Below are 50,783 nucleotides of genomic sequence, written 5' to 3'. Positions count from 1 at the left end.
GGAGTTGAGCCCGGGCGGGGGGTGGGGGGGGGGATTGCAATAGGCACAGCAACGGGGACCTGGGTGGGGGGAGGGGACAGAGAGGGGCTGGTTGAGGTCTTACCCTTTCTGGCAGCTCCATTGAGCCTGACTTCCCCCACAGCACAGAGAAGATGCTAATGCATGCAATACATGCTCGGATGATGGGTGGGTGGATATATCGGCGGGTGCCTGCGGGGGGGGGGGGGGTGCAATGCATGAGTGCGCGCATGGGTGGACCCGTGTTTGGGTAGGAGAATGGGTGGATGCATGGGTGGGTGGACAGAGGGACAACGGATGGATGTGGGAAGGAGTAAGCGAATGGACGGATGGGTGGCTAAGTGTGTGGGTGTGTGGGTGAGATTTTAGATGCGCGGCTGGAGACAGGGACCCAGGCAGCTGCGCTCATTCATGGTGAGCCGCGCCATGATGGGTGGCATTCTCAGAACGTGACTCTGTGGGTCTGTAGGCGCGCAGTCCGGGAGGGGAGGACAGCTTGGGCTGTACCACCGGCGGGAATCATGTGTGATGCTTCTCTGTCACCACAGTCTGTGTTCTCTGTTGGGGCCTGAGGCCACTGGGTCTTCTCAGCAGGGGTGGAGACAGCTCAGGACGCCAAGCTCTGCTCACAGCGTGGGTTGGGAGGCTGGAGTTCTCTGCTCCGATCATGGCCCATATGAGGAGAGCTCACCTCGAGACGGGCATGAAAACAGAAGCCCACTTCCCCAGAAGGAGCCTTGTCTTCCAGCTACTGGGACAAGCCAGACAGTGGTTTTGGATGCAATGTGTGGGCCCGTGGGGGTGGGGGTGCAGGCGGCCTGCAGAGGGGTTGGCCTGAAGAGAGCCCAGTGGAACAGCCGGGATGGGGGGGTTGAGTATGATTGGGGGGCGCCCCCTGGGCAGGCGTCCTAGAACCTTGGCACGGTCTGCCGCTGAGCCAGCACATTGCTTTGTATACAAATCACCTCCTTTCCTCCTTTTTCTTTTGTCCCCATCCCCCCACCTCCCTCCATTTCTAAATTCTTCCCAAACCACCCCAGCCTTCAGGCTGGCAAGAGGAAGGGCCAACTGGTGGGCAGGAGGCGCCTGGTCTTGGGTGGGAGCCACAGGAGGGGAGGTGGGGGAGGTCCCAGGGCAGAAGTGGGGAGGGAGGGGAGCCTGGGGGGAGGGCAGCGATTTTGGCCTCCTTCCCCTCCCCACGTGCTGGTGCCGCACCCTGGGTGCTTCTGGATGGGAGAGACTTGCGGAAGGGGGTGGGAGAGAGAGGCTTGGAGAAGGTGGGGCCCAGGAAGAAGAGGTGTCTGTTGTCCAGGCCTGGGGGGGAAGGGATTCTGACAGCTGGTGGGAGGTTGGGGGGTGGAGCCCACCCTGGAGAGAGACTGGGTGTGCCTGTGTGTGTCCCTGGGTGCCTGTACGTGGCCATGTGCGCGTGAGTGCGTGTGCTGGCGTGGGGCTGGCGTTGCTGAGGGTATCCACAGCTGGGCGATGCGCGCGTGTGTCCCCACAGGCCCCCACCTGTGAGGGGAGAAACATCGTCCACCCTGGGCACAGCTAGGCCCCCGGTCCCTCTCTTGGCAGATGCCTGACCTGAACCTCTGGCCACATCTGCCCCGAGGAAGGGAGTCCTGGAGCCCACCTCAGAGCTGGGAGGGCCCGGCTGTTCTGCTCAGTGTCCTGACAGCTCAGAGAGGGACAAGGATTGCCCCAGGTCACAGGGCGGAGGCAGAGCAGGGACTGTACCCGAGTCTGGGGACCCCAGGAGGGGACAGCTGCTCTCCTGGCCCTCGCTGATCCTGTCCTTCCTCTGTTGTGCCCCTTGGCTGTGAGGCTCCGTGGAGATCCTGGCCCTGGCCTGGCTGTGGCTTCCTCGTCCACGGCTGGGCGGGGTAACTGTGGGTGAGGATTCTGTGGCCCCTGAGGCATCTGGCAGAGGCCTGTTCCCTAGAATGACCAACCAGTCCCGGGACTGAGGACTGAGGACTCTCCCTCACTGCAGGTCCTAGATGCTGGGGACCCCCTTAGCCCCGGGGCCAACAAGGATGGCTAGTCACCCTCTCACCAGAGATGTTTTTCCACCACGTCCTTCCCACTGCTACCTCAGTGTCAGCCTCCCTGTCTCCACCCTCACCCTGGAACTTTCCCTTGTCTTCCTGCCCCCTCACTGCCCCAGGGATCTTTCGTCTCACTGTCCCTCCCACTCTTTCGGTTCTCTTTCCTCTCTGTGTCAGGAATCTCCAGCAACTCCTGTGACTCTCTGGGGTCTCTCTGTCTCTTCTGTCCCCAGATGGTCACCTTGTTGGTCTCTGGGGTCTGTCCCTCTGTTCTCTGTCCACTTCCCTATCTTCCCTCTCCGTCTCTGGTGTCTCGCCCCGTCTCCCCACTCCTGTTCCGGCGTCTCTGGCTCGTCACCTTCCCTGGGTGGTCCAGGCTCCCCTCCCCTCCCCCCAGCAAGCACCCCCAGGGCCAGCTGGGGTGGAAGCCAGGTCTGGGGGCTGTGACCAGGCCGGGAAGGGGAACCCAAGCAGACAAGATATTTATGTTAGGACTTCAAAGTGGAGCAGAGCCCGAGGCAGGCTTGGTGGGGGCTGGCGGGGGTAGGAGAGGGGAGGAGGATTGTGAGCAAATGCCAGATTAAGGTCAGCTCAGGCCCCTCCCTGGCGAGGGTCTCCTTGGTGACGCATATCTCCCCCCGTGGGACACTGAGACCCAGAGTAGGGACAGAACAGACTATTTTGGTGCAGACTTCCAAGAAAGGCACTTCCTGTACCCCTGTCCTGCCTCCAGCCCCATCCTGTCTTCCGGTCACCCTGCAGGAGCAGCTGGGTCCTCTGAGCAGCGGCCCAGCCAGGGAGGCAGGGGGCTCAGAAGGTGGCAGGAGCAGAGAGTTGCATCTCGGCACGAAAACGTCCCTGGCGCTGGGACAGCCCTGTGTTCTCCGCTTTCTGGCAGAGGCCTGTAACCCTGTCGGCCCGGACTATGCCAGTCGGGTCGGTCCCCTCGGGGCCTCTGGGGTCCACTCCGGCTGCCTGCCTGAGGGCCCCAGGGGCCAAGATGGCCACGAAGGTCACCCCACCCCTGCCCCCCACCCTCAGCCCAACCTCTGCTAAAGACACCCAGCTGCTGGGGCTGGGAAGGCCTGGGGTCAGGGGCCCAGGCCCCGGGTGGGGAGGACGGGAGGGGCCGATTGTCTCATCCTGCGGCTCAGCTCTGTGTCCTAAGCCCCTCCCAGGGGCCAGACCCAACAGACACCCCTTCAGGCTGGGCCACCCCTCAGGAAGCCCCCTCCCAGACTAGGGGCTAGCTCTGGACCCAAGACCTTTTAGCTGAAGCCCACCCAGGCCCCCAAAGCCCCAGCCCCTGGGTCATCACCCCCACCCTCTCAGATCCTCCCCAGGCGCTTCCCGTGAATCACTCAGGCTGGAATCTGATGAGCTCAGACCTCCCCGCCCAGCACTGCCGGCCTCTGCCTCCTGCCTGGCCAGTGGGGTTGTCACGCCCCCCCCCCCGGGGGTCTTCTCAGCATCTCACAGCCCCCACCAGGGTCCACCATGGGCTGGAATGGCTGAGTGGTGGCAGAGATAGGCCAGGGCTGGAGTGAGATTAGTCAGGTAAGGGCTTGGACTTCTGCATGATCAGAAGTATAAAAGCATGTGTGCGTGCGTGTGTGCTCTTCCTATGCCATGTGCAGTGTCAGAGCAGGGGACTGGGCTGTGGCCGCTGCAGTGCTACATGGGTAGGTGTCTGTCGTGGAGTCCCTGCGTACCAGTCATCACATGTCTCTGGGTCAGCCTGTCCCCGTCTATGTTTGTCACGGGGTCACATTCTGACCCTGAGAGGGAGGGCGCTGAGGGGAGGTCTCTGAGTTTGCACATCTAGCGATGTCTGTGTCAGGGTGTGGTTCGGAGGAGGGGTCTGTGTGTGTCACTGTGTCCCATCCCGCTGGGAACAAATGCCTAACAGTCTCCAGGTGTTCCTAACACTCCGAGTGTTCCTGTTAAGGCGGGGAGGGGGGGCTCTGGTGTTACGTGACCGTGGCACACAGGATGTCACACGTTCTGTGCACAGATGTGAGTCACGATGTTTCTGTGTGTCAAACTGGGGGAGGGGTGAACATGGGTCACAAGATCATGGCAGGGTGTCAAATGCTCTGCGTTGAAGGTGAGGGAGGGTGGCGGCAGGGGTCTCAATGACTGCCTTTCTCCGCCTGCCCCCTGGGCCCCCACTCCACAGGGCCTGGCTTCTGGGAACGGGCCTGCTCGCCCCCTGGCGGCAGTGGTGGAGAATGCGCCGCCCCGGCCCCAGGAGCTCCAGCCAACTGTCAGGCTGAGTCTTCCCGAATCATTCTACATGTATCCACTAAGTGCCACTTCTGGGCCAGGCATTTGTACTAGCGCCCCGAGATTTAGAGGGGAACAAGGCCGACCTGGCTCTGGCCTAGTGAGGAAGACCGACAATAAACGCACAAAGAGCGCTGCAGTGACTCTAGGGGTGACGAGAGCAACATTTCCAAGTGAGGAAATGACTTAGCTGCTCCTTGGGAGCCGAATGTCTGGCCCTGCTCTGCAGCAGTGGGTGCCGGGCAAGGTGTGGCACCTCTCGGGTGACTTCCTCTTCCAGAAGGCCAAAGGTGGGAGGCAGGGATGAGGGAGGGGCGAGGCTGAATCCCAGCGCACAGCCTGCTGTTATTGCCAGATCACATTGTTTCCCTCTGGCCGGGCCTGGCGGTGCTCCGATGAGCCACTGCTAGGGGTGTTGCTGAATTTCCAGAGCCAGGAATTGAGATTGAGCACAGAAGGGATTAGGAAGGGTTTGCAGGGGCTCAGAAGCCTCTGCCGGTCCTAGTTCCCGTGAGACGAGCTCCACATCCGGCCCTGGGGTTCTCTGAGCACCCCTGGCAACCGTTCTAGGTCTTCCTCTGGAACTGAATTTGAGACATCCTGTGTTTGGTTCCCAGAACCCGGCCCTCCCTTAACCTCCCGGCTTCCCATTTATTGAGTGCCTCTGTGGTGCCCAGCCCTGTTCGAGGCACTGGGGGTGGGCTTGGGACAGGGAGAGAGGGCGTACAAAAGAGGGAGACTCCCAACCAGCAAGAAGCTTGGAGCGGGGGTGGGGGGTGGAGAGGGTAGAGTGGCCGATGGCCTAGTGAGAAATTTGGGAGCCCTGCACCCAGATCTGGTGGCGTCTGTATCTGGATTGTCCGAAATCCCAGTGTCCAGAATTTCTACCTCCGGCTGTCATGACCGACACACGTGGTGGTCTGATGTCCCTTCCTGTTCAGCACCTGAGGCAGTGCCCCCAGAGACTGGCTGGGGTCCTTCCAGCAGGGGACAGTTCCTTCCCAGGGAGTGATCCCTATGAAGTTTGTCTCACCCAGATCCCAGACTCCGAGGGAGCCTGCACTGACTGCCCCTGCATTGTCCCCAGGTTGCCCGGAGCCCGCAAGGGTATGCAGCCCTTGAGACGTCCTCACCCCTCTAAATTACCCCCTCTGCCCCTTCCTGGGCCACACGCACCCCCTGGTGGTCGTTACTGGCATTGTCTTTGCTCGGATTTGCTCCCTGCTCTGGAACCCCCTTGGGGCTGTGGGGCCTTTAGGGTTAATTTATCGGTGTTTTACAATCGAGGGCGTAGTTGGAGCTGGACACCCTGGTTTGGCTGCTGTGCCATATCTTAGGAGTCATTTTCCCAAGCCTCCCTGTAGGATAAGTCATGCCCAGCCTCCCGGGAAATCTCTTGTGAGGTCCAAAAGAGTTAAGTGCGGAGAAAATGGTTTCCGACCACCCCCCCGCCCCCACCGCCTCCATTTCAGAAGCCCACTTCCCCTGTCCAATACCCCTGGGATGCAAGGGCACTGGCAGGATCTCCCATCTTGAGGAAAGACTGGGGCCTGGGTGCTCTCTGGGCAGAGCCTGATCTCCAGGATCTCCCCCATGCTGGCGAGAACCTTCAGTGAATGCAGACAACAGACCCTTGGAGGGGGTCCTGCTGACATCCCACCTCCCTCCCTCCCCTTCCAGTCTGAGCTCTGCTTTGGAGCAAAACCGTCCACTTGACCCCCGCAGGACTTCGGCGAGAAGGCAGGGCAGCAATGGCACCTCCACTCTGCAGGTGAGGACACTGAAACTGGGAGCTGCCGGCCCTCTAGGCAGGCTAGGGCTGGACTGGGCTCCCCGGAGGAGGTGAAGCCTTTCAGGGCCTTGAAGCCCCCAGCCTGGAAGGGCTGCCTGCGTAGTGCCCCATTCCTTTGCCAGAGGTCGGGCACACTGACCACTACAGGCTGGCTGACCTCCGGCGGGGAGACCCCCCTCCGCTTTATTCCGGTGCTCTGGGGCTACAGCTGCAGCCAGTCTGGGGACCACCCCAGCAGGTGTGATCACAGAGACAAATATCAGACAGAGCTGGTGGCGGACACGGGAGCGGCCCGGGGTGGGGCTAGATGGCGGCTAAGAGGGGTGGGGCTGATGGCCGGCTCTGAAAGGCCTTCCCAGCAAGCTCAGGGTTTTCTGTCCCAAATGGCCCTTCTGGCCGCTCCCGGCTACTCCTCTGCTGCTCTGCTTCCCTCAGCCTCTGGTCCCCCCGGTGGGGCAGGGCCCCCCCTGGCCTGGCCCACGCTTCCCTGCACCCTCTCGGCAGTTGTCTCAGACTCTCCCCTGCTGTCCCCAGGACCGGCCTTGACCTCGATGATCCCATCTCCCCGGCCCCCTTCCTCCTCCTCCCTGCCCCCTGCCTCCAGCTCCCCACTGTCCCTCTCTGTTGTAGCCCCAGGTGCGGCCCCATGGGTGTCGGGCCGCTCGGCCTTGCGATAGACGAGGTAGCCGGTTGTGGGAAGCCTGTGGACCAGGGCTCCAGGAGACAAGCGGTGGTAGCCCTGTTCCCTGTACAGGAAGAGGCCGAATGTGTCAGGCTGGGTCACTCGGAACTTCGTGGCACAGAGCTGGCTCAGGGTGGCAACTGAGGCCCCTGGGGGCACAGCCAGGGTCTTGGAGGTACAGCCACTGCTGGGGTCCTGATAGGCCACTCGGAGGAGGTGCTGTGCAGGAGGAGAAGCGAAAATGAGAGCTCAATCCTGCCTGGTATATATCTGCCCACAGAGCTTGAGGCCCCCAGTGCAGACTCCTCACTGGGTGGTATAGATCCAGCGGTAGAACCAAGTGACAGAAGCTTTTTGGACAAGGTGAGCTTCAAGCAGGGCTCTGAGGAAGGGAGAGAGCTGTGTTGGCTAGTGGGTCATAGCTGCGGGCAGGCCGGGAGGATGGCTCCCGCACGCCCCTGCAGGGAGCCCAACAACCATACTACTCGGTGCCCTCAGCACTCGTCCTGCATGAACTCATTTAAGTCTGACATCCACCCCACGAGGTAAGTACCATGACCTCATTTTATAGATAAAGAAATCGAGGCACAGAGGGGTGACATAACTTGCCCACGCTCCTGCAAATAGAAAGTAGCAGAGCCCGCCCGGACTTGAACCCAGGATCTGGCTACAACGTCTAAACTCTTAACCGAGGCTAGGAAGGATCCCTTGACTGGATGGAGGGGAGGGTGAGGGGAGCATGGGCTGGGAGCCTGACTCCAGGAAAGGCCAGAGCCCCATGTGGGGGCTGGAAGCCAGGATTTGGGGCTTGAATTTGCCACCCGTGTCCCTTTCGCTCCCCGTGTCTTGTCTGTTTCCTTATCTGTAGAATGGAGAGAGTAACGGTCCTAATAATGGAAACTTCAGAGTTTCTATGAAGCTGCGGGGCTGAGCCCCTAGAGCACGGAGCACGGTGCCGGCACATGGAATGCACCCTGTCTAGAAAGGCTAGGCTTTGACATTGGGTCCACACAGGGTGCTGTTTCTCCGGCACGGTGATGTAGGACCAGAATTTCCCCTGCTGGGAAAAGGAGGGGACTGCGCAGGAAGATGCCAGAACCAACAGGCACCCCTGCCCCACCCCCACCCCCCACCCCCCACCCCCTGGGGGCTTGGCGGTGGGGGGGGGGTGGGCAACGTGGAGGCCCTGTTACCTGGAAGCTGTGGGTGGCAGGCAGGCGGCGCTGCTCCCAGAGGCTGAGGGAACGTTGTAGCTCCTGGGAGGGGCTCAGGGGGAGCATGTGGGCCTGGTCCAGGCCACTCAGCAGGGCCAGGCTGGCCGAGAGGCTGGTCAGGTAGTAACCACCTGGGACACGAGGGGAAGAATGTAGCTCAGGCTGAGGGTGGGTGACCCTTCCCCAGACCCCACCACCTACTCGGGGGCCCCTAAGGCCCCCCGGCCCCCCACAGACAGGCAGGCGGCCCGAGGAGGGGCTCCCTCACCCTCTCCGGTGAGCAGAGTGGGCTCCAGAAGCTCTGACATGTACTCAGCCTCCAGCAGCAGCTCGGGAAGGTCGCACTGGGCCAGGACGAGGCTCAGCAGCGGGAGGAACGCGTCTGCCCCTGCACCCTCCCCTGTGGGGTGATAGAGGAGGAAGCTTCAGACTCCTCTGGGGTCCCAGGGTCGGTATCCACGCCTTGCCTCATTCGGTGACCCTCCCCTCCACCCGCCGGCCTTGGGTGATGTGGTCTCTATGGCAACCACCGATAGGGGCTGTGGAGAGGAGGCTCTACTCTCTGGGCCTCAGTGGCACCATCTGTGAGATGGGAGTGTTGGACCCATCCCCCCACCTGTGCTGTTCTGGAATTTCTGCGCCACCACCCCTCCCCGCCCCCCCCCCACTCGGCAGGGGGCTGGCAGGGAGTGGTAGGAGGGGGCCTACCGGCCTGGGTCCTCAGGGCTGTGTAGAGCAGCTTGCAAGCCTGCAGGAGCCGCTTGACCTGGGCACTGGGTGAGTAGGCACGGAGCAGCTGCAGCAGCTTCTGACGCACCTGCTCCATCTCTCCCGGGGAGGGCAGGCTCAGGTGGGACCCAAAGGCTCCGGGGCCCTGGGACCGAGCCAGGCGGAGGCCCTCAGCCAGGCGGCCCAGGGAGCCGTCGGCAGAAAGCCGGCACCGCAGGCGAGCCGCCAGGATGGGCCTGAGAGGCTTGAGCACGGAGCGATGCAGAGACTTCTCCAAGATGTGTTCTGCGGGGGAGAGGCGGCCAGGGTCAGGGGAACGAGGGTGCGAGTGGGAGCCAGAGTCCCAGGGCGGAGGTGGGGGGCAGGGGGAGTGTAGTCGGGGAGGAAGAGAGGTGAAAGGGAGGGGGAGACCTGGGGAGGTGGGAGAATAGCAGGGGAGAGGCGGGGAATGGGTAGCGCTGGAATGAATGGAGAGGTGGGCCGAGCCTGTGAAGCCTGGGCCGGAGTCTCACCCAGTCTCTCAGGTGGCAGCAGCTTCTCAGGGCCCAGCTCTGCGCTCAGCATGGCCCGAGCCCGGCTCAGTGCCTCTCGGACACCCTGCAGCTCCCGGGGCTCGGGGCCGGCCCGCACCTGGGTCAGCAGGTCCTGCACCAGCTGGCCGACGGCCGTGTGACGGTCCTCCACCAGCGCCGTGGCTGCCCGGCCCACCTGCCGCTCCGGGGCCAGCAGGGAGCAGAAGGCAGAGCTCATGGACCGAAGCAGCGGCCGCCGGCGGCGGCCCAGGCGGGGTGAGGTGGCTGGGCTTCCCCGGGACCCTGGCGCCCCCTCTTCTTCTGAGCTGCTGGGGGAGCCACAGTCTACCTCCTGGAGGGAGGGCAGGGGTGGAAGGCTGGGGCTGGCACTCCCTGGCACACGGTACCCCACAGAGCTCTCCCTCCGCAGAAGCTGGTGAGGGGGTAACCTTTCTGTCTGGTTGGGGGCTGCCCCCGGCAGCACGGGGACCGGGGGAGGTGGCATGGCAGGTGGAGACAGAGGGCTGGAGGTCTCTGTGGACACGCGTACTTTGAAGCTCCTCTTGAATTTCTCCCGCTTGGTGGGGCCCAGGTCCCCTGGGAACAGGGGATTGAAGAAGCACAGGGCGGCTCCTGTGCCCTGGTCCAGTTCTTGCGGGGACCGGGGCTTCAGCCGGGGCAGCAGCGGGCCTTCAGACAGGCCCGGCTGAGCCTTGGTATTGAGGGAGGAGCTCCAGAACTCTAGGGAAGAGAAAGCATTTGGGGGTCTCAGGGAGGCTTGGGGAGGGTGCCTGACTGAGGGAAAGGCACAGGCTCAGGCTGTGTGCCCATGTGCCTTCTCTTTTCCCCTTGGCCTCAGCTTGTCCATCTGTGCAATGGGTAGCAGAGGACCCCTTACCGATGCCCAGATGGGAGATGGCTTCCAGTTCCTTGTGGGTGGCTGCCTGGCAGATGGCTCTGGGGAGCTGGAGTGGGAGGAGAAGGATGTCCCTGAGGCCAGAGAGGGAAACAGAAAGCCAGGGGTGAGGGATGTTCAGGGCTCTGGGGGCTAGCAGGACCTGGAGGGGCTGGGAGGACAGGATGTCCCAGGGAGCAGGGACCAACGCAGACCAGGCGCCCTGCGGCCAGGCTCACCGGGTATGGCAGTAGGCACAGATGAGCTGGACCAGGTCTGGGAACGTGAGCTCTGAGCCCTCCAAGGAGACGCCTGAGAGACGGACGGGAAGTGTGGTTGTTTTCTGGGGAACACCCCCGTGCCCTGCCCTGACTGCTTCCAGCCCCTACCCCCCAGGCCAGTCCCGCTCACCCCCAGGGCTCTCCTGGATGTAGTGGCTAGAGACAAACGAAGGGCCGCTGGCCTCGGGCAGCCTCACGCACAGGGCCTGGCACCCACGAGTGTTAGATTTCCGCACCAGGAACGTCTGCAAGGGACAGGGGTCGGGGGCTCGGGACCTCCGTGTCCAGCCTCTCTCCCCGCCACCCTCCGCTGGCCAGTCCTGGGGTCAGGGGCCAGACTCACCCCCGGGGGCTCAGTCCTCAGCACGTGCAGTGCAGCCGCCGCGTTGGCCCGGAGCTGCAGCCACACGGGCCGTGTGCGCAGCAAGCGCTCCCGCAGGCTCACGGTGCGCCCGGGCCGCTGGGGCCCACCCGCCGGCCCCCCGCTGGCCCCAGGCACGTCGTAGAGCGGGTCCTGGGCTGGCCTAGGAGTGGTCACCAGATTGGAGCAGGGGTCCGGGGGTTGGGACCCTTGCCCGACCCTTTCCTCCTTCTCTGCCCTGGGACAGACTGCCGTCCCTCCCTGCCCCACCGGGCTGCCCTTCCAACTTCACTAACTTTTCTCTCTCCGGGTGCCCAGGTGCGAAGTTGGACAGGCTGGGGGCTCCGAGAGGGCCTGCTTCTGGCTCCCCAGGGGTTTCCATGGCTGGGAGCTCCTTCGGTTTCTCCCGGTTTCTCCCAGGACTCAGGAAGAGAATCCAGCCCCCAAGGCAACAGCGCGCTCACATTCCCGGTGGTGAGTAACACTTCCTGAGGGCGGTTCGCCCTGTCACGCCCCGCCAGTTAACTCTTGTGTGTCCACTCAGCCTGGGCAGTGCCCACTTCCTCTTTGTTCTGGGCCCAGCCTAAGGGGGCAGGCATCCCCCTCCGTAGAAGTGCCACCCCAGGAGCCCCAGCTGCGGGGCCACCACCCCCGCACAGTGCATCCTGAAGCCTTACCAGCCTCCCCAAACCACACAGGCAGGCGGGAAGGGGTTAAGCTGGGCCCTTCTGGGTCCCCACAGGCCCAAGTCTTGCCCTTGGGGCACCTTTAAGTCTGTGGTCAATTGCTCATCTGTGCGTGGTCTTGGGGTCAGCCCTGTGGGAGAGCACCCCCTGCTGGTCACAGATGACTCATCCCCCCCCAGCCTAACTTAGGTTTTGGAATATCAGGTTGCTATGGAGAAAGGATGCTGTGTCTCCATGGAAACTAACCCCTTTGCTTAACTGAGGTTCTGGGGGTGGTTCTAACACTCGGCGCTAAATGGTGGGGGGGGGGGGGTTGGTTGTGAGGTCGTCAGCACACGGTGCTGCCAGCTGCCTCCTACGCACACAGGCCTGGCCAGCCTGCCTCACCAATCTGCCAAGTGACTGGGGCAGGTGCAGGCATGACCCAGTCTCCAAGCACAGAGCACACGGTCCCCTTCTCCACCCCAGAACACGTGGTCTGCCTGTGCCACATGTTGCTTTGGGCTTTGCTCACGAGCCCCTGGTCATCCAGGGCCCGGTCCCCCACTCCTGGAGGGTATGGTGGGAGAGCCACCCCCTTACCCTCTCTATACCCCGACTCAGAGCAGGGAGGCTCCTGCTGTAGGAAGGTACCAGGGACCTCAGAAGAGACTGCCCGACTCAGGCTCCCCCCATGAGAGCCCTGATTCCCTTGCAAGGCATAAATCAGACACACATAGGTCATGGCAGAGTCCCAGGAAAGGTTTTAATTCCAGTCCCTGAAATCTGGGAGACAGATACCAAGAACCTCCTTGAGAAGACTCGGGGAGCCTTCTCATCTCTAGCGACAGCCAGGAGAGACAGGCCCCCAAAATGTAATTCCCGGGTCAGAGATCCCACGAAGTGGGGCCCAGATCACTGGCTCAGTGACTGGTCCGAGGTCAGCAGAGAGGATGTTGCTTTGGCTTAAGATGAGCCACATCTTCTTTGTCTGGGAGGGCACAGAGGAGGCTGACCTTTGGGAGGGGAAGGTGGCGGGCTCACTGGGGACGGAGGAGACAGTCTTGCCTGGCTAGGGCGGCTCTGGGCCACAGCTGTGCAGGCCTCCGAGGAGGGCAGAGGAGTCCAGACCAGTGGTGGCTGGAGAGGAAGGCCCAGCAGCAGCACCAGGGAGCTGTCTGGCTAGACCCTGAGGGGTTTGTCAGTCCGCCTTCCCACAGCAGGAAAATGCAAATCCTGGGGTTGCTGCCAGCTGCTCTGAGGGGCCCCTTGGCCCTGAACAGCAGGGTCAAGGTCCTGAGGGAAGGCGGGAGGGGGAAATTCGCCACAGGTGAAAAGGTGAACCAAAAAGGGAGGAGCACCATTGCCTGTGGGGGGCTGGGAGGAGCAGCCTAGGTCTGGCCCAGGGCAGCTCTACGGCCATGGGCCCACCAGGGCCACCCCACTGCTGGTGCTCAGCATTCCAGCCCTCCCTGACCAGTCCTGGTTGTGGGGGGCTCCATCCCCTAGCCCCATCGACCTAGAGCTTCCCCACCCCCACCCTGGCTCCTGCTCCCCAAACTCCCAAAGTGCCCTCAGACCCAGATCGCTCTAACTGGGGCCACTGATCTGACACAAGCACTGCCTCTTTCTGGGCTCCTTTCTAGGAGGCTGGGCTGGGGGAGGGGGGCGGCAGGAGGCAGAGCAGCTCCTGTGGTTCTTACCATCTGCTTTTCTCTTCTGAGGGGACACAGCCGCCCTAGCCTGGGTGGGTGAGAAGAAGAGCCCCCCTTGAGAGTCTGCCTCCAGCTTGGCAAGTGCCCTCCTCCACATCAGCCTCTGGGGGGGGGGGGGGCGGGGGAGGCTGCCGGGTCAGTGCTGCATCCACACGGGTGGGGAGCGGAGGACCCTTTCTAGGCAAGGCTGTGATGTGGTCTCCCAGTCAGAGGCCAGGCCAGCCCAGCTGCCTTCCCGCCTTCCCTCCCTCCCTTCCTCCTATCCCATCAAAACCTGCCCTGGAAGGAGGAAGGGGCAGACACAGACTAAAAGGTCCCTCTTGCAGGGAAGCCTCAGGCAAAGGGGGGCCTGTGAGCTGACAGCGATGCCAGGGGACCTGGGCTGAAGGCAGGAGGTGCCGAGGGACGAGCAGAGCTCTCAGGCCCTCAGGAAGCCCACGTGTGGTGAGCCTGCAAGACCAAAGCAGGGGGTGCCGGCCCCACCTTTTTGATAGCTGTCCAGTCCTCCAGGATGTCAATCTCCTGCAGCATGTACACGATGTAAGGACCTGCAGCGGGGGTCAAGGAAAGCAGGAAGCCCAGTGGAGGGGGTAGGCAACAGGCCTCTGCCCCTCTGCCCCTCTGCCCGGGAGCTCCAACACTTGGGGGAGGTGGCACCACAGTGGGGAGGGGCTCAGGACCAGAGTTAGAAAGCAGGCTCCACCTCCTACCTCTTGGTTCCCAGGTTCTTGGGGTGGGGCCTATGGGGGGTATGGAGCCACACCCCTACCTACCCTTGGCTCCCCCTCACCTCCTCTCTCCAGTTTAAAGGTCAGCAGTCCAACACCCATTCCACCCACTCAGGGACCTTGCTCCTTCTGTTCTGACCCCTCATCCGGCCCCTTCTACACATACACTCCAGTCTCTTCCATCGTGGAGGTGATCCTCCCTTGGTCTCACGCTCCCCTCTGGGGACCATCCGCTCTGTCCTCTGTACCTGATATCTGCATGCCCTCACCTCCATTCACCCGTCAAGGCCTTGCAGCCCTGTCTCCTCCCTCCCTGCCTGGACTGCCTGCCATCACCAGGCAGCCAGCGCCCCGAGAACCTGAGGCCGCGGAAACACCCGGTGTGGAGACAAGGGCATGAGAATTCCATTCAAGTCTGTGCTGGACGACGTCAGGAGGGACAGAGGCTCAGCAGACCCTGGGCTGAAAGGGCTCATGCCTAAGGTGACAGGCAACTATTCCTACATGGGATGCGGGTGCCCCCAGTTTAGGCCACGGGGGTGCAGAGGAGAGAGAAGCCATAGCCACTGGGGAGGCGGCGGGGGGGGGGGGGGACCAGGAGAGGCTTCACAGAGGAGGTAACATGTGAGACAAGCACCGGAGGGGCAGAGATGGGCAGCAAGGCATCCCCAGGGAGGAAAGTGGGGGTGGGTGGGGTGGTGGGACAGTCTGGGACCTGTCTGGGATGGGACGTTGTGGGAAAGCCAGAAGGGCCTCAAAAGAAGTTATGGGGAGTCACCGAATGGACGCTCCTGTGTCTCTAGGGTCCACACAGCCCAGGAGAGACCCAGGGCCCCACAGAAACTCCCTGACGGTTGGATTTGCCTGGACAGGGCTACGTGAGGCCACATGACCATAAACGCGTCTAGTCTGACTCTGTCCTCCACCCCCTCCCCCAGTCTGGACGTCCTGCCCAGTTTGGGTGCTCGTGGGTGGAAGGATACCAGAAACGAGAGGCGCCTTCTTCCTCTTGCTGGGCGGCAGAGAATCCCAAGTCTTTGCACTGCTTCCGGCATGGAGTCTGTCATCCCACCACTCTGTGCCCCCGGACCCGGAGTTAGGAGCGAGGCGCCGGAGGCCCCGGGGCACCCTACCCTTGTAGCCTGGGCCTTTCATGCGAGCCAGGCCGTCCCTGACCCCTCCTCTGCCTCCCGCGGCGGTGGAGGGCACCCTCGCCCGGGGCTTGGAAGCTGAGCTCAGGCCCAGATGGCACAGCTGTGCAGGCCAGGGAGCGAGGTCTGTGCACTTTGGTGAGCCCGGTTTCTTCAATTGTTTAGGGGATAGTGGGACAATGACAATTCTGGCCTCTTTAGGACCCCATATGAACACAGGCGCTGTGGACGCAGAAGGGACTGTGGCTATTGTACGGGTGGGTGCGTCAGAATGACACCTCCTGTTCTGGAAAGAGAGCAGGGGCCGAGGAGGGTACGGAGACCCATACTTTGTGAGCCTCCACTCTACACCAGGCACTGGGCCGGGTCCTTTCTGTGCCTGGTTCCACTTAGTCCCCACAGTAACCCCAAGAAGCAGGTCCTCCTCCACGCCCCTCGGGCGGGCAGGGCAGCGGAGGCCCCGCCAAGGGGTGGGCACGGACAGAGCAGGGCCCAGGGCAGCCTCACCAGAGCTGATGTCCAGGCTCTGGCGGTCCTCTTCCAGCCTCTGGATCCGCTCCTGCAGCTCCCCCTGCAGGGTGTCGTAGAGCAGCAGCTTCTCACTCTGGAAGGGGTGGGGCCGCTCAGCAGGGCTGCAGGGCCCAGCCACTTCCGTTTGCCTCCCCCAGCGCCCAGCCCCATTCACCTCCAGGTGCTGCTTGGCTCCCTGCAGCTCACACTCGTACTTATTCCGGATCACGTCCAGGCAGAAGCCCTTGTAGATCCCTGCAGGGGGAGGGAGATGGGAGGCCCCGCTTGGCCAGGGACCCGTGGCTCCAAAAAGGGGAGCCACTCCGGAGCAGGGCTGGGCAGGGATGAGAAAAGAAGGGAACCATGGGCTCTGGCAGAGGAGGAGGGAGGGGGTCCAGAGCACAGGACAGCCCGCAGACCTGCCACCTGAATGCGGATCTTGAGGCTCCGCTGCAGCCCCCCCAGAGGCTCTGTGTATTCAGGCGCTCTCTCAGCCCCCACTTCCTCCAGCCGCACCCTCAGCTGACTCAGCCGTTCCCTGAACAACCTGGGGGGTAAAAGGCAGCATGTTTGTCCCTCAAACACGAGGCCAAGCGCCTGCTCCGTGGCAGGCCCCGCGCATGAGGCCCTCAGCCACCCCTGCCCGGCACCAGGCCCGCTGCCTCCTCACCCCGGGTTCCCGAAGACCCAGCCCTGGGCGCCCTCCACTCACTTCTCCTTTAGCTCTGAGAACTGCTTCTCCAGGTCCAGCATCTCGTTGACGCACTCGCCGCGACGCCGCTCATAGTCCTCATCGTCCATCTCTGGGACAAGAGGCCGGTCAGGGCTGGCTGGGGAGGAGCGGGTGGGCACCGGGGTGTGTGCCGTGGGGGCTCACCTGAGCTCTCCTCCTCTGACTCAGTCTGGCTGCCGCTCCGTTCCTCCTCGCTCTCTTCCTCCTCCCCATTCATCTCAGCGGCTGAATCACCCTCTGCTTCCATCTCTTCTGTGTCTTTGCCTGGAGGCTGCACGGGCATCTGGGCTCTGGGAGAAGGAGGGGAGCCATCAACTGCCACTGCCCTTAGTTCCAAGCAGGAGACTGGCCCTGCCGGGAGTCGAACCAAGCCCTGTCTGCACATCTCCCAGAAGCCTGGGAGCCGTGGAAACGCTCACATCCTTGGACACTGGTGGCGATCCCAGTCTGCGGAATGCCGGCCAAGGGGATGGTCCAGAAGATGGGAAACACCAATGGGTTCCCCACTGCCTCTGGGACTGGGCCCAAACTTGTGACTGCACTGGTCCATTTTCCTCACCCCACTATCTAAGGGTCAGTCGTTAAGTACACCATTCCTTCCTCCTCTTCACGCCTTCCTGCTGATCCCTCTGCCTGGAATGACCTCACTTTTCTTTTGGAGAACATTCTGCAATCCTCTTGTCCTCTCACTGTGCTCTGGGTCAAAGCCCACGTCCTTCTGCTTCCTCTGGAGCCTCATGCTAACAGCGTCCCCATCTCCACTGTTCCTGCAGCTCTCCCTCTTGATGGCTCCTTCCCAGGAAACTTCAGGCGTGATCAGTGCTACCCCCCCCTCCCCCCACCATTTAGGAACAGCAGAAACACAAGACCTTGCCCCATTCCACTTAACCGCTCCCCATCTCCCACTTCACAGCTACACTCTTCAAGGCTCTGGCTGTTCCTACTCTTGAATCCCCAGGGTGTTCCATTCCATTTCTCTATGCATCGCCCTCGGCTGAGGCGAATCATGTGGCCTTAAGTGACAACCTCCTTGTGCCCAGTGCCAGTATTTTTTAGTGCTTATCTTAGTTGACTTCTCAGCAAGAATGAACACTATTAATCATTCCTTCTTTTAGATACTCATCTGATATTTACTAAAGGTCTAATATACGCCAGGTACCGTCAGTACGGCAGACGCTGTGCTCAACGAGGCAAATAAACAACTTGAGATAGACCTCAAGTTTACAGGTTCCTGGGAGAGAGGCAGAGAAGTGGAACTGTACTGTGGTGTGAGAAGAGTTAAGACTGGGGAGGGGGGCATATGGCAGAGCCATCTAACTGGAACCTGGAGCTTGCTCCAACAGTGAGGGCTTACAGAGGAAGATCCTTGCTGCATCAGCAGGGAGGGCTTGCAGACAGATGAGCTGGGATGGCTGGGGAGGGAACTTTCCAAGCAGACCGAATAGCATGTACAGAGACCCCAAAACGAGAGAAAGGGCAGGGTGGGGGGCAGAGGAGTGTAAGCCTCAGAGAGAAGTCTGGGCTGCAGAGATGTGATGGTCATCAGCATATAGTGAGTTCTTCAGGCCTTGGGAGAGGGTGCAACCAGCAGGGCAGAATGTGTGGAGAAGAGGTCCATGATGGAACTCCCAGGGTCACCAAAGGGACAGATGATGAAACCCCTGCAAAGTAGAAGGAAATTAGCAAGAGGCGGAAGAGGAAAAATTCAGTCATGGGAGAAAGAATTTTAGGAGGAAGGAGTCGTAACAATGCTGCCAAGAGGTCACCTACGAGGAAGACTAAATAGTCCTCTCAACAGATAATCTCTCTGCCTACTGGAGGCTTCTATTTGGTGATGTTCTTCCCACTTCCCCGGGCACGGCTTTGTAGTCCTTTACATGCATGTAGACACCACTCCCTCCGGGAAGCCCTATTTATTTACGTGTCCTCCCTGCCCATTTTCACGTTTGCCCAACCAGGCTGTAAGCCTCACCAGGGCAGGGATGCACATGTACCTTATTCATCCGGCATAGTACTTACTCACTTCACGGCTAGAGCATGTGGGAATACAAACTAAACAAAGCACACTCTTGGGGCGCCTGGGTGGCTCAGTCAGTTGAGCGACTGACTTCGGCTCAGGTCATGATCTGGCGGTTTGTGAGTTCAAGCCCCTCTTCCAGCTCTATGCTGAGCGCTCAGAGCCTGGAACCGGCTTCAGATTCTGTCTCCCTCTCTCTCTCTCTGCCCCTCCCCCGCTCAAGCTCGCTCGCGTTCTCTCTCTCTCAGAAAGAAACATAAAAAAAAAAAAAAATTAAAGCACACTCTTTCAGGGCAGGCATTTATTTCTTGGTCGCCCCAGGGCCCTGTAGTGGTAGCAAACCCACCAGGTACTGTTCACTTTCCTCGACACCAATTCCAGTTCCGTAAAATAACTGGCTCACAGGACGGTTTAGTCACATTCCTCAATGATTTCACAAATGATCTGAACCTGACCTGAAAACCCTCAGTTCTCCAAACCAGCCTCATCTTTCCCATTGTCAAGCCCCAGTTCCTGCAGTTCCCAAATTTTGCAATCCCTCTTCATTGTTAAATGTATACGTTTACTTTGTCTCCGGCGGTCTCTGATTCTAACGAGTGAGCCAATTTAATCACAACCTCCCCTCCTTACCCTGGTGCAAAAAGAGGGTAACCCTCGCCATTCTGAGTGTTGTAATGATTGCAAGGGAAAAGGGACGGAAAGGAAACTTGTAAGGCGCTGGGCACACTCAATTTATATTTTTAGAAAGTGAGCAAGCATTTCGAGGGCAGGCCTCTACAGAAGACCGATTCTTCTCCCTCGAGGAAGCCAACCCAGACCCTGCGCGGCGCGGCGCGCCAGGACCCTCCCGCCCGGTTCCATTCCCGTCTGCGCCGGCGCCGCGGGCGGAGCAACCACTGGCTCTTCGGCGGCCAGCTGCGGCCCCGCGGCGCCGCACGCGTCCGGCCGGTTAGGTCCCCGCTTCCGCCCTGACTGGGCTAGCTCCGACCCACTGGCCAGAGGGGCCGAACCAGGTGCCATGAGCAGCGTTACGCACCGCGGCGAGTGGGGCCTCCGGGTTGACGCCTGAAACTCCCTAAGAGGTGCCCGCGGCCGCCGGGCTCCCGGAAGCGTCGCGCCCTTGCCTCTTCCCCGGGAGGCGGGGCCCGCCGCACTTCCGTGTACGCGATCAGGAGGCGCCCGTCGCCGAGCTCACATTTGGGCAGCTGGGGGCGAGGCATGCTGGGATACCGCGGGGCCGGTCTCCATAGCAACCGGCCGAAATTCGCGCAGGCCTACGGCTGGTGGAGAAGGCCCTTGTGGTTTTCTTGCCCCGCTGTCGGCGCCCCTCGGTCCGCAGCGACCTCCTTCCCCGGTCCCCCCGCCCCTCGCGTGAAAGGGAAGAACCGGCGACCCCACCCCCTGCACGCCAGGTTCGGGAGAGTAACGGAGCCAGCTGTAGGTGTGAACACTCATTTATTTACATATGGTCATCGGTAGGCAAATAGCCCAGCCCAGCCTGTTCGAGGGTACAGATCTGGCACGGAACCTGCAGACTCTTCCTTTCTCCAGAGCTCCTGAAGGCGGAGGCCTGGAAGAACCAGGAGGTGTAGGCTTCTGCCCGAAAGCTAAGAAGTAAATCCAACGCCTCCATCTGATTTCTTTCCAAAAAGTTCATTTTGTTAAGTCCTCCGACTTCCCAGTTCTGCCCTGTTCATACTCTTTGCTCTCCTACTGCCCACCCACCCAAGATTGTTAATAATAATAACAACAATAATACTGTAATAATATTAATAATACTTCACATTTGTACGAAGCTTACAGAATGTTTTCACATGTAGCATCTCATCTGAGCCTCCCAACAGTTCTGTGAGGTAGGTATTTTTCACCTCCCTTTTTACAGATGGGATAACTGAGGCTCAGAGAGGAAATGGGATTTGCTCAAGGCCACACAGCTAGTTAGTGGTAAAGCTAGGACTTGATCCCAGCACCCCATATTCAAGTCCAGTGTTCCAACACCACAGCTACCACCGTAAAGTGGAGTGACATTTCTTACCCCTGTCAGGCCTGAGGGACGGCCTAAGGAGGGAAGAGGCTGAGACTTCTCGGACTAGGGGAGGGAAGGGCTCAGCAGTGACGAGGGGAGTCGGGGTACTTGGCCTTCAACTCCTGTTTGAACTGGCGGTAAAGGATCTTATTGTGCTGATTTTCGGCCTCCTTTTGGGGATGGAACTTCAAAGCTTCCTTGAAGCCCTTATGAACCAGGAAACCTTCGTTCAGCACCTCGAAATCAAATCCTGCCACGTGCAGCTCACAGGCCTGTTGGGGGAGAGACAGGTCAGCGAAGTTGGATGACATTTCTAGGGCCAAGACTGACATCCCTAAAGCCTCTCTCCAGCATCCCCACTCCTCTGGAGGCATCCTGGATCTTCCACACCATCCAGCCACCTCCTGAACTATGACTGTCCTTCCTCATTGGCTCTTTTCCATCCAGGACTACTCATAGCTCCCAGAGCCCGCCATTCCTCCTACCCCCTTTCCCCTGCCCTCTCCCTTTTGGGCACCTGGCTGATGCGATTGAAGCCGTACTGCCGAAAGCGCTCGTCGAAAGTGGGCACCTTGCCTCCGGCCACGTAGAATGGTTCCCAGGGGTCCTGCCAGGGAACCACATAGGCAGGCCTCAGCAAGGTCTCTTCCGGCAGGTTGACCCAGCGGGAGTAGTTGGTGGGCGCCTGGCAGGGCGTGCACAGCCCGTAATAGAAGGGCCGCACCTCGCCTACTTGATAGAGCTGCAACAGCTCGTTCTTGTTCGTGGGCATGCGGCGTGCTCGGCGGATCTCAAAGGCAGGCACCACCAGCGCTGTGCCCGCCCACTGCTTGCTCTGATCCAACATTTCCCTCAGGCCTCTCCATAGCCCCTCGCTGGGCACCATGTCCACGTCGATTACCAGGGCATAGTTGGCCCCCTCACGGGCCAGATTCCTCAGCAGATTATTAGGGTAGGAGACATTGGTGCCCAGCGCATAATTGATCCCGGGCTGGGCCACCCTGGCTAGCTTGTCAAAGACCTCCTGGCAGGACCGCAGCAGGGCAAACTCCCCCGGTTCCCGGGGATCGGGCACAGCGGCCTCATAGCGCGAGGGGCACACAAGGTGCATGGCCACCCTGGCGCGCATATCAGGGCAGTGGCTGCTCAGCGCGTAGGTCAGCACCGTGGCTAGTTGCGCCTCCTCCTTGGTGGCCGCGAACACCGACACGGATAGCGGGCCCTCCCAGCGCTCCAACAGGCCCGACAGGTGCAGCAGGTTGTCTACGCTGGCATGCGTGGCCAGGATCACATCATTGGGGTCCATGGTGGTCTTCAGGAGGCCCCTGTAGACTCGGTAGTCGCCACTGGCGTCCAGGACGCCTCCAGAGGCCAGAGCGGTACGGAGCTGCGCCTTGACCTGGTCCACGGACCGCGGGGACGGGGGAAAGAACTCGAAATACTGGTCTTGCTCCTCCTGCCCGTGCAGCCCGGACAGCAGCGACAGGTAGAGCAGCTGCAGCATCGCCACCAGCATTAGCGCGGCCAGAAGCAGCTGGTAGAAGGCGCACCGGATGGCGTAGGACATCTGCATGGCTCTCGGGGCTCCGAGCGCGCAGCAGGGACCACCGGGCCGCAGCCTTTGCCAGCCGCCGCAAGCCCGGATTTACCGCAGCCTGCCGAGCGCAGCCGAAGCGAGCCGAGGCGAGCCGAGCCCGGCGTAGCATCCCCTCCCGAGAGGGGCTCGGGGTGCGCCAGCTCGCCCCCTGCGCGCGAGGAGGAGCTACTGCATCCGCCGCCGCGCCGCGCTTTGCAAACCCTGAAAGTGCCCGCGGCCGCGCCTGCCGGGTTCCCAGGGGTATGCACCCCTCCCTCCGGGTCAGTGCGCGACCCCCTGGACCAGGCGCGTCCTGAAACCCCGGCGCGCTCGCCCCCGCCTTAAGGAGGGAAACCGTGGCAGAGCTCGGTTGCAGCTTGGTGAAGGATGGCGCGGGTTCGCGGCTGCGGCGGGCGGGAAGGAACACAAAAAGCCCCTTTCTTTCCGCCTTCTCTCCCTCCACCAGCTCCTGCGAAATCCACACTGAAGAATGGATGCTGGGGGCTCGGAAGGTGCGGAAGAGATGAGAGATAAGGGTGTGTGGAACAAGGCGCCCTACGTGGGACGAGGTGGCCGAGTGGTTAAGGCGATGGACTGCTAATCCATTGTGCTTTGCACGCGTGGGTTCGAATCCCATCCTCGTCGGTCGCGTTTTACACGGCGTGAGGGGTGTACTTTTCTGCTTTCCTATAGGAAAGGGGCCAGAGGTTCAGTGGCACCCAGAAGACCCGAATTGGAGTTCTGGCTGATGCCAGACTTGTGACCACTATGTCATCTGCAGTAATTAGAGAAGGCCCCTCGGGAGGTGCCACCCTAGTGTCCAAAGTAGTGGAATTTGGAAGTGGTGAGTTTGATCACTTAAATTATTACTCTTTTCGGCCCACTGATTCCCCTCCCGCTAGCAATGCTCCCAGAGCGGATGCCATGTGTCCACACACCTCTCCCCTCCTCCCCAACACAGTTTAAGCAGGAGACCTACAATATTCTAACCGTAGCTAACGTATACAGAAGGCGCTTAATACGTGTTTGTGAAATAATTGATCCATGGACTGTTCAGAAGAGGAAAGGCTGTGGGGAAGGGCAGGTACTTCGACTGCTAAATCAATGATATGTAATAACTGTTCGTGCTTTGTGAATCTTGGGGAAGCAGCTTTGGGGCAGACTAAGGAGGGCCTCCAATTGCCAGGACAAGGTTTGCCCTCCTCTCTACAGGCAGTAGGAAGCCAAGGCTGTTGAATTGAAGAGGACCAGGGGACCTATATTCTGCAACCCCAGCAGTAACACCTACTGAGCACCTGCTCCACACCAGGGGCTGTGTTAGGTACCCCTGATAGGGCCTTGCAGGACCCTCGACAGGTACTATCTTTGAAGGTTTTCACTGGTGACCTGTACTGGGAGAGAGGAGATATGAATGTGCAGATCCTTTTAGCACAAGCCTTGCAAACCGAAGGCTCAGACGTCAGATTTGGTGCTGTTAGGGTCTTTTTTGACCTGCTCGGTGTTGAAAACAACCGTTTGAATCACGTTAGTTGTTAACCTTGGTGAATCAGAAGATTTCACGGAAAATCCCCACCGCCAACTTCTGTTTTAAATTCCAAAAGATCCGGCAATTCCAGGCCTGCATTTCCACAGGGTGACAATCAACCAGAAGGTAAGAGTAGCTCACCTTTTGCAAATAGTTTTCTCTTTGCTAGAGGCTCAACCCTGCCCCTTCACTACTCACCCTGGCCCTTTGAGCATTTGACTTTCATCTGCAGCGCTCACATCATACCACCTCCACTGAAGATCTGCCCAGGCATCTGCTCCCAGTACCTTCCACCTCCCCCGCGCTACAGTACTAGCCACATAGCAGGCAGCAATCTGTGTTTGTTGAATGAGTGAATAGGAAGCTTCTGAAGTGTCCCCAGTGGCCTTGGCATAAGGGGAGACTGAAAAGTAGCGGCTGGGCCTCACTGAGGCATCAAGATCAAGGAAAACCACACAGAAAACCCAGAGGAAGGCCTACAGACTGCTATTGTGGGCGGAAAGGCCTGGCTGGGGAGACACGCTGTCTGTGATGGAGCAGAGCATGAGAGAGTCAAAGACCAGAGTTGAAAACCATTAATAAGGGGTCTGCTTTCCATGTACCTTACTCTCTGCGTCTCTTCCCTCTGGCCATTCCTGATTTATATATCCCTTTGTAATAAACCTGTAAACCAGCGAGTGATCTATTTCTCCGACGGTTGTGATTTGCTCTAGCAAATTAATCAGATCCACTGAAGGGGCTGCTGGAACCTCTGATTGACAGCCAGTTGGTCAGAGCACAGGTGACAACCCGGACTTCCAACTGGCATCTGAAGGGCGGGCGGTCTGGTGGGGCTGAGCCAGTCGGCTGTGGGATCTGATGCTGTTTCCAGGTAGATGGTGTCAGAATTGAGTTGCACTGTAGGACACTCAGCTGGTGTCAGAGAATTGCTTGGTGTGGGGGGAAAACCCACACATCAGAATTGGTGTCAGAATCGTATGTATAGAAATACAACTGAATTTTGTGTGTTCCTCTTGAATCTTCTAATTTTGCTGAATTATTTTTTTAATGTTGATTTTTGAAAGAGAGAGAGAGAGCACAAGCAGGGGAGGGGCAGAGAGAGAGGGAGACACAGAATCTGAAGCAGACTCCAGGCTCTGAGCTGTCAGCACGGCTGAGCCACCCAGACGCCCCTAAATTTATTCATTAGCTGTAAGTGTGTGTGTGTGTGTGTGTGTGTGTGTGTGTGTGGTGTGTGTGTGTGTGTGTGTTGCGTGTATATTTTTCAGAATTTTTTTCCTGTATATGTGTGTGTTATATCATCTGTGAATATGGATAGTTTTGCTTCTTCCTTTCTAATTTGGATGCGTTTTATTTCTCTTTCTTGCCAAATTGCCGGAGTTAGAGCTTCCAGTGCAACATGGAAAAGATGAAATGATAAAAGTGGGCTTTTCCCTGATCTTCGAGAGAGGCTTTCAGTCTTTAAACATTGAATATGACATGAGGTGTGGATTTTTCATAAATTTTCTTCATCAGGTTTAGGAAGTTCCCATCTATTCCTTGTTTGTTGAGTGCTTTTATCTTGAAAGGGTGTGGGGTTTTGTCACATGTTTTTTTCTGTATCAGTTGAGATGATCTTGTGTTTTTCCCCCTTCCCTCTATTAACGTGGTGTATTACGTTAAGTGGTCTTTTTATGTCGAACCACCTTGCATTCTGGAGGGGATCATGCTGGGTCATGGTATATAATCCCGTTGATGAGCTACGGGTGCTGTTTGCTAGCATTTTGTTGAGATTTTTACATCTATATTCATAATGGATGTTGGTTATTAAGTTTTCTTATGATGTCTTTATCTGGCTTTGGCATCAGGGTGGTACTGGTCTCATAGAATGAATGAGTTAAGAAGTGTTTCTCCGCTCTTGTATTTTTTGGAAGGGTTTGAGAGGATTGGTGTTTGTTCATTCTTTAAATGATTGGTAGAATTAGCCTGTGAAGTCATCCGGTCCTGGAATTTTCTTTGTTGGTACATTTCTGATTACTGATTCAATCTTGTTACTTGTTATAAGTATGTTCAGACTTGCTATTTCTTCTTTAATCGGTTTTGGTAATTTGTGTGTTTCTAGAATTCGTTAATTTCATCTAGCTTTCTTGTTTGTTGGTGTACAACACAGTATTCTCTTAAAATCCTTTTTATTTCTGGACAATCAATAGTAATGGACCCACTTTCCTTTCTGATTTCAACAGTTTGAAGGTCCACTTTCTCTTTTTCTTGGTAGTCTAGTCAAAACTTTGTCAATTTTGTTGATTGTTTCAAAGAACCAACTTTGTTTCATTGATTTCCTCTGTTGTTTTTCTGCCCTCCACCCTAATTATTTATCATCTCCTTCTTTCTGTTAGCTCTGGGCTTAATTTGCTCTTCTTTTTCTAGTTCATTGAGGTGTAAAGTTAGGTCAGTGATTTGAGACCTTTCTTTTTTTTTCAGGACCCGGATATCAAGAACCTCACACTCCACCCACTGAGCTGGTCAGACACCCCCTTCTTCCATTTTAATGTAGGCATTTACAGCTATAGATTTCCTCTCAGCATTGCTCCGGCCGCATCCCATAAATTTCAGTGTGTTGTGTTTTCATTTTCTTTTGTCTCGAAGCATTTTCTAGTTGGTCTTTTGATTTGTCCCTTCTTCCTTCCTTTCCTTTCCTTTCCTTTCCTTTCCTTTCCTTTCCTTTCCTTTCCTTTGATGGGGGATTTTCAAGGTAGTTCTTTTATTTTTTACAGCAAAGCAATTGCAAGCTAATCGTAGAACATAGTATACATTGTATAGATTCTTTTTCTTCCCCAAAGTATTGCAGTATAGTTGACATACAATGTAATGTTAGTTCCAGGCATACAACCTAGGGATTCTACAGTTCCACATCCTCCTCAGTGCTCACCACATCCCACCTGTCACCACACAACGTTATAACAACATTACTGACTGTATTCCCTATGTGCTACTTTTCATCTCTGTGACTTCTTTGTTTTATAACTGGAAGTTTGTACCTGTTCATACCCTTTGCCTGTTCCACCCGTCCTCCCAGCCCCTTCTCCTCTGGCACCCCAACAGTTTGTTTTCTGTATTTATGGGTCTGTTTCTGCTTTTTGTTTGTTTTGTTTTTCAGATTCCACATGAGTGGGTGAAATCATATGGTATTTGTTTTTCTCTGTCAGACTTACTTCACTTAGTATAATGCCTTCTAGGTCCTTCAATTGTAAATGGCAAGATCTTATTCTTTTTTATGGCTGAGTAATATTCCACTGTGTGTGTATGTGTCTCACATCTTTTTTTTTTTCATTTTTAAAAATGTTTATTTTTGAGAGAGACAGAGCACAAGTGAGGGGAGGGGCAGAGAGAGAGGGAGACACAGAATCGGAAGCAGGCTTCAGGCTCCTCACTGTCAGCACAGAGCCCGACTCAGAGATTGAACTCATGAGCCATGAGATCACGACCTGAGCCGAAGTCGGACGCTTAACCGACTGAGCCACCCAGGCGCCCCTCACATCTGTTTTATCCATTCATCTGTCGATGGATACTTGGGCTGCTTCCATATCTTTTGACTTCTTTTTTAACCCAGTAGTTCAGAGTCTGTTGTGTAATTTGCACACATTTGTGAAGTGTCTACTTTTTGTTTATTGATTTCTAGTTTCATTCCATTGTGATTGGAAATGATACTTTGCAGGATTTCCATCTTTTAAAATTTATTGCAGTTTTGTTTGGTGACCTAATTTATGATCTATCCTGGGAGAAGGAGGTCCATTCTGGTGTTTGTAGGTGAGTGTTCTGTGTGTGTCTGTTTGGCCTCACTAGTTTACGGTGTGCTCAGGTCCTGTGTCGATCTTCTGTCTGGTTGTTCTGTGTTTCATTGAAAGTGGGGCACTGACATCTCCAACTATTCTTGTAGAAGTGCGTATTTCTCCTTCAAATTTGTCCATTTTTGCTTCATATTCCTTTAGGATTTTGTTGTTAGGTGTGTATGTTTATAATTATTATACCTTCTTGATGGAGTTACCCTTTTATGAATATGTAACATCTTCCTTTGTGTCTTAAATAATTCTTGATGTAAAGCCTACTTTGTCTGATATTAGTATATTCACCCTTGCTGCCTTTTGATTACTATTTGCATGGAATAACTTTCCCCATTCTTTCATTTTCAGCCTATTTGTATTTTTTGCTCTAAAGTGAGTTTCTGGTAGACAGCATAGACAGCATATGGTTAAATCATTTTTTAATGTTTGTTTTTGAGAGCGGGGGTGGGGGGAGTGGGGAGGGGCTGAGAGAGAGAGACACAGAATCCGAATCAGGCTCCAGGCCCTGAGCTGTCAGCACAGAGCCTGATGCGGGGCTTGAACTCATGAACCACAAGATCATGACCTGAGCTGAAGTCGGACGCTTAGCTGACTGAGCTACCCAGGCGCCCCTGGTTAAATCATTTTTAATCCATCTAACAGCCTCTGCCTTTTAATTGGAAAGTTGAATCAATTCACAAACCAGGAGGCCTCTTGCGTATAAAAGGGTAAGAAACTAGTAGGGACTGGTTTCTCAAATGTTTGTGTCTCTCCACCAGGCCTATCTCAGTACTTGCCACATAGAGCTCCCTACAAGCGTTTGCTGATGGCAGCTGGCTGCTTCTGAGGGAATCTGGGCCTGCTGGCAGAGCCGTGTCAGGCTGGGGAGGTGGCAGTGCCCGGAGGACTGGAATCAGGAGAGGAAGGAGCAGGTGCAGCCCATCAGTCCCAGTATTTGTTTCCAGCATCGGAAGCCAGCTACATACTGATCTAATGGGCAAGTTGGGCTGGGTCTGCCGGGAAGGAGGATGGGAAGGTTGTGACATCATAAGGACCTCTGAGGGGTGAGTGTCCTCTTTCTGGGCCCAGAAAGCATCCTCCATTGCTCAGCCTACCGTGGGCTTGCTCCAGATGACTGTGGACCGGCACCAGTGGGTTTCCTGGGACTGTTGCCTGGCCTGGGAGAGGCGGGGGGTGTCTGGCAGGTCTAGGAAGCCTTGGGTTCAACAGACAATGGTCTGTGAACGTGGAGAAGGAGAAGGGGGTCAGGAAGTGTGTGGTCCTGTCCTCACATTTCCCAGTCCAAGGGTACAGCTAGACCTTGTGGTCCGTGCTGGTACCTCCAGGACCACAACCACTGTCTGGTGGATCCAGTCTGTACTCCAGCCCCAGCCTCTCCCTAGGACTTTCTGAAAGTCCCGATGCTCACTGCTTACACATGAAAGGGCCAGGCTTTGACCCCAGAATGCTAGATCAGCTTACGTGCATTTAGCCGCTGAGTTAAATGGCCTCTGAAGAGGCCACCACCCTCTTCTCTCCTGGATCTCTCCTCCTCTGTCTAACCCCCTATTCGGGTCTCATCACTAAGGCCTTTCACCATTTGTTCCCAACCCACTGCTTCATCCTTACCCTCTCCCCCCTCGCCCTCTCTCACATCCTAGGTGCCACCCCCCCCCCCAAGAAGTTCCCACTGCCCCCTGAATGTTCAGTGTCTGCCTTCCACCCTCCCTGGTACCTCTGCCTGGGATGCCCCTCCCCCACTTCAGCCCAGGAAACTCATTTTTCTTCTCTTGAGGCCTCAGGGCTGCCACCCTGACTTCCAAGAGGAATCCAGGCATCCTTTTTTGGACTCTTACACTACACGCTTCTGCAGGGCCCTCACAGACCCCATCACCTGCTACATTGTGCTTCCTTGGCCTTGGGAGCAGGGACTGTGTCTCCTTTGTTTCAGGGTCACCAGACCAGCCAGGGCCTGGCACAGTGAATAGTGGTCATTTGGGGTCTCCCCTGTGGCTTTATTTCAGCTGCCAAGGTCATATCGGTCATCTTACCTCTGAGCAGGGGCCCTGTGCTGGCTCAGCGCCTGGTGTATAATAGCTGCTTCAGGGAATGTTCATGGAAGGCAGGAGGGCAAGTGGGCAGAAAGGCCGGTGCCTCTAAAAGCAAAAACCTGTGCTCTTCTCTGGGCTGGGCAGGGTAGTACGGATGTGTGGTGGAACAAACCTTTCTTCCGTCCCTCTAGAAAATTGGCTGACTGCCTCTCTGAGGCTCCATTTTTGAGAAGGAGGGCCTGGGGAGGCAGGGGACACCAGTGGAGGGGGAAAGCAATAGTTGTCCGTGCAGCCAGGTGCTTTGCCCAGGAGCACAGGACATCATGTGGTCAAGAGGGCCCAGCAGAGGGATGCCCACGAATCCCTGCCCCTCTCAGGGCCTCAGTCATCCCATCTGTCAAATGGGTACAATTAGCCCTACCCTACCCAGCTTATCAAAGCGCTTGGGAAATAAAGACTCCGTGAATTGATGATACAAATGAAGAAGGTTGTTATTAGACCCAGGAGTGGGTTTGGAAGGAAAACAGCAAAAAGTGGGGAGCAAGTGCTTAGGACTCCTGCCTCGAGCCTCGTGAGGGAAGGAGAAGCAAATAGTGGGCAGGAAGAACAGCACCTATAGGGAGGAGAGAGGTGGGGGCTGGGTCCCGGCTCGGCCACGGACCAGGTCATTTCCCCCCGAGATCCGGTTTCCTCACCTGTACAGAGGGACAGCACCGTCCCTGCCTGGCTCCCCCAAGTGTCTCAATGTGGCTTCCGTAAGAGAATGGGTGTGGGAGAGCTTGGCAAATTGTAAAGTGGGGTGCACACATGTAAGCCGCCCGCAGCTCCGGGACCCAGGCCCAGCCGGGCTCTGGGGAGCGGGGACAGTAAGTGTTGGCTACGCAAACACTGTGTGAGGCCCAGATGGTCCTTTGAGTACCTTCAGATCCCTAATGCCCGTTCCTTCTCCCTGCTGCCCTCGGCCTCCCAGGCATCCTCTGCCCTGGGGTCTGAGACATCCGATCGTGGAGTTGCTGAGGCCTGGGGAGGGGCAGGCCTGCCCTGGGCTGGCCCCCACTCCCACTCTGAACCCCAGGCTGGGCCCCAGCAGCCACGCCTGTGGCAAGACCCCGCTGGTGGCCTCCAGTTGCCACAGATCAGCAAGTGCGTGTCTTGAGATTGACAAATGTACTCTTGATGGTGAGGAAGGGCCATGGTCCTTGGCCCTCTTTCCCTGATCGGCACCTGTGCAGAGAGGTCTTGTGTGCCTCTGAATAGTCTGTCTCTGTGATTCAGCTCCACTGCTGGGGGCGGGGGGTTAGAATGACCGCTGGTGAATTCTTCCTCGCAGCCCCCAAACGGACACCAGCCCGGGAAGGAGAGCAGCACCCACTTCCAAGTGGCACTTCCAGACCGAGGGGCACCAGCCCAGCAGAGGCTTGGGCCCGGCTCGCCATTCTCCCTGCACGGGGGTCTCAGCTCCGAAGGGGTAGCGAAGAGAGAGCCGTGGGCGAGCCCGGAACGGAGCATTCAGAGCAACGCCTTGAAGAGGAAGGAGAGGGCGGCTCCACAGGAGAGCCCCAGGGCCAGGAAGAAGGTCATCAGGGTGCCAGCCACCTCCCTCTCATGTGGCAGCACCTGCCTAGAACACACGGGAGTAGGCTCTTAGAAAACATCGGGCCAATCCTGGACCCAGCCCCAGTGCCCTGTGCCCCCCTTACGACAGGACACCTCACTTCAGTTTCCCCGATCTGTAAAACGAGGCCACTGACGGGGACATCTCTCATGCCCTGCAAGTCCAATATTACAGGACTCTAGACTCCACTGCCTTCCCTCCTGACAAAACGTCCCCAGCCTGGTTGTCCCCGTCAACTTTCCTCTCTGGATTCTCAGCTCCGGTGTCCCTAGCGTAAATAGTCTGTGAACCCTCCATTTTTGATCAACACCTTCGCTCCCCTTCAGCTGAGAATCTGGGGGGAGTAGCTGGGCCCTAAGGAATGATAGTTCAACCCATTTGTTTCACAAGTGAGGAAACAGGCCCAGAGAGGAGGTCCTAGAACCAGTGCCTGGGCTACTTTATTGGCAGGAACCTCCCGGGCTGGGGCTTCTTCTCCCTTCCTGCCCCGGGGCCGGCTTGGCAGGGAAGGCCTGACCTGACAGGGTGGCTGGCACCTAGAGACAACCAGGGCTGGGCTGGCGGGAAGCAGAGTGGACCCTCTCCTGCAGGCCGTCCCCCTCAAGAAGAGCTAGGCCACCTCCCCACGCCCAGGCCCGCCCTCCCGACCCCCAGACCTGGGCGCCAGGCACATGGTAAGGGACATCAGGTAACCGTTGGACACCGCGAAGAGCAGCATGAAAGTGATGAAGTAGGCATCCTGCGGGAAGAGGACAGGCAGCCGGGACCTCTCGGGCACGTGGCACAGCATGAAGAGAGGCACGAATAGGACGCGCAGGCAGACGAGCAGGGGCAGCAGCCGGCTGTCCTCATCCGGCTGTGGCAGAAGCCGGGGTGAGGGAGGTGCCCGGAGCCCACCCCGGACAGACTGTCACTTCCCCTGACCTGTGACTCTACGTGAGCCGGTGAGGACCCGGCCCTCGGGCCTCCGGAGAGTGAGGGGCTGGGCCAAGGCCACCCAGCCATCAGGGACTGGCCTGGGGCTCGCCTCTGCCCCTCCGAGCTCCAGCTTGGGCTCTCTCCGTGGCAGAACTGGAAGAGACCTTAGACACCATCTTTGGTTTTCAAGCCGGGTTCCTCCAAGTACCCTTGGGGGTTCCGCAGACCCCTTCGGGGCACATGGGGTTGCTGAATGGGATTGGAAGCCGGGGATCCAGGCCCCATCCTAGCTTGGATCAGAGCAACTCCTCTTCAATCTCCTTTATTTATTGTATCTCCTTGGAAGATTTCATTTAAAGAAGGAGCACCTTGGCTAAAAGCAGTCCAAACACTAGAATCTTGTCCAGCGTCTCATTTGGTACGGGAACCTCCGTGTAACATTCCCTGAGGACCGAGGGCTGGATTCTGGTCTGGATGCTGGGGAACATAGGCCATTTGGACGTGGCTTCTGCTTTCAAGGAGCTCACAGTCCAAGCCCTGGCTTGCATACCTCCAGGGGCCAGGTGCTCACTACCTCTTGGCCAGCTGTTCTGTTGCCAGACCTAGAGTGGTCAGACTTTTAGGAAACCACCTTTCTGTGCTCTTTCACACCCTCTGATCTCCAACTGCTTCCTGAAACCATCGGGCCCCCCCAGCCCAGGTATGCTCACCCATAGGAAGTAAGAGGTCAGACTCCGCCCCACCCAGTCCATGATGTTAAAGAGCAGGAAGCAGCAGATAGGGTTGAAGAACTGACCTGGGAGAGAAAGAGGGCTCATCCTGGTCCCTCCTTCCTCTTCCCTCCTCCTCCCTTTCATTCTTCCTCCCTCCCTCTCCCCTGCCCTGCCCTGTTCTGCTTCCCAACACTCACTCCACTTCCCAGGACTGGTGGAGCTGGTCACCATGGCTGTGATAGCGGGGAAGACAGACAGGGTGACTGCGAAGACCAACACAAGGCACAGCGCCGTCAGCCAGATCTGGGAGCCAGAGGCAGGGGTGTAAGCAGCGGGGCAGATTAGAGCCCAACGTGCAGCCCCAACCCCCAAGCGCCAAGCGCCGGCCAGGGCACAGGACACCTGGGGCCTGGCCTAACTGTGTTCCTGGCCCACTATGACCCTGATACCTTGAAGCGGACGCAAGTCTTAAGGCCCCATTCCATTCTAAGGGTCTTTAAAGAGGGCTGGAGAGAGCAGCTCTCTCTTCCCCAGGGATGGTGGTTGGGGGCCATGGCCAAGCCGAACCTTTTGGAAGACGATGAAAACTGAAGGTTTTCCTGGCTTCTGGATCTCCTCTGGCTCCAGCTCTGGCTCCTTCTCAGCGTCAAGGTCCAGAGTCAGGGCTACCTTCTGGGGGCTGTTGGGAATACTGTTCTTCTCATCTGGGGCAAGAGGGGAGGGCAGGGTCATGCCGGTGACAGCCAGGCTCGATGGAGGGCAATTCCCAGCAGTCAAAACAAGTGACCCTCCTCCAGCTCAGGATGTAGGCAAGGAGAATTAACTATGGAAAGATGCTAAGCTACTATTATTAAGCACACGCATGTGCCAGGCAGAGTTAAGCACCTTAGATGGATTATCTCACTGCTACTCCTTTGCAAATAAAGAGACTGAGGCTCAGAGGGGTTAAGTGACTGGCCTAAGGTCACACAGCTTAGATGTTGTGAGACCAGGGTTCAAACAAATGCATTTTGAGCCAGAACGAGCATGCTGGAGCTCTACTGTCCCCCCATTTTATAGAGGAGAAAACCGATGCCCAAAAGGCAGCAGGGATGACTTGACTCCCACTGAGTTCCCTTCATGATCTTCTGTGTCTGCTCACACAAGGCTACCAGGGGGAGGACTCTAGATGGGGACGGAGGAAAGACCCTTCCCTGTGGAGGTAGCTTCGGCCTCCCCTGGGTCTTCCACTTCCCCAGCAGGGGCCCCAGCTCACCAGACTGGAGGAGCTCAGCTTTGGTCTCCAGCTCCTGACCTTGCGCCTGCAATGGTTTCTTGGCTAGGTAGTAGCGTGCGAACTCCTGCAGAAGGAAAGCGTTGGCCCTGCCTGGCTTGGCTGAGGTGTCCGGACCCCTCTCCACCCTGTCGACTTAGAGGCTAGAGTCCCCTAGGGGCTGACTCCTTTGGGGATCAGGTCCCCTCCTCCTCCCCTGGCCCCTCTCAGGGCCTCAGACTCAGAGCTGTATCTGAGATGCTCTGAAGTGGGGCCTTGAGCCCAATACCAGGCTCACCAGGTGGGGCAGGCTCAGGTAACACACAATAGACGTGAAGATGCCCACGCAGGGTGTGACGAAGTACCCCAGGGCGGAGGTCTGGGCATCCACACCACCTGTGCAGAAACTTCAGCTGCAGACTGGAGGGGGCTGGTCCCACTGGCTCCCACGGCGGCTGAAGCCTCCTGTCCCACTTCCCATCATGCACTTCTCAGATTCACCTCCAGGCCTCCGCTCACTGACAAACTCAGGAACCTGTGCAGGGCCCCAGCCCAGCCCCGCCCTTTGCTTCTCTCACTCCTCCCTACTTGTCATTTTTGTTGAGCACCTGTTACGTGCTCATTATTACTGCATACACCTTACAATCTGGGGACAGAGCTGTAGGAATCATTTAGATTGGAAAACTGACACAGGTGAAGTGCCCTGTCCAATGTCCCTGGCTGGGGAGCAGTGGAACTAGGGTTTGGACCAAGTTTATCTGAATCTCAAACTTGTCCCCCCCTTCCCTCAAACCCAGGTTGCTGCCACAAACCACTATCAGCCTCAGGAATCCTGCCCCTGGCCCTATGGTAACCCATTCCTTACCTGGTCCTTCTCTCACTGTAGAGCCCAAGAACCCTACTCCCTGTCCCCAAACCCAACCTCCAGCTTCCCATCACCTCCATCTTTACCAGAACCAAAGGCATCTCACTCTTAGCACACTGTCTCTGCTCCCAGAATCCCAGAGGCCACCCCTGCCCTCCAGCCACCCAGTTCCACTCACTGGCCATGGCCGTGAGCATGGCAAGAGCAGCGAAGATCCCAGCCAGGCCCTGGCCGCTGAGGAAGAGGGTGCTGTAGGTGGAAGGCATGGTGCCCAGCTGCCCGAAGAGGCTGCCCTGCAGAACTGCACAGAAGGCTGTGGAGGGATAGGAGTGGGGGCCGCCGCTCAACTAGACAGGCCTTGGAGGCTTCTCGGAGGAGGTGTTGGCAGACTCTGGACTAAGTTGGGCAGGTGTGAGACTCTGGGCCCTCTGGTGTATCAGCCCCCCATTCTTTCCTCTGCTCAGGTGTAGCCATAGGTCTGAGGCGCCTGGGGCCAGGAGGCCTCATCTTAGGTCACTCTGGGTTTGGGACAAGTGGTTTCTTCTTCCCCTCTGGGCCTTGGTTTCTCATCAGGGATAGGAGGGCTGCTGTCCTCCCTTCTTGGATATGTGGGGCCCTTTTCACTTACAAAGAAGAGGCTGGGCTAAAGCCCTGGGTGGACTGGGTGGGGAGGTGGGGAGGTGGGGAGGTGGGGAGGGGCAGCAGTGCTCACAGTTGATGAACCAGACAGAGGCCATGGTGATGGAGAAGAAGGGCCCAGGGCTCATGTCCACCTTGACCAACACTGCCGTCAGGGCAAAAAGCAGCAGGATGGCCAGCAGGCTGCCCAGAATCCGCACCGTCTCAGGGATGCTGCTCACAAGGAGGGGCAGAGTGGACATCAGCTGGGCCCAGGCCAGGCAGGGGGAGGTGGGCAAGAGATTGAGGCCAGGGCTGGACAGAGGGACCTGGAGGGGACATGCAGGGGGAGTGGAGGAAGGATGGGAGTTCTGACCTGGGCCCAGATGGAGCTTCCTTAGCTGGGCGGGGGAGGGGCCACAGAGGGTGGGGAGCCCGAGGGGCAAGGTCTCTCACCACTGGTACAGGAAGGAGTTGAGGAGAGTGAAGAGCAGCAGGGGCAGCTGGGACAGCAGCGTCACCCAGTTGTTGAAGTTGAAAGTGTCTGCAGGGCCTGTGTGGTTGGTGCCCAGGGTCCCAGCGGTATTGTTGGCCCCTGCCAGCCGCCCCTGGAAGTACTGACAGGATGCCAGAGGAGGGGGTACAGGGTCACCCTCCAACCTACCCTGAGGAACCCCCCAGCCTTCCCCCTCTGCCTCCTCCCATGCTTGGGATTGCTCAGTTAACGTCCGCGGGAGCTGTCTGTTTGTCCTTGTACTGATCCCAGCACCTGGCACACAGTGGGAGCTCGATGAATGTGCACTGAATTGAACAGCAGAGGGCTGGGACAGGGCCCAAGCCCTAAGAGCCCCCAACCTGGGCCTTGCTCCATCTCTGAACCTTCCGTGCCCGGGTTCCAGCCTTCATCCCCCACTCCTGCAGCAGCTTCCAGATTGCTGAGTATTCATTGAGTGCCTACTGTAAGCCAGGCCCTGGCCTAGGTGCTGACCAACTGCATTCTCTCTAGAACACATACTCGTCCAGTGTCTGCTTAACCTCCCCATCCGTCCTCCCTCCCCGCCCCCCCTGCCCCCCCCCCCCACTGCCCATGGCTCCCTGCGGGGCAAAACCCTGAGGTTTTAGAATGGCATTTGGGGCCCTTCGGGACCAGAGCCCAGCCTCTCTTTTGTGCCGCATCTGGTGCTCTGCTGCTAAGCTTTAGGTACCCCAGGCTCTGGCCCTTTCTCTGAACAGGCTGCATCGCTGTCACCTCCACCTGGAATGCCTTCTCCCTTTCCTCCCACGCCCCCCCCCCCACATCACCCCGGCCAAACACCATGCTTTGCCTACCCTTCTCCCAAGTTACAAATCACCTCTTCTGTGAAGCAGAAGGAATCACTCCCCCCCCCTTCCGGGGGCCTACTGGATTTTACTCCAAGCCTGGGATGCTGAGTGTCATGTTACATTATTAATAGCTCTTTGCATCCAGCTCTCTCTCAAGATCAGGGGCTGATTAATCTTTGAGTCTCCGGGGCCCAGCATAGAGCCAGGCACTGAAGAGACATCTTGAAAGTTGTTGAACTGAATGCATATGAATAACCCAGTCCCAAAAAGAACACAAACCCCACATTTCTTCCTTCCCTTGAGAGAATGTAAGCTCCATGAGGATGCAGGCTCCCTCTGTTATATTTCCTCCTGCAGCCCCAGTGCCAAGAACAGGGCCTGGTTCACAGTAGGTACACATTACTAACTGGTGGATGAATGAATGTAAGCCGTGCTTGGATAATCCGCTTTTGGAGTGGGTTAGCCCAGGGATGACTTAACCAGGGAATAACGACAAACAGGGGTGGTGGGTGGGTAGCTCTTTGCTAGTTCCAGAGCCCCCCCCCCCCCCCCCCCCAGCTGGTAGCCTTGCCCCTGTAGGATCCGGGCATCTCTGAAAGCTTGGCCTTTCCTATCCGTGAAAGGGGCACTCGCCCTCTCTGAGGCTCGGTGCTTCAGCGGACAAACGTGCAAACGGGCATAATGAGGAGTCAAAGGTGGCATGGTGTGGAAAGCGCCTGGCACGCCTCTGGTCCAAGGCGATGGTGGTTGTGGCCATGGGGCTGGCACTCCAGCCGCGAGTCTCACCGGGATGGCCGTAATGAAGAAGTTCCAGGGAAGGAGAGTGCCCAGCCCCAGGATAAAGAAGCTGATCCCGACCAGGTGGTAGCTGTGGGGATCAGTCAGAAGGTCACCCCTAGGACGCGACGCCTCGGCTGCCGCCCCCCCTCCACGCCTCCCAGGTCGCCCCCTCCGGAGAGCGGACTACAACCCCCATCACTCCGGCTTAGGCAGCCCAGGGAGGCGGCTGATGGGAATTGTAGTTCCATCCAGTCCGCTTTGAGCCTTGGAGCGCCCGAAGGGAGCGGGTCTGCGCTGCCCACCGCCCCCCGGATCCTCGTCCGCACCCCACCCAGCGCCCAACTCGCCTGTCCTGTGGGGCGTCTCCTCGCGCCATGGCCGCCCAGCGGGATGCGCCGGGGTGGGAAGGAGGTTGGGTGCTGCACCTGCACCTACGCCGGGGCCCGGGGGCCAGAAAACCCGGGAGGCTGTGTCTTGCGGGCAGTAGACAGAGCGCGGAGGGGGTCGAGTCTCCCCGAAAGGGGCGGGGACGAAGCGGGAGCTGGGGAGAAGGCCTGGAACGATTTCTGCGGGTGTCAAACTCCGCAGGATCGAACCTCGCTCCGCCCCCGGGGCGGGGACAGAGGGTCGCACCACCCCTCCCTACCTCCCCCCGGCGGGGACTCCGGACTCCAGCCTGGGACCCTGCTCGACCTCGCGGTCCCGGCACGCACGGCTACCCTCGCCATCCCGTGCGGCTTAGAGGCGGCTGCCCCGGGAAGGTCCCCTGCTGTCTCCCCTCTCCGCGGGCTCCCGTCTCGGACCTATGCGGTTTGAATATGCAGATATGCACCCCTCTGCGGTGGGGAGGTACCCCGCCCCTCCTCCGTCCGGAGCTGGGGAGCCGACCTGGTGCGGCTTCTTCCCCCGCCGCCAGCTCGGAGGTGGTGCCAGAGCCGTGCCGTGCGGGGTGACGCCGAGCCCTCCGGGGAGCCGGCTCGCCCAGGGGTAACCTGAGCGTCTGCCGCCAGCGGTCCTGGAGGGCTGTGCGGAGCTGGGTGCTTCGGGAGACCAAGGAGAGGGCCAGGCGTCCCCAGGCGGGTCTGGAAGACAGACAGACAGACTGCCTCTTCTCCTCCAAGCGGATGCCCGGAGAAGCTCCGTGTCTTTGGGGGCGCACTGCGGAGGCGTGGGCCCAGCGGGGCATCCGGGCGGGCTTCCCGGTGACCGAGGAGCTGCGTTCGGGGCAGCAAGGGGTTAAGCAAAGGCTCAGGAGGAAAGGGTGACCCGGAGGTGCCCTCCCACCACCGCCGCTAAACGAACGAACAAACAAACAAACAAACAACTTTCGGCGATCCCGGGTCTCATCACATCAAACCTATGAAGATGCACCTACCTCCCACCTCTTTTTTTTTTTTTCCTGTTCAAAACTTTGAAAAGATTATAGACCATAGCCATTTTGAAATTAATTTGCTCTAACTCATGGAATTTACAAGTGGGTTTGTTTGCTCCGCAGTCACGGTGCATATAAATGCTGATCTAAATTGCAAATTACTGCCATAAGTAATGAAATTTTATGATCCCTTCCAGATTACGTGTGTGTGTGTGTGTGTGTGTGTGTGTGTGTGTGTGTGTGTGTTTTAGCCGACTGGGAGTCTACGGGGCAAAGACTGTGTTTGCCTGGTTCAGTGTTTTATTATTGCAAACATCTAGTACTACTGACTGGTTCGTAGTAGGTGTTTGATAAATACTTGGTGAATAAATGGATTGTAATAACACACAAGTGATTTGAGGGAGAACAGAGACAGCATTAAATTACACTGAAAGAGAAAGTTATTCTCTTTTCAATTTGCTTTCAAGCCTCCAGAATATGTCAAGGGGAAAGTCTCAACTTGGTGCTAACGTGTTTCTAAGGCCTCTTGGTTTCTCTCCTTCTTTCTCTAACAAAAAGCTGGCATCAGGGTTTCTGTTGACAATTTCAATATAAATAGAGGTTCATAACTTTTATGTTCCTTCTCTCTGTTTTTATTGTTGCTTTATTTTTCGGACTATGGATGCTAGCTTCCTATAATAATGATGTACCCTTTTCTTTGAAAAATAAAATTATGTCTAATAAAGAAATGTTCATAAGTTTATTAGAATTAAATAAAGATTAAATAGAAATAAATTAAAATATAAGCTTGTTAAATAATGAAATATTACATTTTTATAATTTATTTAAAAATAAATGTGTTTATAGTACACCTGAAACTAATGTAACATTGTGTGTCAACTATGCCTAAATAAAAAGGTATAGAAGACAAAAGATAAATTTGCTTATAATTTAATGTAAATTCAAAAAATTAATTTATGAAAAATGAGTCATTTAAAGGAAATTAAGTAGGGGCGCCTGGCTGTCTCAGTCAATGGATCTAGCGACTCTTAATCTTGGGCTTGTGAGTTCGAGCCCCACACTGGGTGTAGAGATTACCTAAAAATAAAATCTTGGGGGGGGACACATGAGTGGCTCAGTTGGTTAAGCTTCCCACTTAGGCTCAGGTCATGATCTTGCAGTCCATGGGTTCGAGCCCTACGGTGGGCTCTGTGCCAACAGCTCAGAGCCTGAAGCCTGCTTCAGATTCTGTCTGTCTGTCTCTCTCTCTCTGCCCCTCCCCCACTCACTCTCTGTCTCTCTCTCTCTGCCCCTCCCCCCTCGAAATAAATAAATAAAACTTAAAAATAAATAAGATCTTTAAAAAAGAAAGAAAATTCAGTAAAAGGGACTGCAGGGAGGGCACAGCTGTGGCGCAGGTTGAATGTAAGGACATGAACAACTGAGGTTCGGGGACACTGCATTTGTTGAGGCGTGAGTGAAGGAGGTGAGGGAATCTCGGGGACAGAACAGCTTGTACCAAGAGCAGGGACGTGAGAGTGCTGGTACATTCTGAGACATACAAATAGATCCCTTTGGCAGGCCTGGTGGGAGCAGGGGGCTGAGCCTCTGGGACAGAGAGGGCTGGTTAGGACAGGCCTGAGGGGGGAGGAAGGGGTTTAGATTTCAGTTGAAAGGAGAGGTTCTCAACTCTATAGGACTCAGTCATCCTTTTAATAACAAATATTTTGTTGCTAGCCTGCAGTGAATTAATATGTAACAAAACCTACCTCTGCACAAAAAATGTCACTTAGGGGCGCCTGGGTGGCTCAGTCAGTTAAGCGTCTGACTCTCGATTTCGGCTCAGGTCATGATCTCACAGTTTGCGAGACGGAGCCCGGGTCAGGCCCTGCTCTGAGAGCTCGGAGCCTGCTTGGAATTCTCTCCCTCCCTCCCTCTCTCTCTCTCCCCCTTCCCCGCTTGTGTGTGTGTGCACATTCTCCCTCCCAAAATAAATACACTTAAAAAAAAAAAACCTAAACATGAAAACAAATTTAATGTCAGTATAATGTCCTAGTTGTACCATACGGGATAAGTAAGAGTATTTAATAATAAAATCATGTGTGTTTGAGCATGTAAATGCCCAGGCCCTGTGGAGCAGGTGGATACTGGCCCCCTTTATAAAACCAGAGCGAATCCATCGTCTGCCAGGGCACACACAATACCAGTGAGCGGTGAGCCAGCCGCTCAGAGACCACCAGTTCGCTATTGGTGATGTGATTTTCTGAAATAGTGACCCAGTCTTGGCAAAGTTCCAAACAAAACCAAGTGGAGCTGTCCCTCTACCTAGCCGGTGGCTGTGTTACCGAAGAATGCTGTGTATTTTCAAACCTCACAAATAATACATTGTGCCCATACATAAAATGCGGTTAGGGTCCAGGCTCAGAAAATTATCAACTTGCTTTTCAAAATAAAGAGCAGATTTTATTTTTAGTACTGTTTTAGATTTATAGAATAAATAGACTACATAGTAAGCAGAATTCCATATACTCACTCTCCCACCCCATTCCCCAGTTGCCCTTATTATTAACATCTTACTTGTGGTACATTTGTTACAATTGATGAATAAATATTGATTATTACTAACTATAGCCCATAGTTTACATTAAGATCTACTCTGGGGCACCTGGGTGGCTCAGTTGGTTAAGCATGCAACTTTGGCTCAGGTCATGATCTCACGGTTTGTGAGTTCAAGCCCCACATCGGGCCCTGTGCTGACAGCTCAGAGCCTGGAGCCTGCTTCCGATTCTGTGTCTCCCTCTCTCTCTTCCCCTCCCCTGCACGTGCTCTCTCTCTTTCTCTCAAAAATAAATAGACGTTAGGGGCGCCTGGGTGGCTCAGTCGGTTAAGCCTCTGACTTCAGCTCAGGTCATGATCTCGCGGTTCATGAGTTCAAGCCCCGCATCGGGCTCTGTGCTGACAGCTCAGAGCCTGAAGCCTGTTTCAGATTCTGTGCCTCCCCCTCTCTGTCTGACCCTCCCCCATTCATGCTCTGTCTCTCTCTGTCTCAAAAATAAATAAACGTTAAAACAAATAAATAGACGTTAAAAAATGTTCTTAAAATTAAAATTCAACACATTTTTGAGATTCATTCATGATATTGTTCATTCACTATTCATGGATGTGTAATATTCCACTACCATATGACATTTATCTCATTGGATAAGTGTTGCAGGCATTTGGATTGCTTCCAGCTGTGTTCTAGTGTAAGTAATGCTGCTCTGGGTGTATTGGACCCATTGTGTACATCTTCTGGGCATCTGTGCAGGAGTTTTGATAGATCAGGGTTTCTCAGCCTCAGCCCTATAGACATTTGGGGGGATAATTCTTTGTCGTGGTGGCTTCCTGTGCACTGTAGGGTTTTCAGCAGCATCCTAGCCCACACCTGTTACATGCCAGGAGCACTTTCCTGCAGTTGAAATGATGTTTCCATACATCACCAAACATCCCCTGGGGGCAAAACTGCCCCTCCTTGAGACCCTGTTTTGGGGCACTTGTTTTCAGCTCTGTCAGGCCCAACACCCTCTTTTTATAACATATTTTACCACACCACTTTGATGATCCTAAAAGAGATTCACAAGTAACATAACCCACCTACACAATTTATTTTTTTATATATTTTTAATGTTTATTTATTTTTGAAGGAGAGAGAGACAGAACATGAGCAGAGGAGGGGCAGAGAGAGATGGGGACACAGAATCTGAAGCAGGCTCCAGGCTCTGAGCTGTCAGCACAGAGCCCAGCTTGGGACTGGAACTCAAGAAACCACGAGATCATGACCTGACCCGAAGTCAGACACTTAGCTGACTGAGCCACCCAGGCACCCTAAGTTATTAAATATGACTTTATTAATATGCAATACTTTAAAAAGCAACCTTGGGGCACCTGGGTTGCTCAGTGGGTTGGGTGTCTGACTTCAGCTCAGGTCATGATCTCACGGTCTGTGAGTTCGAGCTCCGCATCAGGCTCTGTGCTGACGGCTCAGAGCCTGGAGCCTGTTTTGGATTCTGTGTCCCCCTCTCCCTGACCCTCCCCCATTCATGCTCTGTCTCTCTCTGTCTCAAAGATAAATAAACATTAAAAAAAAATTTTAAAGGAGGTCCCCACAGATGTCTTCTGACACATTTGTACTTTGGTTTTGTTGCTTTTGCAGTAATCACACAGAGCAGCGAGGATCTCGGAAGTAAATATGTTTTGGAAATGCTGTTACACATTACCTACTGCTCTCCAAAGGACTGAAGATGGGTCAGAACTGGCTCTAAAACCTTTCCGAAGGAGAACGATTAAGTCATGTTTGGGGCTCAAAGGTAGTTGCAAGTTTAACCCAACTGTCTCGGTCAATGTTGGTTAACATTCCACATCTGCTTCGGATGGAGTTAATATCCAAACCGGTCCCGTAAGTTCAAACTGGTCCTTAAGTCTGGTCATCGTGCCCGCGTCCTTCCACTCAGTCTCCAAGACAGAGCGTCGTAGGGCCTGTTCCTATCGAATTGCTCCGAAAATAAAAACTGGAAATTCCTTACAAGAAGGTTTATCCTGAAATCCGCTGACAATTTTCTTCATTTTAGCACGATCGCTCTCCTTTTCCAGTAGGCAAACTTTCGACCGTGTCTCAAGTTGTGGTACTTCAATTTGCAATATCTCAGTTATGATGTTTCATATTGATTGAATTAATTCCCCAATGATTCCAGAGAGTGAAGAAAATACTTTTAAAGAATTTTCCTTTGGAGAGCCATTCTACTTCTAAGGCTAAGACAAAAATGTTTGGAAGCTTCTTCATTGTGACTGAAACGTTTAGGGAATTACCTATAATTTGAGGACTCATCCTTTATTTTACTCTTAAGTTGAACTATGCGAAAAGGCCAGGAATTGATAATTATCCACAAAGATGTCGGTTTTACACAGTTCAGCCAAATAACATGGAAAAACATTAATTGATTTGTAGAATTTCTCATGAAGATTCTTGGTGGCCGAGTGTTGATGAACGGATTGCAGTCACCTTTTTCTTAGGTTGGTCACAAAATCTCATCGGCTCCCAACTCATGTGAGGACAGACTTGCTGGGAATTCTTACAAGCACCTCCCTTTTTTTTCAAAGTAAGCTCCACACTTGGGGTGAGACCTGCACTTATAACCCTGAGATCAGGAGTAGTTCATCTACCAACTGAGCCAGCCAGGGGCCCAATTATGGGACCCCTTTTTTAAAAAAATGATTGTAGGGACGCCTTGGTGGCTCAGTCAGTTAAGGGGCCGACTCTTGGTTTCGACTCAGGTCATGATCTTGTGGTTTCAGCCCCACATCGGGCTGGCAGAGCCTGCTTGGATCTTTTGTCTTCCTCTCTCCACCCCTCCCCCACTCGCTCTCTCTCTCGAAAATAAATAAATGTTAAGCAAAATTTAGGGGCGCGCGCGGGTGGCTCAGTCGGTTGAACGTTCGACTTCGGCTCAGTTCATGATCTCACGGCTCATGATTTCAGGCCCCACATCCTGCTCTGCGCTGAGGCACGGAGCCTGCTTTGGATTCTCTGTCTTCCTCTCTCCGTGCCCCTCCCCTGCTCACACTCATTCCCTCCCTCTCAAAAATAAATAAACATTAAAAAATTATTTAATTAAAAAAATAAAAAATGATGGCAATTGAGTGAAATACATTGAATCTATAAAAACTTATGAGTCCATGATGAAACCAAAAAGAAATAAAAACAAAACAAAACCCCACGCTCTTTGCCACTACTGGGAGTGGCTGATACGAGTTAGCTCTTAACTCTGAATATTGGTGATTAAAAGGGAAAAAAGGAAAAAATTCAGCATGTATGGGAAATAACTAAGGTTGAAATGTCATGACACCTAGTTATATAAAAATTATTTGTTATATATTTATATTATCTTTTTATATAGATGGAAAATGTGGCAAAATATTAACAATTGTTGCACCTAGATGGTGGATGCATGGATGTTCCTTGTCTATCTTTTTTGTAGGTTTGAAGCTTTTCACCACAAAAAGTTTTAAAAGTAAGAATTTCTCTTAACATTTCCTATTAGTTTAACCAATTATCAAAAAGATTTTTTCAGATTTTCCCTACATTTTAATTTTTTTTTTAATGATTTATTTTTGAGACAGAGAGAGACAGATCATGACCGGGGGAGGGTCAGAGAGAAGGAGACACAGAATCCAAAGCAGGCTCCAGGCTCTGAGCTGTCAGCACACAGCCCAACGCGGGGCTCGAACTCACGGAGTGTGAGATCGTGACCTGAGCTGAAGTCGGATGCTTAACTGACTGAGCCACCCAAGTGCCCCAGATTTTCCCTACATTTTATTTGTGCTGTATTGGGGGGAGTTTTTCTGAATCATCACTGGACTCCTTAAACTTTTCTTCTTTTCTTTCTTTCTTTCTTTTTATAACTACATAGTGGTTCGTTGTATAGCTAACCTATAACATTTAAAAACTTTTTTAATGTTTATTTTTGAAGGAGAGAGGGACAGTGTGAGCGGGGGAGGAGCAGAGAGAGAGAGAGAGAGAGACAGAATCGGAAGCAGGCTCCAGGCTCTGAGCTGTCAGCACAGAGGCCGACGCGGGGCTCGAACTCACAGACCGCTAGATCATGACCTGAGCCAAAGTCGGACGCTCAACCGACTGAGCCACCCAGGCGCCCCAGCATATGTTTTAATGTGTGGCAGGAAGAGTATCTCCGGACTACTCTTCTTTATTAGAAATATCTATTATAGTCTCTCTTGTTTATTTTCCCAACTGTATTCTGGAATTCACTTGTTTAGTTAAGCAAATCCTGTTTGTATTTTTATTGGAATTACATTAAAAGTACAGCTTATTTGGGGAGAATTGACATCTTTCTGATGTTGATTTTTCCTGTTCAAGAACATGATAGAACTGTCTACTTACTCAAGTCTGTCCTTAATGTTCCTTAGTAGAGTGTTAAAGTCTTGTTTGTAAATAGTATACCCATTTCTTGTTAAGTTTATGCCTGAGTATTTTATCTTTCATTGCTCATGCATCCAAAATGACTTTAAACAATTTTTAATGTTTTATTTATTTTTGAGAGAGAGAGAGAGACAGAGTACGAGCGGGGAAGGAGCAGAGAGAGAAAGGGATACACAGAATCCAGAGCAGGCTCCAGGCTCTGAGCTGTCAGCACAGAGCCAGACACAGGGCTCGAACCCACAAACCGTGAGATCATGACCTGAGTTGAAGTAGGACACTTAACCCACTGAGCCACCCAGGTGTCTCTCTTTTTTTCCCCCTAAGTTTTCTTTAAGTTTATTTATTTTGAGAGAGAGAGAGAGAGAGCACAAGAAAGGAAAGGGCAGAAAGAGAGGGAGAGGGAAAGAATCCGAAGCAGGCTCTGCGCTGTCAGCACAGAGCCCCATGCGGGGCTTGAACTCACAAACCGTGAGACCATGACCTAAGCCAAAATCAAGAGCCAGATGCTTAACTGACTGAGCCACCCAGGCACCCCTACACTTTCTGTTGCTGGACCCAGTGTTTTCCTTCCACGGCAGAGACTGCTTGCTATCCACAAAAATCCTTTCTTTTCTTTGGTGGTAATAGACTGCTCATGGGGCATGTGACATCATCTATGCTTCACTTCCAAGGTTCCTTTAGGGTTGGGTTTAGCCATGTGCTAGATTTTCTTTAGTAGAATTTGGTTGGGGTGACACGTGTCACTTTCTGGACTGACCCACAGAAACTTTCCATGTGTGCCTTCCATGTCTTCTCCCCATGCTGAGGGCTTGAATGGTCACAACCTTTGGGTTCATGGAAGGTTTGTGCAGAAGATCACAGCTCTGATGTCAGCCCAGGGCTCGAATCGTGACGTCGTTCCCAGTGCTTGGGCAGAACTCCCCACCAAGCTGGCCCTGCCACCCTAAACTGTTACATGAGGGAGAATCAGACACCTCTGGGGCCTGTTTGTTTCGACATCTTAGTCTATCCCCACTGCAAACACCTTCCGATTCAGTTCAGAGGCTTTCAGGGCTATGTGGCAGAAAGGCTGGAGAAATAAAGGCAGAGCTTCTAGTCTGAGTGGACGATCAGGTTAGTGCTGAATATTTTCGACTACGATCCTTAGAGATGTGGAATGAAATATCTGATTCCACAAATGGAGTGCAAGGCCGAGCTTGTAGGGAGGAAAGGGAAGTTGGAAATCTTCAAGTACTAGAAGCAAAGACGAACCTGAGTGCCAGGGAGAAAGCCTGTGAGCTGAGGGGTTGGCAGTCTCGGGGGCGCTGAGAGGGGTCAGAGGCTTGGCATTGCCTTTGTTGCTTGTTTGCTTTTCTTTTAGAGACTTAAAAACAATGGATGTTGACGACTTAGTATATGCCAGTCATTCTGAGCTCTTTACGTGGGTCCACTCATTCCATCATCACAACCTTCTGGGGCAGGTGTAGGTAATGCATCCATTTTACTGATGAGGAAACTGAAGCACAGAGACGTTAAGCCACTTGTCTGTGGTTTCACAAGTAGAAAGGAACAGAATCAGGACTTGCACCCAGGTTGTCTTGCTTCTGAGTCTGTGCTCTTAAGAAGCACATGTCGCTACCCTAGGCCAGTGCAAAAGGAAGAAGATGAATAAAAACTTGGTTTTGGACTCCGTGTTACTTTAGGAGTGATGGTCCAGGCCTGGCTTCTATCAGCGCCCATGCATCACACATCACCCATAATCTGGGGAGGAGGTGTTGAGCTGGAAACAGACCGCTAAACCTGCTTTCCGGACAAGCCTCTTTAAAGTCTTGGGGTGGGGAGTGAAATTCATTGCCTATGCTCTTTCCTTCTGAAGAACCAGATGCCGTGAGGTGGACTAACATCACACCCAGCGCAGCAGTCCCGTGTCCCATGAATCCCAGGAAGCCCTCCCACTAACCAGCAAGGTGGTGGCTGTCATTTGGGGAGCAGCTATCTGAGCTGCTCTTAGGAATACATCCAGGTCTCCCCTTCTGTAGCTGTAGTTATGACCTACACAGAGAGGGATGGGGACCCGGAATGTTACATTTTTCACATCCCAGGGGTCCTCCAGACCTGAGTCTCTCTCATGTTACTGAGTACAAAAGCATCCTCTCTTAAGCACAGGAAGAAGCTCTCTCAGATAAGTATAGATAGAATGATGGTGGGGAGGAAGTATCAGGCCATCTCAACCTGGCCTGGGGTCTCCACAAGGGGGCAATCTAACACTTGCTTACAGGTTCTCCAAGGGAGAAAACTTGGTTTTTAACCTCACTTAAGAAGGAAAGATGAAACCTCAGGCTTTAAGGTGGGATGAGTTTGAATCGCGACATTTGCACAAAGCTAGGACACTTGAAGGCTGCAATCATTTTACAAGGAAGACCAACAAACTTCCCACTGGCCCAGGGAGGCAACTAGGAAGGTTGTCTCTTCTGTGGATCTGGCTGGGGAAAAAAATGTGTTTTCATCTTCAGACAGGCGTGGAGCCTGAATTAACCCACTGGGTGGTAAACTAAAGCTGAGAAATCATTACTATTAAATTTTTTTTGACGTTTATTCACTTTTGAGAGACAGAGAGAGAGCAGGGGAGGGTCAGAGAGAAAGGGAGACACAGAATCTGAAGCAGGCTCCAGGCTCTGAGCTGTCAGCACAGAGCACGACGTGGGGCTCGAAACCATGAACCGTGAGATCATGACCTGAGCCGAAGTCAGATGCCTAACTGACTGAGCGACCCAGATGCTCCTCAAGCTGCGAAATTATTTAAGAAATTAACCCTAGGCTGTTTGTATGTCTTGGGTGCCCAGCAGTGGCAGACGTGGGACCACTTTGGTGGCACACAAGCCCTTCTCAAGGTACTCACAGCAGAATGAAGAAACAATTTCCCGCAAACAAGGGTAAGGAGAGCATTACCTACCTGAGGAGCTAATTCATGTCTCTGGATAGGAAGACTTATTCTTATCACAAAGATGCCCATTCTCAACATTTTCACATGTTATTTCAATATTATCTTAATTAAAATCTTAAGGGTTGTTTTATAGCATTGGAAAATTGATTTTGAAAAAAGAAACCAGGGGCGCTTGGGTGGCTCAGTCGGTTAAGCATCTGACTTCAGCTTGGGTCATGATCTCATGGTTTGAGTTTGAGCCCTGTGTCAGGCTCTGTGCTGACAGCTCGGAGCCTGGAACCTGCTTCAGATTCTGTGTCCCCCTCTCTCTCTGCCCTTCCCCCACTTGGGCTCTGTCTCTGTGTCTGTCTGCCTCTCTCTCTAAAAAATAAATGAACTTAAAAAAAAAGAAAATAAACCTGATTTTGAAATTCATCTTGGAGAAAAAATGATGGGGAATAGCTAATGACAGTTTGGAAAAGAACCAGGAAGCCAGACTTGCCCTGAAGAATATCAAAGGATGTTGTAACATTATTATATCAGTTAGAGTCCAATCAGGAGACATGATCCACACAGTAATTGGAATCAGGGAAATTTAATATAAAGAGTTATTTCCAGAGGATTGGAAGAATGGGGGATTTTCTAGTAAGGGTTACAAAGAACTCTAGAGAACAAAGGAATAGTAGGTAGAGAGAGTAGTCCCCTCCCCTACAGTAGATATAGAGAGTAGTGCCTGAGGAAGGGCACGCACACACCTAGGCTGGGGGCCACCCCTCACTGGAAAGGGAAATGAGAAGTCACTGAAGTATCTTCCCAGAAACACTGCAAAGCTGCCAGTGGATATACCAGGGGCAGCTACTGACCACTGGCCGGTCACCAACTGGGAGTTGGGGAAGCTGACCTCAGTAGGAGCTGGTCCCTGGAAAAACCATTCTGCATGAGGCAGATACTCAAGGAAGCTGTGCCCATGAAGAATCTCATGTGGGAAAACTACCAGCCCAAAAGCTGAGCCTTAGATGGGCAGAAGACATGAACAGACACTTCTCCAAAGAAGACATCCAGATGGCCAACAGACGCATGAAAAGATGCTCAACATCACTCATCATCAGGGAAATGCAAATCAAAGCCGCAACGAGATACTTCCTCACATCTGCCAGAATGGCTAAAATAGATGCTGACGCAGGGGAGCACCATCCTGGTGCTGCTGGAGAGGGAGTAGTTCCCTATGGAGCTGACCAGACTCTTCCAGAAGTGCTGGTTGTTGGCAGTGTGGTCATCACCCTGAAGAAGTACGATGGTTGAACTAAACCCATCCCAAGGAAAGGTTCTGTGGGGGGCTTTGAGCTCTCAGGCAACATGTGTCTGTTAAGAGCTACTGATGGGGAAAAGATCAGCACTGTGGTGAGCTCCAAGGACGTGAGCAGGTTTCAGACGACTTACTCAAACCTATTGAGAGCTAACATGGATGGGCTGAAGAAGAGGGACAAAAAAAGCAAGAATAAGACGAGCTAAGAAGCACAGGGAAGGAATTCCTGTTCTCACCAGCTCACCACCAAATTACTTTTCTTCTTTGGTTCTTACTTTTGGCCACAAAGCTAGGTTTCTGGTTCCCCTATAATAATGTTTCATGTGAGATTAGGGTCATTTTGGATGGAAGAAAGGCTGCAGTGTTTTCAGGTAGTTGTAAGAAGCCAAGTCTATTTTAGAATTGGCTACTTGGTTGTATATCCTGGGATTACAAAGTCTCTGTAGCTGTCTGTGTGAAAGACAATGGATCATTAAACCTATATTTATCTTCAAAAAAAAAGGGGGGGGGAAGAATGGCTGAAATAAAAACTCAGGAAACAACAAGAGTCGCTGAAAACGTGGAGAAAAAGGAACTCTCATGCGCTATTGGAAATGCAAACTGGTGCAGCCACTGTGGAAGACAGAATGGAGTTTCCTCAAAAAATTAAAAAGAAAACTACCCTATGGTCCAGGAATGACACTACTGGGTATTTACCCAAAGAATATGAAAACACTAATTTGAAGGGTTATATGCACCCCTATGTTTATTGCAGCATTGTATACAGTAACCAAGTTATGGAAGCAGCCCAAGTGTCCATCAATAGATAAATGGATAAAAAAGATGTGGTATATATCCACGGTGGAATAT

At 54.7% G+C, this 50,783-nt stretch overlaps 4 protein-coding genes and 1 non-coding gene across 9 annotated transcripts; 1 reads left to right on the top strand and 4 right to left on the bottom strand.

The window, feature by feature from the left end:
• Window positions 1–6,300: 6,300 nt before the first annotated feature.
• On the bottom strand, window positions 6,301–11,345 carry RIN1 (Ras and Rab interactor 1). The gene is made up of 10 exons (XM_027045763.2): window positions 11,118–11,345; window positions 10,804–10,984; window positions 10,591–10,705; window positions 10,419–10,491; window positions 10,183–10,274; window positions 9,285–10,025; window positions 8,752–9,057; window positions 8,312–8,443; window positions 8,023–8,174; window positions 6,301–7,048 (listed from the first exon to the last, which is right to left on the bottom strand). The coding sequence occupies exons 1-10, from the start codon at window positions 11,201–11,203 to the stop codon at window positions 6,554–6,556; spliced, it is 2,373 nt and encodes a 790-aa protein (XP_026901564.2). The 5' UTR covers window positions 11,204–11,345; the 3' UTR covers window positions 6,301–6,553.
• Window positions 11,346–12,227: 882 nt separating this feature from the next.
• On the bottom strand, window positions 12,228–19,531 carry BRMS1 (BRMS1 transcriptional repressor and anoikis regulator). Of its 4 annotated transcripts, none has more exons than XM_053202900.1 (11): window positions 19,377–19,531; window positions 17,678–17,984; window positions 16,468–16,613; window positions 16,303–16,393; window positions 16,010–16,137; window positions 15,766–15,845; window positions 15,588–15,651; window positions 14,913–15,005; window positions 13,685–13,749; window positions 13,190–13,229; window positions 12,228–12,782 (listed from the first exon to the last, which is right to left on the bottom strand). In XM_053202900.1, exons 3-11 carry the CDS (start codon window positions 16,604–16,606, stop codon window positions 12,775–12,777), a joined length of 708 nt encoding a protein of 235 aa, XP_053058875.1. In that variant the 5' UTR covers window positions 16,607–16,613; window positions 17,678–17,984; window positions 19,377–19,531; the 3' UTR covers window positions 12,228–12,774. The 4 variants fall into 4 exon arrangements, with proteins under 4 accessions (XP_053058875.1, XP_026901570.1, XP_053058874.1 ...); XM_027045769.2 differs by having other exon boundaries at window positions 15,588–15,684; window positions 19,377–19,530; XM_053202899.1 differs by having other exon boundaries at window positions 15,588–15,684; window positions 17,875–17,984; window positions 19,377–19,530.
• Window positions 19,532–19,778: 247 nt separating this feature from the next.
• B4GAT1 (beta-1,4-glucuronyltransferase 1) lies at window positions 19,779–22,076 on the bottom strand. The gene is made up of 2 exons (XM_015067882.3): window positions 20,884–22,076; window positions 19,779–20,638 (listed from the first exon to the last, which is right to left on the bottom strand). The coding sequence occupies exons 1-2, from the start codon at window positions 21,937–21,939 to the stop codon at window positions 20,447–20,449; spliced, it is 1,248 nt and encodes a 415-aa protein (XP_014923368.2). The 5' UTR covers window positions 21,940–22,076; the 3' UTR covers window positions 19,779–20,446.
• A 429-nt stretch (window positions 22,077–22,505) lies between these two features.
• Window positions 22,506–22,587, top strand: TRNAS-GCU (transfer RNA serine (anticodon GCU)). The gene has a single exon. It is a non-coding gene; the product is annotated as a tRNA-Ser (tRNA).
• Window positions 22,588–29,784: 7,197 nt separating this feature from the next.
• On the bottom strand, window positions 29,785–38,681 carry SLC29A2 (solute carrier family 29 member 2). Of its 2 annotated transcripts, none has more exons than XM_053202897.1 (12): window positions 37,750–38,681; window positions 37,409–37,490; window positions 35,756–35,916; window positions 35,394–35,533; window positions 34,860–34,994; window positions 34,115–34,212; window positions 33,820–33,904; window positions 33,132–33,268; window positions 32,762–32,867; window positions 32,562–32,647; window positions 31,590–31,789; window positions 29,785–30,935 (listed from the first exon to the last, which is right to left on the bottom strand). In XM_053202897.1, exons 1-12 carry the CDS (start codon window positions 37,776–37,778, stop codon window positions 30,899–30,901), a joined length of 1,296 nt encoding a protein of 431 aa, XP_053058872.1. In that variant the 5' UTR covers window positions 37,779–38,681; the 3' UTR covers window positions 29,785–30,898. The 2 variants fall into 2 exon arrangements, with proteins under 2 accessions (XP_053058872.1, XP_026901565.1); XM_027045764.2 differs by having other exon boundaries at window positions 29,785–30,939; window positions 37,750–38,671.
• Between the last annotated feature and the right edge of the window lie 12,102 nt (window positions 38,682–50,783).

Source organism: Acinonyx jubatus, chromosome D1 (assembly GCF_027475565.1).
Source record: "Acinonyx jubatus isolate Ajub_Pintada_27869175 chromosome D1, VMU_Ajub_asm_v1.0, whole genome shotgun sequence".
Lineage (NCBI taxonomy): Eukaryota > Metazoa > Chordata > Mammalia > Carnivora > Felidae > Acinonyx > Acinonyx jubatus.
Note: the sequence above shows the minus strand (reverse complement) of the source record. Positions and strands in the feature narration are given on the sequence as shown.

Coding starts and splice junctions, on each gene's coding strand:
- RIN1 (XM_027045763.2), bottom strand. CDS start 11,203: ATGGAAACCCCTGGGGAGCCAGAAGCAGGCCCTCTCGGAGCCCCCAGC. Junction 10,985..11,117: donor GGGCACCCGGAGAGAGAAAA/GTTAGTGAAGTT, acceptor GACCACTCCTAG/GCCAGCCCAGGACCCGCTCT. Junction 7,049..8,022: donor CTGCCACCCACAGCTTCCAG/GTAACAGGGCCT, acceptor CCTCCTGCACAG/CACCTCCTCCGAGTGGCCTA.
- BRMS1 (XM_027045769.2), bottom strand. CDS start 16,606: ATGCCCGTGCAGCCTCCAGGCAAAGACACAGAAGAGATGGAAGCAGAG. Junction 16,394..16,467: donor GTCAGAGGAGGAGAGCTCAG/GTGAGCCCCCAC, acceptor CTCTTGTCCCAG/AGATGGACGATGAGGACTAT. Junction 13,230..13,684: donor ACTGGACAGCTATCAAAAAG/GTGGGGCCGGCA, acceptor TCACCCACCCAG/GCTAGGGCGGCTGTGTCCCC.
- B4GAT1 (XM_015067882.3), bottom strand. CDS start 21,939: ATGCAGATGTCCTACGCCATCCGGTGCGCCTTCTACCAGCTGCTTCTG. Junction 20,639..20,883: donor GCTTCAATCGCATCAGCCAG/GTGCCCAAAAGG, acceptor CTCCCCCAACAG/GCCTGTGAGCTGCACGTGGC.
- SLC29A2 (XM_027045764.2), bottom strand. CDS start 37,778: ATGGCGCGAGGAGACGCCCCACAGGACAG. Junction 35,534..35,755: donor AACTCCTTCCTGTACCAGTG/GTGAGAGACCTT, acceptor CCTTGTGAGCAG/CATCCCTGAGACGGTGCGGA. Junction 34,995..35,393: donor CTCTGTCTGGTTCATCAACT/GTGAGCACTGCT, acceptor ATCCCTCCACAG/CCTTCTGTGCAGTTCTGCAG.